Consider the following 72,089-nt stretch of genomic DNA (forward strand, 5'->3'; position numbering starts at 1 on the left):
TGGGTGTTCTTGGGTAAGATTGGGTCATGAGGACTCAAGGATGACTAACCTAGGGTTTTGGAAATGTTAAATGGACTTATGAGTCAAAATTAGTTAGTTAATTACTTGCATACCTAGTTATTAAGCAAATGGGTGTTAATGGGGTTAGTGGATTACCCGAAATGGGTGTGTGACTTTAAAATGGTTAAATGGGTAATAATTGACCCAGTTGGGAAAGATGGGTATGAAATACCTTAATTGTGTATTAGTTAGTATTGTTGGTCCTTAGTCACTAGCTTTTAGTGATATGTGATGGTCTTGACCTTAAATGGACGGTTTTGGTGAAAATGGGGCATTTAATGCATTTAAGTCATTAAATGCACATGAGTGAAGGGTTGGTGTTTAGTCCAACTAGTTTGTGTGTTGATTGAGTACTTATTGTATTAGGTACTTTGCCTTGAAACTTGCGAAAGTATAAAACATTCACCGAAGGCGTTAAGGTGAGTGGAATAATTATGCATGTATGTATATAGTGTATTTATTTGTATGTTATAGCATGAACCACGGAGCCGGTAGTGCCATAGTATGTGTGAGTGTGCTATGATGTGAACCACGGAGTCGGTAGCATTATGGTACGTGTGTTGAGTATGAACCACGGAGCCGGTAGCACTATAAAAGAGTATGACTTGAGTTATGATGTGAACCACGAAGCCGGTAGCATCAAAGTGTGAACCACGGATCCAATAGCACTATAAAATAAGGTGTGAACCACGGAGCCGGTAACACCAAAGTGTGAACCACGGAGCTGGTAGAACTATAAAGGAGTATGACTCAAATGCGTAGTGACGTGAACCACGGAGCCGGTAGCGTCATAGCATTACGTATGGTGTGAACCACGAAGCCGGTAGCACCATGACGCGAGTATGGTTAACCATATAGTTTGTGTATGTGTTGTTGTATAACATAATATATTATTTCGGTGAATATGCCATTGATTATGCTAGTTGCGGTATTTGGAGGTTATTAGCTTATACTCGGAATTGGTATGCTAATTATTATTACTAGCGATTATACGGTGTGTGTAAGTGTATGCAAGTAGGTATATTATATATGTATGTGTATAATTATTGCATTCATTAAGCGTTTTGCTTACCCTCTCGTTATTTATCTTTTTATAGGCTCCGGGGTGGACAAGGGTAAGGGCGTTCGTTTGGATTAGTGATCCCACTTTGTTTTGATAGGGGACGCTTTTGGACATATAGCTTTTGGAGTTTGACCGAGATTTGGGTAGTTTAACCCCTAAACACCATGCTCATAGTGTCGTTTGGAATTTAAACTAATGTGATCGAAACTCATGTTTTGTATGAAACTCGTAATTCGGGTCGATGTGGGCCCCGTTTCGTAAAACTTACTTTATTATTGAATCGTGTGAGTTTTTCATATTATAACATGTTGTGAAAAGCGTTTCGTCTAAATATGTCGGGAAGTGGATGATCTTTATTTGAAAAATTGCAAATCCGGACAGAACCTGAATTGGCTTGTGCGCGCCGCGCAAATAGAGGGGTTGCGTGCCGCGTACCCCTCTGTTAAAAAAAATATATTTCGCGTATTCGGTTGGATATTGGGTTGGGTTGTTACAAGTGGTATCAGAGCATGGTCTAAGGGATTTAGGCGACTTGAGATAGGTGCCTAGACTTAGACTTGTATTGTGTATGCGCTTTATGCGGGACTTGTAGGAGACGGGTAAGATCGGGAATTGGTTAGTGCCTAGGTTTAGGTAAACTAACTATGCGCTAATTGTTTTGTGTTGTGTTGCAATCTTCAAGCGAAATAGAAGTTGTACTAGCTAGTTAATGCGACGTGCTCGAGTAACAATGATTAGCTACCATTGTTACGGGTTCAAATCATGTCAAACAAGTGATGTACGACTATTGTTGAGCAAGATGGGGCGGTGAGGTGTATATGTATATATTTGTGCCTTGTCCTCTCGTTTCATTATTTAATCTATTTCCGTTTTATAGTATGAAGACGAGAAACGGACCCGAGAACAATGATGGAGGTATGAGTGAGGATGTTAAGTTCACGGCCAAAGTTGAGGCCATCTTTAAACATAAAAAAGCGGAGTTTCTCGAAGACGTTAAGAAGATGTTTCTAGATACGATTGACGAGCAACTAGTCAATGTAGTAATGGAACAAATTAAGGTTGTCCTTCAAGAGGATAATGTTGGAAGGCGAGACTTTTTTTACAAGAATTTCAAGGATTCTCAACCTCCCACCTTCGAAGGTGAACGAGACCCTCTTAAGAGTGCCCGTTGGATCCCCGATATGAAGGGGGCTTTCCGTACTTGTGATTGCCCTCTCGATAAGAAGACAAGGTACGGGTGTAATATGTTGCGGGGCGATGCTAAATTATGGTGGGATGCAAAGATCTAACTTTATGGTGAAGAACAATGTATGGATTTCACTTGGGAAGAGTTCAAGGCGGAGTTTTTCGAGAGTACCGAACTTCGGCCGATCTTACTAGACTTAAGAACGAGTTGCGTGCCTTGAAGCAAGGGTCGATGGATTTGAACACTCTCAAATCCGTTTTCTTGTCAAAGACCCAATTTTTCCCGGAGTATGTCGGGAATGATAAAATATTAAAGGAAGACTTCTATCAAATCTTGAACGATAGTTATCATGAAAAGATTAGTTTAAGCGTGGTAAAAAGTTTTGATGAGTTGTTCCATATGGCCAAAGGTTTTGAGGCACTTGTGTTGAGAAAGAGTGGCTTTATGTTTGGTAAAAGGAAGTTTGAAGCTACTAGTCATTCGAACAAGAAAAGTAAGGGTGCGAGTGAGAGTGTTGGTAGTGAGAAGAAGGGTACGTCCGGGGGTTTTGGACCCAAATGTTATAATTATGGGCGACAATGACACCTGGCTCGTGATTGCACCAAGCCATCTTCTACAACCAAACTCACTTGTTATAATTGTGGTAAGGAAGGGCGCCGAAGGCCGGAGTGTCTCGATTTGAACACCGATCATGTTAAGAATTTGGAGAAGGCGGCGGGTACGACTCGGGGACGTAATTATTTGATGACCCATGATGAGGCCAAGAAATCCAACGAAGTTGTCTCAGGTACTTTCATGGTTAACTCTAATCCGGCAAGGATACTATTTGATAGCCGTGAAAATTTATCGTTTGTGTCTCCGCGATTTGTGTCTAAGCTTGATAAACCACTAGCTAAGTTAAGTCATCGGGTAGAAGTTGAAATAGCGGATGGTAAGACGGTGCTAGGGGCTGATGTTTGTAATGATTGTGATATTGTGTTTGGTTCCGAAACGTTTAAAATTGATCTTATCCCGATGACCTTGGCTGAATTCGATATTGTTGTTGGTATGGATTGGCTCGATCACTATAGAGCCGATATTGCATGCCATGAAAAATCTATTCGTGTGAAGACCCCAAGTGGGGGAGAGTTAATAATTCATGGCGAGAGGCAGAGAAGACTTGTGCCATTATGCACTTATGCACGGGCACGTCGTTTTCTTGTTAGTGGTGGCATGGCTCTTCTTGCTCATGTAGTTGATACTCATGAAGAGCCACCATCCATTCATGAAATTTCGGTGGTTAGTGAATCCGTAGACGTTTTTTCGGATGAATTACCGGGTGTTCCGGCGGAAAGACAAGTTGAATTTCGCATTGAGTTGGTTCCGGGGGCTACCCCCATTGCTAAAACTCCTTATCGTTTAGCACCAACGGAAATGCAAGAGTTGTTAAATCAAACCCAAGAGTTTCTTGAGAAGGTTTTTATTCGACCGTGTGCCTCATCGTGGGGTGCTCCGGTTTTGTTCGTGAAGAAGAAGGATGGTAGTATGCGGATGTGTATTGATTATCGGGAGTTGAATAAAGTGACGATCAAGAATCGTTATCCATTGCCTCGGATTGACGACTTGTTTGACTAACTCCAAGGCGCGAATTATTTTTCTAAAAATGACTTACGGTCCGGCTATCACCAAATGCGGGTCCGCGAGGAAGAAATTGAGAAAACGGACTTTCGAACGCATTATGGGCACTTTGAATTTGTAGTTATGCCTTTTGGTCTTATGAATGCACCGGCGGCATTCATGGATCTTATGAACCGAGTGTGCCAACCTATGTTGGACAAGTAGGTAATCGTGTTCATTGACGACATACTTGTCTATTCGAAGAGTATGAAGGAACATGAACATCATTTGCTGGGTGTGTTGAAGACGTTACGGAAGGAGAAGTTGTATGCTAAGCTCTCCAAATGTGAATTTTGGCTAAGGGAAGTTCAATTCCTTGGTCATATTGTGAACAAAGATGGTATTCAAGTAGATCCGGGGAAGATTGAGACGGTAAAAAGTTGGGGACGACCGACTACACCTACGGAAATCCGAAGTTTTCTTGAATTGGCCGGTTATTATCGTCGGTTTATCCAAGACTTTTCTAAGATCGCTTCTCCATTGACGAAGTTGACGAGGAAGAACGCTAGATTTAATTGGGAAAATGAGCAAGAGATCGCTTTCCAATTGTTAAAAGAGAAGTTGTGTCAAGCTCCGGTGTTAGTGTTGCCGGAAGGGGTAGAAGACATGACGGTTTATTGTGATACGTCTTTAAATGGGCTCGGGTGTGTTTTAATGCAAAGAGGTAAAATCATCGCTTATGCCTCTCGACAATTAAAGGAACACGAAACAAGATACCCGACTCATGATCTTGAGTTGGCGGCGGTGGTGCATGCGTTGAAAATTTGGCGCCATTACTTGTACGGTGTCAAGTGTACAATTTATTCAGATCACAAGAGCTTAAAACATCTTTTTGATCAACGAGATTTGAATTATCGTCAACGTAGGTGGATGTACATGGTAAAAGATTACGATTGTGAAATACTTTATCATCCGGGTAAGGCGAACGTGGTCGCGGATTCGTTAAGTCGGAAGAGTCAACATCCGGCGATACGAGTAGGATTGTTACGCATGATTATTACTAACGATTTTCTTGTAAAGCTCGGTGAGATACAAATTGAAGCTTTTGTTAACAACAAACATGAGGAACGGATCGTGGGCCAAACGGAGTTTATTACCTTAGGTCCGCATGGTTTGTTGTCCTTTCAAGGACGAGTGTGGGTGCCTAGAATGGGAGATTTCCGACGAGTGCTACTTGATGAAGCACATAAGTCAAAGTATTCCATTCATCCGGGCGCGACGAAAATGTATCTTGATTTAAAGAAGGAGTATTGGTGGCCGGACATGAAACGTGATGTTGTAAATTATGTTGAACAATGCGTCACGTATTTGCAAGTTAAAGCTGAACACCAAAAGCCGTATGGTATGTTACAACTGTTAGAAATTCCGAAATGGAAATGGGAGCACATTACCATGGATTTCATAACAAAGTTACCAAAGACGGCGAGAACCCAATTTGACTCGATTTGGGTAATAGTTGATCGATTGACAAAAAGTGCTTTGTTTCTTCCCATTCGGGAAGCGATATCGTCGGAGACCTTGGCTAAGTTGTTTATCAAGGAGGTGATATCGAGGCACGGGGTTCCTATATCTATTATTTCAGATCGAGATACTCGTTTCACATCTCGGTTTTGGGAAAAGTTTCATGAAGATATGGGTACACAATTGAAATTGAGCACGGCGTACCATCCTCAAACGGACGGTCAAACCGAATGTACGAATCAAACATTGGAGGATATGTTACGGGCGTGTATTATTAATTTCGGGGGTAGTTGGGATAAGCACTTACCATTGGTGGAATTCTCGTACAATAATAGTTATCATACTAGTATCGAGATGCCAGCTTACGAGATGCTTTATGGGCGTAGGTGTCGAACCCCGATTTGTTGGGGTGAAGTGGGTCAAAGAGAAATCGGGAGTACCGATTTGGTTTTAGAGACGAATAGCAAGATTGATATGATTCGGGCTCATTTGAAAAAGGCTCAAGATAGACAAAAGGCGTATGCTGACAAACGAAGGCGACCAATTGAGTTTCAAGAAGGTGATATGGTGATGCTTAAAGTTTTGCCATGGAAAGGTGTTATTCGGTTTCAAAAATGGGGAAAGTTAGCTCCTCGATTTATTGGGCCATTTAAGATTTTAGCTCGTGTTGGTGAAGTTGCGTATCGGTTGGAATTACCCGAAGAGCTTGCGGGGATCCATAATACATTTCATGTTTCCCATCTCCGTAAGTGTCTTGCGGATGATTCTTCATGGGTGCCATTAGATGAGATTGAGCTAAACAATAAGTTAGAGTATGTTGAGGAGCCGATTGCTATACTCGATGAGAAGGTCAAAAGGTTGAGAAATAAAGAGGTGAGAACTTTTAAAGTTCAACGGCGTCGTAGTATAGGTTCCGATTTTACTTGGGAGCCCGAAGAGTGTGTGTTGGTTTATCTTCCCTCTTGTCATGCAGCTTGGATCGCAAGGACACGCTCCGATTCAAGTGGGGGAGAGTTGTAAGACCCGAATAATTATTGTACAGTGGTGTAAATAGGGTACTTGAAGTGTGGAAAATATTGTGCTGTTAAACAGAGGTCAGAGCCTGTCCAGACCAGGGTGCGCTCAGCGCACACTTAAGGGTGCGTGTGGCGCACTGCTACTGTAGCCGGATTCTGTTTCTTTTAATTGATATTTTGGAAGGGGTTTTTAGTAAATTCACTTAGGGCTTAGTTAAGGGCCACAAGATCAGTGGATGGAGTGTCATAATTCCACTTTCAACCACCTTCATCTTCCTACTTCAAGTTTAGAGAGAGAAACCCATTTGAGAGAGAGAAAGCTAAAATCAAGGAGGAAGAAGTTGATTTTGGGCCAAACTGCGTGTGTTAAAGTTGTTCATCTAATCACTAGCTACGTTGTGATTGTGGTGGTAAGCTCTAACTTGATTTCCTTATTTTAATTTGTTTAAGGGTTAGGGTTTGGGTTAGTGATGAACATAAAACTCATATTTGGTGATTTTGGGTGTTCTTGGGTAAGATTGGGTTATGAGGACCCAAGGATGACTAACCTAGGGTTTTGGAAATGTTAAATGGACTTATGAGTCATAATTGGTTAGTTAATTACTAGCACACCTAGTTATTAAGCAAATGGGTGTTAATGGGGTTAGTGGATGACCTAAAATGGGTGTGTGACTTTAAAATGGTTAAATGGGTAATAATTGACCTAGTTGGGAAAGATGGGTATGAAATACCCTAATTGTGTATTAGTTAGTATTGTTGGACCTTAGTCACTAGCTTTTAGTGATATGTGATGGTCTTGACCTTAAATGGACGGTTTTGGTGAAAATGGGGCATTTAATGCATTTAAGTCATTAAATGCACATGAGTGAAGGGTTGGTGTTTAGTCCAACTAGTTTGTGTGTTGATTGAGTACTTATTGTATTAGGTACTTTGCGTTGAAGCTTGCGGAAGTATAAAACATTCACCGAAGGCGTTAAGGTGAGTGGAATAATTATGCATGTATGTATATAGTGTATTTATTTGTATGTTATGGCATAAACCACGGAGCCGGTAGTGTCATAGTATGTGCGAGTGTGATATGATGTGAACCACGGAGCCGGTAGCATCATGGTACGTGTGTTGTAGTGTGAACCACGGAGTCGGTAGCACTATAGCACGAGTCGTTAAAGTGTGAACCACGGAGCCGGTAGCACTATAAAAGAGTATGACTCGAGTTGTGATGTGAACCACGAAGCCGGTAGCATCAAAGTGTGAACCACGGAGCTGGTAGCACTATAAAATGAGGTGTGAACCACGGAGCCGGTAAAACCAAAGTGTGAACCACGGAGCAGATAGCACTATAAAGGAGTATGACTCAAATGCGTACTGACGTGAACCAAGGAGCCGATAGCGTCATAGCATTACGTATGGTGTGATCCACGGAGCCGGTAGCACCATGACGCGAGTATGGTTAACCATATAGTTTGTGTATGTGTTGTTGTATAGCATAATATATTATTTCGGTAAATATGCTATTGATTATGCTAGTTGCGGTATTTGGAGGTTATTAGCTTATACTCGGAGTTGGTATGCTAATAATTATTACTAGCGATTATACGGTGTGTGTAAGTGTATGCAAGTAGGTATATTATATATGTATGTGTATAATTATTGAATTCACTAAGCGTTTTGCTTACCCTCTCGTTGTTTATCTTTTTATAGGCTCCGGCGTGGACAAGGGTAAGGGCGTTCGTTTGGATTAGTGATCCCGCTTTGTTTTGATAGAGGACGCTTTTGGACATATAGCTTTTGGAGTTTGACCGAGATTTGGGTAGTTTAACCCCCAAACACCATGCTCATAGTGTCGTTTGGAATTTAAACTAATGTGGTCGAAACTCATGTTTTGCATGAAACTCGTAATTCGGGTCGATGTGGGCCCCGTTTCGTAAAACTTATTTTATTATTGAATCGTGTGAGTTTTTCATATTATAACATGTTGTGAAAAGCGTTTCGTCTAAATATGTCGGGAAGTGGATGATCTTTATTTGAAAAATTGCAAATCCGGGCAGAACCTGAATTGGCTTGTGCGCGCCGCGCACATAGAGGGGTTGCGCGCCGCACACCCCTCTGTTAAAAAAAATATATATTTCGCGTGTTCGGTTGGATATTGGGTTGGGTTGTTACATCAGTAAAGTAATGTAGACCACGAGATTTCAGTGCTTCAATCAGCAGTTTAAATCAGTATGAAAAGTATATGCTTAACCGTGAGCACCCGGTAACTAGACTTAACGTATGTATATCACCCCCTAAAAGTGCACTTGGCGAGTGCGTTTGTCCTCGAAGTATTAAACACCCGTTGTCTGCTAGCGAGACTAGCCCGAGTGGGGTTGTCAAACCCTATGGATCCATATCTAAGATTCGCGTTCATGGTTAGGAAACCAATGATTAAACGTTACTGAGCTAAGGGGAATCTTTGTGCCGTTTTGTAACCCACACATATATAAAGTTATAGTACTCGTGTCTAGTATGTAAAACGTAAAAAGCGCATGTATTCTCAGTCCCAAAAATATTAAAAAAAAAGTAGTAAGGGATGCTATAACTCACAGTGAATAAGCAGTAAAAGTCGATATGAAACGTATGCATGTAGTAAGTCGGTCCGAAAGGTGGTCAACCTAAGTCAAAGGTCACTAGGTCAGTATGTTGTCCCCAAAAGTTTAAAAGTGAATAAATTACGTTTAGTGTCATCATCAACATCATCATCATTCATCAAAGCTAAGGTAAGTTTAACAAGAATAAAGATCGAAACAAAAGGCTGACTTTGGACAGCTGTTACGACCTCTATACAAATCAAAAAGACGCGTAGTCAGTGGCCAAGGCTCCGTTTGTGAGTCCTCTAACAGCTGACCAATTTTCAGAACTTAACTCATCTTTGTTTGACCGTGGCGACGGTTTAAGTGCGAGTAGGTCAGCAATTTTAGCATAACGTTACAAAGGCGTAGTGACTTTCGGAAGGCTATAAATCCTAAATCGTATATCGGATTTAGGTGAGGCCTAAACGAAAAGTCATCTAATCAAAACGAACTATTTGAAAATCAACTTTCCAGAAGCCCAGAGAGTCTGATCAGACCTCGAAAAACAGTAAACAAGTGCTCCGGTGGGATTCTTGGTGCTTGATGCTCATCACGGTTCTCATCCTTGATGCTTGTAGCTTCAAGTGTACAACTCATTGATGTGTTAGCATCACGTTGACCAAGGTTCAACCATCAACACACAATATGTTAAGACAAAGTAAGAATACAACTCACTTAAGAGTTTTAGAAGGATGATGAACCAAGGTTACATCATATTCTTAGTCTTAACACAAATACAAGTTCTATTTACAACTAAAGCTACAAACTTTCCTTCAATCAAACAAGTTATGAACACAATCTTGATCAAATAAAGTAATGGAACCCTAAGCTAGAGAGCTTGGATCCTTTACACAAGTTATGAGATTACAAAGCTAGAAAGCTTGAATCTTTGGTGTTCTTGAAGATCTTGAAGCATAAAGCTTAGATCTTCAAGTTACATGAAGACCATAAACACAAGTTTTGATCTTTATAACAAAATAATGAGATCATAAGTTAGAAAACTTAGATCCAACAAAAGAAATGAAGATTCAAAGCTAGAAAGCTTGAATCTTGGTTGTTCTTGAAGATCCTTGAAGCATGAAGCTAGATCTTCAAGTTACATGAAGATCACAAACACAAGTTTGATTCTTTACAGCAAAATAAAGAGATTAAAAGCTACAAGATTTAGATCTAACAAAATAAGTGAAGATTCAAAGCTAGAAATCTTGAATCTTCCATGTTCTTGAAGGATTCAAATTCAAGTTTGAATCTACAAGATATAACAAGATCTAAAAGCTAAAGAGCTAGACCCTTTGATGATGATGATGTCATGAATGAGAAGGGAACAAGAAGAAGAAGAAGAAAGTTTAAAACTTACACTTTTTAGAGTGAGAAAGACTAGAGAGAGAATTAGAGAGTATGTGTGTGTAATTTGTGAATGAGATCAAGTGTGAAATGAGATGAATAAGCTTGGTATTTATAGGAGGTGAGGGTGTGGGGAGGTGGTGGTGGCCGTAGGTTATGGGAGGGGACAAGGGGACACTTTTTTGCTTTTTGGTTAGTGGTTGTCTAAAGTTGGTGCTTATATTAGGATCCCATGCAACATTAAGGATAATGGTAAGCAAAAATGCTAGTATGTTCCCTCTAATAAATGGGCATTTGTCTTACATATTATTGGGTCACTAGTCATTAATAATTGGGCTAATTAAATAGTCCACTAGCTAGAGTAGAGTGGGCTTAAGTCCAACAAAGTAGAAAGTCCAACAAGACTAACTAGTGTGCTCTAGTAAATTACTAAACGTAATTAAGTATCCAAAAACCCAAGTAATTGTTATTATAAAATAACAATTACTATTTCGTAGTCATAATATTCCGATTATGACAAAAGTTAAACGTGTACACAGTACGCAGTTCGTTCTAAACGTCAAGTGACACTAACGGTCATAAAGGCTTTCGAGGATCAAGTTAAGTAACCTACGTACTTATAGACACGTTTAAACATATAAATGAAAGTAATCCACATGTAGTAAGATCCCATAGTATAATATAGCTCAGTACGCACAAATACGCAGTTTCGTGAAAGCACAAAAGTAAGTCGAAAAAGTCGGGTCGTTACAAATCGGGTTTTTTACAACACTGGACATAACTATTGGGACATGTCTAATAATCAAAGATCATTATCATCTTTACACACACCAAACAATCAACAAGAAAGTATAGAACATTTTATTCTTTACTATGGCTAATATACTCATTTCAGGTTCTTTACTATGTTTTTCCCAACTGTTTATACTTGTTTTTACACATGGGTTTTTTGTTTTATTCTTTTCAAATATGTGGGTACCCAATCTTGATATACTATTAATTTTTAATTGATCTTTTTTTGGTGAGTGTTTTTCGTGTTTCATATTAACGTTATTTTATGTTATCTCTAATTATCTTGATCCGTTCTTGGCTTGCATTAATGAGTATGGTGATCATATCTCAGAAATTTGATCCCTTCTTAATAATGAATTGTTAATGTTTAATTGTAATATTGTTTTTAAAATTCCAATCATTTGATAATGATTTAAGTTTATTTTAAGCTTTTTAATACACAAAGAGTTGCAAGTAAATGGTATCATGTACAAATAAATAAATATCAATGTTTTTTGTTGATATAGTTGGTTTAGACAAAGAGATACAAGTTAATGATTGAAGTTTCTTATAGCTCCTCACCTTTTTAGAATAAAATTTTCAAGAAAACCTATATATAAACTAGGTCTCACAAATGTACGAGTTGCTTATTACCTGTTGATCCCATATTTGATTATTTCCCTTCTTCCCGAATAATAGCCATGCCAGTAATTATTTTCGGGTATGTGGTGGGTCAAATTGGTATTTTCAGATATTGGTCGGGTTGACACACAACAGATTTTGTCAAAAAAGAGTATGGTTGTGTTTGATTGCATCTTAATTGAATGGTCAGCGAAGAAACTGTTGAGCATTCAAGCAGTGAATGACAAATAATGTTCAATGACAAAAGTTATATTAGTTAATTAAAACATTTAGTTATTTTAATTAATAAATCGTATAAAAGGTTGAAATAGACTATGGACGACTTTGACCCATTTGACCAATTTTACCCGTTTGACTTTATTTGACTCGTTACTGGTTACTTGTGACCCAAATTGATCCCTTCATGAGTAAATGACTTGAACTATTATACTAATGTTATTACTGATCTAAATGAATATTCATTTTGATGGTTTAAAGAGCTGTCCTTACATTCAAACGGAGTCCCAAAAACATTCGGTTCACTTGTTGTATGCTTTGGCGAAATGTTGATCGATTTTGTGCCCTCGGAATCTGGAGTTTCGCTTGTAGAAGCTCTGCCTTCCAAAAAGCTCCTGGTGGCGCTCCTGCTAATGTTGCAGTTGCCGTTTCAAGATTAGGAGGTTCATCAGCATTTATAGGCAAGGTATCATATAACTATCAAGATCCAAACTTTATTTAATGTTTCAATTTTGTTCACTTTGAGTTTCATAAAGTTCCAAACTTTATGCTTTTTTCTTAGGTTGGTGATGATGAATTTGGGCACACATGTTAGATGCCATATTGAAGAAAAATAATGTCGACAACTCGGGCGTAAGATTTGACCAAATGCAAGAACAGCACTGGCTTTTGTAACTCTTAAATCTGACGGAGAGCGCGAGTTTATGTTTTTTCGTAATCCAAGTGCGGATATACTTTTTCATGAATCAGAACTCGATACGAGTCTTGTTAAGAAGGTGCACATTTTTAATATAAAAACAAAATCATTCTATAATTAGAAGCAGAATGTAGTTACTTATCAGCACATCCTTTACACATTATGTGCACATATAACAACTAATCTAATTTCGATGCAGGCAAGTATATTCCATTACGGTTCGATTAGTTTAATAGGGGAACCATGCAAATCAACACATCTAGCTGCAATGGTGATAGCTAAAGATTCATGTAGCATTCTCTCTTACGATGTGAACTTAAGATTGCCGTTATGGCCATCAGAAGATGCCGCTCGAGATGGAATAATGAGCATATGGGATCAAGCTGATGTCATTAAGGTAAATGCTTAAATTGGGCGTATATTATTAACGAGGGTTTTGGGCCCCATCCATTACAGCGAAACGATTTCCGTTTTACAAAACTATATGTTTTTTATTAGAAATTTTACCGGCAGTGAGCCTAAGGGAACAAAAAAACCAATTCAACCAACCGAACCCGCATAAATTGATCTTTTATAATAAAAACAATCAAACCGACCAATTTGACCCATTTGACCTGTGACTCGTTTTGACCTGTTACCCAAACCGACCCAACCTGACCCATTTGGACCCGTTTGACACATGACCCATTTCAACCCAAAACCATTTTGACATGTTACGCAACCGACCCAACCTGACCCGTTTGCAAGGTATAAATCAAACTGACCACGTTAAGGAACCTACATAATTTGGACACTCTTGTTTATCAATAGTAATTGGTGGGTAAATAAAGAAAAAAAAATCTTGTAAAGAAAGAAGAATAAAAGGTTTAAAAAAGCCTGAAGTTACCAAAATACCCCTGCAAAAATAACTGTGAACGTTACTGTTCACAGGGGTATTTTGGGGAATTATCATAGTCCACAAACAGTGTGCTGGGTAACATTTTGCCAAAAACTAAAATAGAAATCATGAATGCATACACAGGTTAGCGAGGATGAGATTACGTTCTTAACCGGAGGTGATGATCCTTATGATGATAACGTTGTGCTAAATAAGCTCTTTCATCCGAATCTTAAGTTTGTGCTTGTAAGTGAAGGGCCAAATGGGTGTAGATATTATACACAGGCAAGGATCCTTATTACTAGTATTTTCTAATTTTTGTCTTAATCTTTATGTCTCTGTGTACCATATAAGGTGGACCCTACAAAATGAAAACCTAAAACGGCTAATAACGTGTCATTTACATTATGTCCAGCAATTTAAGGGTAGAGTTCCTAGTGTTAAAGTAAAGCCGGTTGATACTACAGGTGCCGGAGACGCATTCGTTGGTAGATTTTTGAGCATCTTAGTTTCCGACACAAATCTTTATAAGGTATCATTTGTTTACACCATTCTTTGTCAAATATTAATTTCATATTACTTAACATTGGATATGATATTTGCAAATTACAGTGGCATCTTTATGTTTGGGTTTCAACCGGGGCCAGTTAGGGCTGGTGGGCCTAACCGATTTTGGTTAGGAGAAACCTGTGCCTGGTAGGGTTGGTGGACACAATCTGTGCAGTCCTTGTAGTTGAAAAAATGGGCCAGGTCCGGGCTAAATGCTGCCTAACCGGTCCGTACCAGTGTTCCATTTTTAGTCTGCAAAGGTTATGCCAAAGGTTTAAATAAGTCTTTTTTTTGTTTTGATAAAGTAAATATGGATGACAGCTACTCCTAATTATAAGTCAAATAATGCACAGTAAATCATGTATTATAAATACCCCATCAAATGTAATCATTAACTTGCTTGAATGATATATATATTTCAGATATACTCTCTCTCTCTCTTTATATCTTTTAATAATTATCAATAGTCCACAGTCAAAAACCACATCACTAAAGGTAGTTATAAGCCTACTGAATTATAACACGTCACTAAAAGTAGTTATAAGCCTACTGAATTATAACACGTCACTAAAGGTAGTTATAAGCCTACTGAATTATAACACGTTATCAGCACGAAGTGCTCCGTATAGTTAAGGTAAAAAAAAAATTCTTTAACAATATCTTCTATTATTTATTAGTAAGGTAAATATTATTATCATCATAACTAACATTTATATTTATGTTATTTAAGTTATATATGGTCGGTTATACCGCCTGAATTATATTTCTGTAATCTAACTTTTATTAACTTCACTAACATTTATATTTATGTTATTTAAGTTATATATGGTCGGTTATACCGCCTGAATTATATTTCTGTAATCTAACTCTTATTAACTTCACTAACATTTATATTCATGTTATCCAACATTTATATGCAATTAATCATTATTTATTTCATGCATACTAATGTTTATTCTTAAATTTATTATTTATGCATAATATGTTTATTCTCTTAATCTTCGTATTTATACTAAACGTATTTATACTAAATGTATTTTATAGTAATCATATTTATACTAATAAAATTCTTTTATTAAAATTATTATTAATATAACAAGTACATAACAGCCGTTAACGTCAACTAACGACGTTACAACGGTCATGTATACATAACGGTTGTTAACGTCAACTGACGACGTTACAACGACTATATTTTTCAAATATAAAATAAACATCTCCGTTTTTCACATTTTCACAAATCAATCTTCATTTTCTCATATTACCACTCTCAAAAAGTTTTTGTAAAGATGATTCACACAAGGATGATTTTTCCTATTGTATTGGTCATATTAACTATCATCATTGTTGCTAATATACCACCGGGTGAACCTATATTCTATCCTGCCCTTGTGGTTTTATTATTTGTAATCATACCATTATTTTGTTGTTTGCTACTTATGAATTTAAAATGATTCTAATTTCATGTTGTTAGAAATTGATTATGATTATAATTTATGTTGTTCATCTTTCTGAAAATAGAAAATGTCAAACTTATCAAAGCTTGAGTTTGATGCCCTAGACATATCGGGAACAAACTACACATCATGGGTCATGGATGTAGAAATAAATCTTGGATCATTGGGTATTCTAGAAACTTTAAAAGAAAACAATACTTGTTCTGATCAAGATAAATTAAAATCAATTGCTTTTATTCGCAAACATATTGATATCACCTTAAAACATATGTATCTCACTATCAAAGATCCACATGTTTTATGGGAAAGTATCAAGAGTAGATTCGATAATCAAAAGGAAATATTACTCCCAACTGCGAGGGAAGAATGGAGAAATCTAAGGTTCAAAGACCTTAAAAAGGTAAGTGAATATAGCTCGGCCAAGTTCAAGATCCGTTCAAAGCTTCAATTCTATGGTCAAGAAATAAGTGATGCTGATATGATGGAGAAAACTTTCTCCACAATGCATTCTGCAAACATCACTATACAAGAAAATTTAAGATTGCAGAATTATAAAACTTTTTCCAAACTTCAAACTTATCTCTTAGTTGCAGAAGTGAATAAAGAATTACTGATGAAGAATCAAGAATCTCGTCCTACGGGTGCGCAAGCATTCCCTGAAGCTAATACTATTAACAATAATAATAATAAAAAAAGAAATGCACCTGGACGAGGACGTGGGCGAGGTCGTGGTCATATTGGCCAAAATCATCATCATGGAAATTACCATAACAATAATAAAAATCATAACTATGTTCGAAATCACCCTTATGGTAATGGTCGTGGTGGTGGTTGTGGTCGTAATGGTTACGGTGGTCGTGGTCGTGGACAAAGAAATAATAATCCACAAAATTATAAATTTCAACCACCATACAATCCCACAAATCATAATGTTGAAGGAAGCTCTTCAAAAGATTCTTGTTATCGATGTGGTAAAATTGGCCATTGGTCTAAAAACTGTCGAACAAATCAATATTCTGTTAATCAATATCAGGAATCCCTAAAAGGAAAAGGAAAAGAGGCAAACCTTGTGGATGACCTTGATACAAAAATCGCTGAGCCAACAAGTGACTACTTTAATGAATAAATTTCCTATTATATGTCCATATCAAATAAATGGATGTAGATTTAAGATCTATACCATATCTACTTTACTATATCTTTCCTTATTATGTACTTTCGTTTATAACATATTTTGATTGTAATATATTGATGAATTATGTACTCATTATTTGTTTCTCATATTTTTGAAGTTCATGATGTACACTACTGGAGTGCAAAATCAGTCAAATGGTGGGGATCTTTGTATTGCAGACAGTGGTACCACACACACTATACTCAAATCTAAAAAATATTTCACTGATTTTAAAGCAACCGAAGGAACGGTACATACTATATCAGGTCCTGCGGATTTAATAAAAGGAATGGGAAAGGCAAAATTCATGTTACCAAATGGTACAAATTTTTTGATAAAAAATGCCTTATTTTCTCCCATGTCAAAGAGAAATTTGTTAAGCTTATCTGACATATACCAAAATGGATATGATTATCAGTCAGTGACTACAGAAAATGATAAATACTTAAGTATTACTGAGAAGAATCATGTGATTGAAAAACTACCAAGACTTAGTTCTGGTTTACATTATACATATATAAATGTACCAGAAGCGCACATGGTAGTAAATGAAAAGGCATGTGATCCTGTAATGATCAATCTGTGGCATGTAAGATTAGGCTACCCAGGATCAACAATGATGAAAAGAATAATTCAAAATACACATGGACATCCATTGTCAGATCAAAAGATCCCTCATGATGCACTTATTCCATGTACATCATGCTCACTTGAAAAATTTAAAATAAGACCATCACCTCTTAAGGTTGAAAAAGAATCACCAATGTTTCTTGAAAGAATTCAAGGTGATATATGTGGACCAATTCATCCACCATATGGCCCATTTAGATATTTCATGGTCCTAATAGACGCATCTAGTAGATGGTCTCATGTTTGTCTATTATCAAGTCGAAATGTGGCATTTGCAAAATTTCTTGCTCAAATTATTAAATTGAGAGCACATTTCCCTGATTATACTATTAAAAGGGTGAGATTGGATAATGCTGGTGAGGTATTTAATGATTTTTGCATGTCTGTGGGGATTGTTGTTGAACATCATGTTGCCCATGTGCATACACAAAATGGTTTACCCGAATCACTAATCAAACGATTGCAGTTAATAGCTAGACCATTGATAATGAGAACAAAACTCCCAGTATCTGTATGGGGTCATGCAATTTTACATGCTGCATTATTAATTCGCATTAGACCAAGTGCAAGTCATACATATTCTCCCTTGCAGCTTGATTTTGGCCATCAGCCAAATATTTTCCACCTTAGAACATTTGGTTGTGCGGTTTATGTTCCTATCGCACCACCACAACGCACTAAAATGGGTCCTCAAAGAAGGATGGGAATATATGTTGGATATGAAACATCTTCAATCATAAGATATATTGAACTCATGACGAATGATGTTTTTACAGCACGTTTTGCTGATTGTCACTTTAATGAAACATTGTACCCTAGATTAGGGGGAGAAATAAAAAATAAAGAAAATGATGTTTCATGGTGTGAACCTCAATTAATGTATCTTGATCCTCGCACAAAAGAATGCGAGACCGAAGTTCAAAAAATAATGCATATGCAAGAACTTGCGAATAAATTGCCTGATGCATTTACAGATACAAAAAGAGTGACTAAATCATATATACCAGCAGCAAATGCTCCAGCTCGAATTGAAATTCCAAAAACTGACAATAATGTTGCTCTTGAGTCTTTGCCACGCCAGAAACGTAGGGGACCAATTGGTTCCAAAGATAAAAATCATCGAAAAAGAAAATCAGCTGATAATGAGGTAAAAGAAAGTGTTCAAGAAGAACCACAAATCAATACTCCTTCTGCAGAGGAGATTGATGATGTCAATACAGAATTTTCAATTAATTATGCACATTCAAAAATATTGTGGAACCGAAATGAAATGAAAAATCTTGATGAGATATTTTCATATAATGTTGCACATGACATCATGAATGATGATGATGATCCAGAACCAAAATCTGTCATTGAATGTCAAAATAGACATGATTGGGATCATTGGAAATGAGCAATACGAGCTGAATTTGAATCGCTCAATAAAAGAAATGTTTTCGGATCTATCATTCTCACACCTAAAGATGTGAAACCTGTGGGATATAGATGGGTTTTTGTGCGAAAAAGAAATGAGAAAAATGAAGTTACAAGATATAAAGCTAGACTTGTAGCTCAAGGTTTTTCTCAAAGACCAGGAATTGATTATGAGGAAACTTATTCTCCCGTTATGGATGCAATTACTTTTAGATACTTAATCAGTCTGGCAGTTTCTAAAAATTTAGAAATGCATCTCATGGATGTTGTGACTGCTTATCTATATGGATCACTTGATAGTGATATATATATATATATATATATATATATATATATATATATATATATATATATATATATATATATATATATATATATGAAGATACCTGAAGGATTTAAGGTATCAGAAGCAACCAATGCAAAATCTAAAGAAATGTACTCAATCAAGTTACAAAGGTCTTTATATGGGTTGAAACAATCGGGTCGCATGTGGTATAAACGATTAAGTGATTACTTGATATGCAAAGGGTATACCAATAATCTTATTTGCCCATGTGTATTCATTAAGAAAACAACATCCGGATATGTGATCATAGCCGTTTATGTCGATGATCTTAACATCATAGGTACAAATAAAGAGATCCATGAAGCCATTCAATTTCTAAAGAAAGAATTTGAAATGAAAGATCTCGGAAAAACCAAGTATTGCCTTGGTTTGCAGATTGAGCATATGCCTAATGGTTTACTTGTACATCAAACAACTTATACGGAAAAGATTTTAAAACGTTTCAATATGGACAAGGCAAAACCATTAAGTACTCCTATGGTTGTTAGATCACTTAATGTTGACACTGATCCATTTCGTCCCTGTGAAGATCATGAAGATATCCTGGGACCAGAAGTACCATATCTTAGTGCAATTGGAGCTCTTATGTATCTTACAAATTGTATGTAACGACCCGTCAAAATCGCTATTGACGCGGCACGTTAATCATTGATTCCACAGTGAGGTTTTGACCTCTATATGATACGTTTTGATAAAATATTGCATTCATTAAAATAAGTGACTTTCTAAACATAGAAAGTTATAAACATGTGGGCGAGTGCTTAGGTATAAGCAAAACCCCAAAATACATAAGTCTTTAATTTACAGGTTGACATCACAGTCCAATTATTTATTACACAGCGCAGTTTTATTTTGAATGCAATAAACTTTGTACAAAGCATGAGAGACTCCATGCAGGCAACAAGCACATCACAGCGGAAGCATTCTAAGGACCTGAGAATGAAACATGCTAAAAAGTCAACACGAATGTTGGTGAGTTATTTGTTTAATTGCTCGAGTCATAAACATATATAAAGATAGACCACAAGATTTCATCAAAAGTTTATCAATAGATTCTACGTAACAGAGCACCCTGGTAACTAAACTTAACGCTATAGTGATAATTACCCCATTCGTTTTAATACACGCAAACCAACGTGTCTTAAACTCAAATAACATACGTCCGTTAAAAGGCTAGCGCTCTAGCTCGGACGGGGATGTCAAGCCCTATGGATCCATATACAATTATTCGCGCCCACCAGTCCATATCCTATGTACTGGCAGCTACTAGTTACCAAAGCTAAGGGATTTCCAGTTTAACTCAGTGTAGAATTTAGTATCTACTTGTGTCTTATCGCGTTTAAAATAAATTGCATGTATTCTCAGCCCAAAAATATTTAAAGTATTTAAAAAGGGATCTATAACTCACAGTTCAATATTGCGATTCAATATTGTAGGCAAATTGCGTAGACGTAATGATGGTAGACGACTGTATGGTTGGCCTTGGATTCAAGAACAATACCCCGAATAATACCTAATATTTCCTTAGCTTAAAGCGGTTTGAAACCCGAATTAAAAACACCCTCGTATATACCTTATTATTATTAAACTTAAATTTAAAATTATAATTATAATATAAATATAAATATTGAGATTAATGTGATAGAGTTCGTCGAACAAACTGCGTCTTTATATTACTTTTCGATTTACTGTAGCTCATGCGATCGCATGAGTTTTCAGTGTTTTTGCCATGCGATCGCATGGCCGCCTTTTCCGTTTTTGTTTGCTAGTTCGTCGACATCAAATAGTGTTTACTGTAGCAATAGTGTTTACTGTAGCAAATAGTGTTATTGTAGCAAATAGTGTTTACTGTAGCAAATCACTGTAGCAAAGTCGTTTTCACTGTAGCACTGTAGCAAAATACGGTTTCACTGTAGCAAATAGTGTTTTACTGTAGAAAATAGTGTTTTACTGTAGCAAAGTAATTTTTACTGTAGCAACTAGGGTTTTACTCTAGGAAAGTCGTTTTTACTTGTACATATATATATATATATATATATATATATATATATATATATATATATATATATATATATATATATACATACATACATATAATTGTTCATGAATCGTTGAGAGTAGTCAAAGGTAATTGTATATATGAAACAGTTCTAAAATTTTGAGACTCAATCTAACAGACTTTGTTTAACGTGCCAAAATAATAAATCGTATAGAGAATTGGTTTAAATTAGTCGAAATTTTTCGGGTCATCACAGTACCTCCCCGTTAAAGAAAATTTCGTCCCGAAATTTTGAGTAGTACCTGTTTCATGAGCGATATCAGTGAACAAATGTGGATACTTTTGCTTCATCTGATCTTCACGTTCCCAAGTAAACTCGGGTCCTCGTCTTGCGTTCCAACGAACTCTAACTATCGGTATTTTGCTTTGTTTTAATTGTTTGACCTCACGGTCCATGATTTCAACAGGTCCTTCGATAAAATGGAGTTTATCATTGATTCGTATTTCGTCAAGAGGAATTACGACATCCTCTTCAGCTAAACATTTCTTCAAATTTGACACGTGAAATGTGTTGTGAACACTACTAAGTTCTTGCGGTAGCTTTAATCGATAAGCAACTGTTCCAATTCTTTCGGTGATTTCAAAGGGTCCTACGTACCTAGGACTTAGCTTTCCTCGTTTACCGAATCGTACAACGCCTTTCCAGGGTGACACTTTCAACATGACTTTGTCGCCCACTTGAAATTCTAGCGGTTTTCTTCTTACATCAGCATAACTCTTTTGGTGACTCATGGCCGTTTTCAATCGCTGTTGTATTTGAATGATCTTTTCGGTGGTTTCGTGAATAATTTCTGGTCCAGTAAGTTGTCTTTCTCCTACTTCACTCCAACAGATAGGAGATCTGCACTTTCTACCGTAAAGTGCTTCAAATGGTGCTGCGTTGATGCTCGTATGATAGCTGTTATTGTATGAAAATTCTGCCAACGGTAAGTGTCGATCCCAACTGGTTCCAAAGTCAATCACGCATGCCCGTAACATGTCTTCCAATGTTTGTATTGTTCTTTCACTTTGACCATCTGTCTGTGGGTGATAAGCGGTGCTCATATCTAATCGAGTTGCCAATGCTTTTTGTAATGACTGCCAGAAACGTGATGTGAATCGGGTGTCGCGATCAGATATGATAGAGATGGGTACACCATACCTGGAAACTACTTCCTTCAAATATAGGCGTGCTAATTTCTCCATACTGTCTGTCTCCTTTATTGGTAGAAAGTGAGCTGATTTAGTTAGATGATCAACTATCACCCAAATAGTATCATGACTACTTGCAGTCCTTGGCAATTTCGTAATGAAATCCATGGTTATTCTTTCCCATTTCCACTGCAGAATTTCTGGTTGTTGCAGTAATCCTGACGGCTTTTGGTGCTCAGCTTTAACCTTTGCACACGTCAAACATTTGCTTACATAAGTAGCAATTTCTGTCTTCATATTAGGCCACCAATAGAACTTCTTGAGATCGTGGTACATTTTCCCATTTCCTGGGTGAATTGAGTACCTCGTTTTGTGTGCTTCATCTAGTACTAGTTGCCTTAGGTTATCATGTCTTGGTACCCATATCCTACCAGCAAAATACAGGGTTTCATCGGCTTTTACTTCAAGTTGTTTTTCTAACCCTTTGCTTATTTCGCCCTTTCCGTTTTCTTCTTTTAAAGCCTCTAACTGTGCTGCTTGAATTTGTTTTGTGAGATCAGTACGAATTGTAATATTCAAAGCTCGGACCCTAAGAGGTTTTACTCTTTCTTTTCGACTTAGGGCATCAGCTACAACATTAGCCTTTCCGGGGTGGTAACGGATTTCACAATCGTAATCGTTTAACAACTCTACCCAGCGACGTTGCCTCATATTGAGTTGTTTTTGATCAAAAATATGCTGAAGACTCTTATGGTCGGTGTACACTGTACACTTGGTGCCATATAGATAGTGTCTCCATATTTTGAGTGCAAAAACTACTGCTCCAAGTTCTAAATCGTGCGTCGTATAGTTCTTTTCATGAATTTTTAGTTGTCGTGAGGCATATGCGATGACTTTTGTGCGTTGCATTAATACACATCCTGAACCTTGGCGTGAAGCATCACAATAGATCACGAAATCATCATTTCCTTCTGGTAATGACAAAATGGGTGCAGACGTTAACTTCTTCTTTAATAACTGGAATGAGGATTCCAGTTCCGTGGACCAATCATACTTCTTTCCCTTTTGAGTCAATGCAGTTAAGGGTTTGGCGATTCTAAAGAAATCTTGAATGAATCTTCGGTAGTAACCAGCAAGACCTAAGAATTGGCGGATTTGTGTTGGAGTCTTCGGTGTTTCCCATTTACTAATGGCTTCGATCTTGGCGGGGTCAACTTTAATTCCATGTTTACTGACAACATGGCCCAAAAATTGTACTTCTTGTAACCAGAAATCACACTTCGAAAATTTTGCGTACAATTCTTCTTTCTTGAGTATCTCTAGTACCAGTCTTAAGTGTTGCTCATGTTCTTCCTTGTTCTTCGAGTAAATCAATATGTCGTCGATAAAAACAATGACAAATTTGTCTAAATACGGCCTACAGATGCGATTCATTAGATCCATGAATACTGCTGGAGCATTAGTCAATCCAAAAGGCATGACTAAAAATTCATAGTGACCGTAACGGGTTCTGAACGCTGTTTTAGGAACATCTTCTTCCTTCACTCTCAGCTGATGATATCCGGAGCGTAGATCAATCTTAGAATAAACACTTGATCCTTGCAATTGATCAAACAAATCATCAATCCTCGGTAATGGGTACCGATTCTTGATCGTTAATTTATTTAATTCTCGGTAATCTATGCACATTCTCATAGATCCATCCTTCTTCTTGACGAACAGAATAGGAGCACCCCAAGGTGAAAAACTAGGACGAATAAATCCACGGTCCGATAATTCTTGCAACTGGTCTTGTAATTCTTGCATTTCTGAAGGTGCAAGTCTATATGGAGATCGGGCTACAGGTGCAGCTCCTGGTATGAGATCAATCTGGAATTCTACACATCTGTGTGGAGGTAGCCCCGGTAATTCTTCTGGAAATACTCCGGGATATTCTCTTACAACCGGCATGTCAATAATGCTTCTTTCTTCAGTATCGATCTTCTTTACGTGTGCCAGAATAGCATAACAACCTTTTCTTATAAGTTTCTGGGCCTTCATACAGCTGATAAAGTTCAGCTTTGAGTTGCTCTTCTCCCCATAAATCATTAATGACGTTTCATCCTTACGAGGGATGCGGATTGCTTTCTAAGCGCAAACAACTTCCGCTCTTGTTTTGGACATCCAGTCCATGCCAACGATTACGTCAAAACTTCCTAGTTCTACAGGTATCAAATCGATTTTGAAGGTTTCACCAGCGAGATTCATTTCGCAACCATGGCAAATTTTATCGGCTTTTATCAGTTTACCATTAGCTAATTCAATAGTATATTTATCGTCTAGAGGTAATGATGCACATTTTAGTTTAAAACTAAAGTCTTTACACATATAACTTCTATCAGCACCCGTATCAAACATAATAGAAGCTAGTTGATTATTAACGGTAAACGTACCCGTGACAAGATTAGGATCCTCACGTGCTTTACTGGCATTAACATTAAATGCCCTCCCACGTGCGGGTTCTTTGTTCTTCTCCTTATCAGGGCATTGATTTATAAAGTGACCAGACTTCCCGCATCCATAACATTTCTTGACATCGGTCAATTTTGTCTTTACTTCAGAAACGGTGGCATAACAATCTTTCGCCACATGTCCTTTCTTGTTGCACTTATCACAGACCACTTGGCAATAGCCTGTATGATGTGTGTAACACCTTTTGCAGAACGGATGAGGTCCCTTATAGTTTGGACTTGCAGTTGCCCCATCTTGTTTACCTTTAAAAGTTTCTTGTTTCTTCAGGTGAGTACTTTTGCCCTTATAGTCTTCCCATTTCCTCTTTCCTTCAGTTGTCTTGACTTCGGTAATTGGTGCCTTAATCGAACTCTCTGTGATCTGGTCCATGAGTTGGTGTGCCATTGTCATGGCTTCCTGCATCGTATTTGGTTTGGACGATGTAACATTTCCTTTGATATTGATCGATAAACCGTCAATATACATTTCTATCTTTCATTTCTCGTTTGGCACCAATTCGGGACACAACAAGGCTAGTTCCATGAAACGCTTTTCATAGTTATTGAGATTTGCGCCGATAACCTTCAGATTACGTAACTCAGATTCCATTTTTCTGATCTCGTTTCGAGGACAGTACTCCTCGATTAGCATCTTTTTCAGTTCTTCCCAAGAGATATCATATGCCGTATCTATTCCTTCTGCTTTAGCATAATTGTTCCACCAAGTAAGTGCACCGTCTTGCAACGTACACGAAGCATACTTTGACTTGCCTCCGTTCGCACAATTACTGATTTTGAAAACGGACTCCATCTTTTCAAACCATCGGGTTAAACCGACTGGTCCCTCGGTTCCACTAAACGTCTGTGGTTTGCATCCTTGAAAAGTTTTGTATGAGCATCCGTTTCGTGAGTTTGTGTTTACGGCTGCTGCTTTGGCTGCTGCTTCGGCTGTTGCTTTTGCTGCCTCGGCTGCAGCAATTCTTTCATTCACACGTTTCTCGACTAGTTGCTCAAACTCAGCATCCGACATTTGAGACATGTTTCTTCAATAAACACAACAGATATAATTTAATCATATAGAATATTATAGGTAAAATGAGTTGTCAATAGTTAATCGTAGCATATTAATAATATGAACCGATTATTATAAAAGCCTTTTCTTCTTATTAGCATTTTATAATTATTTCTAGGGTATTACCTACCCGTTAAGTTCATACATAATAGCTAGTACAAGGAATTAACTACTAAAATCCTAATAATATTCCACTATGAAAAATTATAGCGAGTTACTACATTATTATGTAATAATAATAATAAGAAGTAGTAATAATACAAATAATCATTCCATGCATTTATTATTAATAAACCAAAATAATACAATACCATACAATACTGATATTTTACATATGCTTATTTTACATAACAAGATAGAGTAGCACACATAAGTAATAAAATAGCGCATGGAAGATTTATGGTTGCGAGGTCGTTCATTCAGAACTATCAGAAACTTCTTCCCATTTGGTTCTCTCTGCCAATTGTTTGTGTGCACATGGTCCGACAGACATTCTGGCAGTGTATTTTATTTTTAGTTGGGGTTTTGAGGTACCCGTTACCTCAGTGGGTTTTATACAATAAGGGTGGTTATGGATCGAATGGTCCTGTTCTTTTTTAATAACTAAGGACATTTTATTATTGTGGTTGTTTTTATTATCTATAGCAAGTTGGAATTTCTCCTTAGTGATCTCTTTTATTTCATTAGCGAAATCCTCCTCCTTACTGATCTCGTCTGATGACGAACTGTCTGAGTCATGTGTAGGAGAATATGATGACGAACTGCAAGAATATGTACCGGTGGTCATGAACCGAAATCTGCCAGGCGTAATCGGCACAACCCGCCCGTCGGCGGTATATCTGGACCAATGTCCATATTTGTTTAGAAATGGACGATCCTCGTTTACTCCAGGGATCATGGGTCCATGCCAACGATACTGTGGCTCCGGAAAACTAAAGCTGGGTGGAGCCGGAACCTCCTCTGGGTTTACCGGGAGTTGAGATTCCCCGGCTAACACAATTTCTTCTTTAATAGGTATTGGAACGCCCTTTTCAGTTGTGGATAGAATAGATTCAGTGTCCGATTCCGAGTCGTACAAAATGATAGGATTAGAGGAAGTCATCTATCACATAATTGAAACAACAATTACGTTAGCATATAAATATATTACATATAATGTTTTTGACCAAATGATAAGCAAAAATCAGTAAAAACAAATATGGTCATAGTCCAGACTCACTAATGCATCCTAACAATTACCAGTTAAACACACTAATGTAATTTCTGGTTCCCTATGACCTCAAGCTCGGATACCAACTGTAACGACCCGTCAAAATCGCTATTGACGCGGCACGTTAATCATTGATTCCACAGTGAGGTTTTGACCTCTATATGATACGTTTTGATAAAATATTGCATTCATTAAAATAAGTGACTTTCTAAACATAGAAAGTTATAAACATGTGGGCGAGTGCTTAGGTATAAGCAAAACCCCAAAATACATAAGTCTTTAATTTACAGGTTGACATCACAGTCCAATTATTTATTACACAGCGCAGTTTTATTTTGAATGCAATAAACTTTGTACAAAGCATGAGAGACTCCATGTAGGCAACAAGCACATCACAGCGGAAGCATTCTAAGGACCTGAGAATGAAACATGCTAAAAAGTCAACACGAATGTTGGTGAGTTATTTGTTTAATTGCTCGAGTCATAAACATATATAAAGATAGACCACAAGATTTCATCAAAAGTTTATCAATAGATTCTACGTAACAGAGCACCCTGGTAACTAAACTTAACGCTATAGTGATAATTACCCCATTCGTTTTAATACACGCAAACCAACGTGTCTTAAACTCAAATAACATACGTCCGTTAAAAGGCTAGCGCTCTAGCTCGGACGGGGATGTCAAGTCCTATGGATCCATATACAATTATTCGCGCCCACCAGTCCATATCCTATGTACTGGCAGCTACTAGTTACCAAAGCTAAGGGATTTCCGGTTTAACTCAGTGTAGAATTTAGTATGTACTTGTGTCTTATCGCGTTTAAAATAAATTGCATGTATTCTCAGCCCAAAAATATTTAAAGTATTTAAAAAGGGATCTATAACTCACAGTTCAATATTGCGATTCAATATTGTAGGCAAATTGCGTAGACGTAATGATGGTAGACGACTGTATGGTTGGCCTTGGATTCAAGAACAATACCCCGAATAATACCTAATATTTCCTTAGCTTAAAGCGGTTTGAAACCCGAATTAAAAACACCCTCGTATATACCTTATTATTATTAAACTTAAATTTAAAATTATAATTATAATATAAATATAAATATTGAGATTAATGTGATAGAGTTCGTCGAACAAACTGCGTATTTATATTAATTTTCGATTTACTGTAGCTCATGCGATCGCATGAGTTTTCAGTGTTTTTGCCATGCGATCGCATGGCCGCCTTTTCCGTTTTTGTTTGCTAGTTCGTCGACATCAAATAGTGTTTACTGTAGCAATAGTGTTACTGTAGCAAATAGTGTTACTGTAGCAAATAGTGTTTACTGTAGCAAATCACTGTAGCAAAGTCGTTTTCACTGTAGCACTGTAGCAAAATACGGTTTCACTGTAGCAAATAGTGTTTTACTGTAGCAAATAGTGTTTTACTGTAGCAAAGTAATTTTTACTGTAGCAACTAGGGTTTTACTCTAGGAAAGTCGTTTTTACTTGTACATATATATATATATATATATATATATATATATATATATATATATATATATATATATATATATATATATATACATACATATAATTGTTCATGAATCGTTGAGAGTAGTCAAAGGTAATTGTATATATGAAACAGTTCTAAAATTTTGAGACTCAATCTAACAGACTTTGTTTAACGTGCCAAAATAATAAATCGTATAGAGAATTAGTTTAAATTAGTCGAAATTTTTCGGGTCATCACATTGTACAAGACCTCACATTTCTTTTGCAGTTAATTTGTTGGCAAGGTTCAGTTCAGCTCCTACCAAAAGACACTGGAATGGGATCAAACACATATTTCGATACCTTCGAGGAACTACTGATTTAGGATTATTTTATACTTACAAATCAAAACAAGATTTGGTTGGATATGCAGATGCAGGTTATTTATCTGATCCACATAAAGCTAAATCTTAAAATGGATATGTATTCCTAAATGGAGGTACCGCAATATCATGGCGTTCTCAAAAACAAACACTTGTTGCAACATCATCAAATCATGCCGAAGTGATTGCATTATATGAAGCTACTCGGGAATGTTTTTGGTTGAGATCAATGACACAACTCATTACTGATTCTTGTGGACTAGAACGCGATAAAAGTCCAACAACTATCTATGAAGATAATGCAGCTTGCATAGCACAGATGAAAGAAGGGTATATCAAAAGTGACCGAACAAAACACATACCTCCTAGATTCTTCTCATATACTCAAAATCTCATCAAAGACAACCAGATTGAAATGAGATATGTTCAATCCAGCAAAAACTCTGCCGATCTTTTCACCAAAGCACTTCCAACTGCTATTTTCAGAACGCATGTTCACAATATTGGCATGAGGCATGTTTAAAAGATGTAAAAGATCAACAATGTCTACTTGAGGGGGAGTCAACTCTATGCTGCACTCTTTTTCCCTTAGCTAAATTTTTTTCCCAATGGGTTTTCTTTAGCAAGGTTTTTAACGATGGTAGACGTAATGATGGTAGACGACTGTATGGTTGGCCTTGGATTCACGAACAATACCCCGAACAATACCCAATATTTCCTTAGCTTAAAGCGGTTTGAAACCCGAATTAAAACACCCTCGAATATACTTTATTATTATTAAACTTAAAATTATAATTATAATTATAATTATAAATTTAAATTTAAATTACTAAAGAAGAAAAAAAAAAAGGATGTGTTACTTCGTCGAGCAAAACTGACCTTTTATAATACTTTTCCATTTACTGTACCTCATGCGATCGTATGAGTTTTCAGTGTTTTTGCCATGCGATCGCATGGCAGCCTTATCCGTTTTTGTTTGCTAGTTCGTCGACATCAAATAGTGTTTACTGTAGCAAATAGTGTTACTGTAGCAAATAGTGTTCACTGTATCAATAGTGTGTTACTGTAGCAAATAGTATTTACTGTAGCAAAGTCGTTTTCACTGTAGCTACTGTAGCAAAGTCATTTTCACTATAGCAAATAGTGTTTTACTGTAGCAAAGTCATTTTTACTGTAGCAAATAGTGTTTTACTTGTACATCTTATAATATATATATATATATATATATATATATATATATATATATATATACCGGTTTACATAATTTTAAATCATATAGAGAATTGGTTTAAATTAGTCGAAATTTTTCGGGTCATCACAGTACCTCCCCGTTAAAGAAAATTTCGTCCTGAAATTTTGAGTAGTACTTGTTTTATGAGCGATATCAGTGAACAAATGTGGATACTTTTGCTTCATTTGATCCTCACGTTCCCAAGTAAACTCGGGTCCTCGTCTAGCGTTCCAACGAACCCTAACTATCGGTATTTTGCTTTGTTTTAATTGTTTGACCTCACGGTCCATGATTTCAACAGGTTCTTCGATAAAATGGAGTTTATCATTGATTCGTATTTCGTCAAGAGGAATTATGACATCCTCTTCAGCTAAACATTTCTTTAAATTTGACACGTGAAATGTGTCATGAACACTACTAAGTTCTTGCGGTAGCTTTAATCGATAAGGAACTGCTCCAATTCTTTTGGTGATTTCAAAGGGTCCTACGTACCTTGGACTTAGCTTTCCTCGTTTACCGAATCGTACAATGCCTTTTCAGGGTGACACTTTCAACATGACTTTGTCACCCACTTGAAATTCTAGCGATTTTCTTCTTACATCAGCATAACTCTTTTGGCGACTCATGGCGGTTTTCAATCGATGTTGTATTTGAATGATCTTTTCGGTGGTTTCATGAATAATTTCTGGTCCAGTAAGTTGTCTTTCTCCTACTTCACTCCAACAGATAAGAGATCTGCACTTTCTACCGTAAAGTGCTTCAAATGGCGCTGCGTTGATGCTCGTATGATAGCTGTTATTGTATGAAAATTCTGCCAACGGTAAATGTCGATCCCAACTGGTTCCAAAGTCAATCACGCATGCCCGTAACATGTCTTCCAATGTTTATATTGTTCTTTCACTTTGACCATCTGTCTGTGGGTGATAAGCGGTGCTCATATCAAATCGAGTTCCCAATGCTTTTTGTAATGACTGCCAAAAACGTGATGTGAATCGGGTGTCGCGATCAGATATGATGGAGATGGGTACACCATGCCCGGAAACTACTTCCTTCAAATATAGGCGTGCTAATTTCTCCATACTGTATGTCTCCTTTATTGGTAGAAAGTGAGCTGATTTAGTTAGACGATCAACTATCACCCAAATAGTATCATGACTACTTGCAGCCTTGGCAATTTTGTAATGAAATCCATGGTTATTCTTTCCCATTTCCACTGCGAAATTTCCGGTTGTTGCAGTAATCCTGACGGCTTTTGGTGCTCAGCTTTGATCTTCGCACATGTCAAACATTAGCTTACATAAGTAGCAATTTCTGTCTTCATATTAGGCCACCAATAGAATTTCTTGAGATCGTGGTACATTTTTCCGTTTCCTGGGTGAATTGAGTACCTCGTTTTGTGTGCTTCATCCAGTACTAGTTGTCTTAGGTTACCATGTTTTGGTATCCATATCCTACCAGCAAAATACAGGGTTCCATTAGTTTTTACTTCAAGTTGTTTTTCTAACCCTTTGCTCATTTCGCCTTTTTCATTTTCTTCTTTTAAAGCCTCTAACTGTGCTGCTTGAATTTGATTTGTGAGATCAGTATGAATTGTAATATTCAAAGCTCGGACCCTAAGAGGTTTTACTCTTTCTTTCCGACTTAGGGCATCAGCTACAACATTAGCCTTTCCGGGGTGGTAACGGATTTCACAATCGTAATCGTTTAACAACTCTACCCAGCGACGTTGCCTCATATTGAGTTGTTTTTGATCAAAAATATGCTGAAGACTCTTATGGTCGGTGTACACTGTACACTTGGTGCCATATATATAGTGTCTCCTTATTTTGAGTGCAAAAACTACTGCTCCAAGTTCTAAATCGTGCGTTGTATAGTTCTTTTTATGAATTTTTAGTTGTTGTGAGGCGTATGCGATAACTTTTGTGCGTTGCATTAATACACATCCAAAACCTTGGCGCGAAGCGTCACAATAGATCATGAAATCATCATTTCCTTCCGGTAATGACAAAATGGGTGCAGACGTTAACTTCTTTTTTAATAACTGGAATGAGGATTCTTGTTCCATGGACCAATCATACTTCTTTCCCTTTTGAGTCAATGCAGTTAAGGGTTTGGCGATTCTAGAGAAATCTTGAATGAATCTTCGGTAGTAACCAGCAAGACCTAAGAATTGGCGGATTTGTGTTAGAGTCTTCGGTGGGTTATATATATATATATATATATATATATATATATATATATATATATATATATATATATATATATATATATATATATATATATATATATATATATATATATATATATATATATGTTTCCCATTTACTAATGGCTTCGATCTTGGCAGGGTCAACTTTAATTCCATGTTTACTGACAACATGGCCCAAAAATTGTACTTCTTGTAACCAGAAATCACACTTCAAAAATTTTGCGTACAATTCTTCTTTCTTGAGTATCTCAAGTACCAGTCTTAAGTATTGCTCATGTTCTTCCTTGTTCTTCGAGTAAATCAATATGTCGTCGATAAAAATAATGACAAATTTGTCTAAATACGGTCTACAGATGCGATTCATTAGATCCATGAATACCGCTGGAGCATTAGTTAATCCAAAAGGCATGACTAGAAACTCATAGTGACCGTAACGGGTTCCGAACGCGGTTTTAGGAACATCTTCTTCCTTTACTCTCAGTTGATGATATCCGGAGCGTAGATCAATCTTGAAATAAACACTTGATCCTTGTAATTGATCAAACAAATCATCAATCCTCGGTAATGGGTACCGATTCTTGATCATTAATTTGTTTAATTCTCGGTAATCTATGCACATTCTCATAGATCCATCCTTCTTCTTGACGAACAGAATAGGAGCACCCCAAGGTGAAAAGCTGGGACGAATAAATCCACGGTCCGATAATTCTTGCAACTGATTTTGTAATTCTTGTATTTCTGAAGGTGCAAGTCTATATGGAGATCGGGCTACAGGTGCAACTCCTAGTACGAGATCAATCTGGAATTCTACACATCTGTGTGGAGGTAGCCCCGGTAATTCTTCTGGAAATACTCTGGTATATTCTCTTACAACCGACATGTCATCAATGCTTCTTTCCTCAGTATCGATCTTCTTTACGTGTGCCAGAATAGCATAACAACCTTTTCTTATAAGTTTCTGGGCCTTCATACAGCTGATAAGGTTCAGCTTCGAGTTGCTCTTCACCCCATAAATCATTAATGATGTTTCATCCTTACGAGGGATGCGGATTGCTTTCTCAGCGCAAACAACTTCCGCTCTTGTTTTGGACATCCAATTCATGCCAACGATTACGTCAAAACTTCCTAATTCTACGGGTATCAAATCGATTTTTAAGGTTTCACCAGCGAGATTTATTTCGCAACCATGGCAAATTTTATCGGCTTTTATCAGTTTACCATTAGCTAATTCAATAGTATATTTATCGTCTAGAGGCAATGATGCACATTTTAGTTTAGAACTAAAGTCTTTACACATATAACTTCTATCAGCACACGTATCAAACATAATAGAAGCTAGTTGATTATTAACGGTAAACGTACCCGTGACAAGATTAGGATCCTCACGTGCTTCACTGGCACTAACATTAAATGCCCTCCCACGTGCGGGTTCTTTGTTTTTCTCCTTATCAGGGCATTGATTTATAAAGTGACCAGACTTCCCGCATCTAAAACATTTCTTGACATTGGTCGGTTTTGTCTTTACTTCATAAACGGTGGCATAACAATCTTTCGCCACATGTCCTTTCATGTTGCACTTATCACATACCACTTGGCAATAACCTGCATGATGTGTGTAGCATCTTTTGCAGAACAGATGGGGTCCCTTATAGTTTGGACTTGCAGTTGCCCCATCTTGTTTACCTTTAAAAGTTTTTTGTTTCTTCAGGTGAGTACTTTTGCCCTTATAGTCTTCCCATTTCCTCTTTCCTTCAGTTGTCTTGACTTCGGTAATTGGTGCCTTAATCGAACTCTCTGTGATCTGGTCCATGAGTTGGTGTGCCATTGTCATGGCTTCCTGCATCGTATTCGATTTGGACGATGTAACATTTCCTTTGATATTGATCGATAAACCGTCAATATATATTTCTATCTTTCGTTTCTCGTTTGGCACCAATTCGGAACACAACAAAGCTAGTTCCATGAAACGCTTTTCATAGTTATTAAGATTCGCGCCGATAACCTTCAGATTACGTAACTCAGATTCCATTTTTCTGATCTCGTTTCGAGGACAGTACTCCTGGATAAGCATCTTTTTTAGTTCTTCCCAAGAGATATCATATGCTCGCTCTATCTACTCCTTCTGCTTTAGCATAATTGTTCCACCAAGTAAGTGTATCGTCTTGCAACGTGCACGAAGCATACTTTGACTTGTCTCCATCCGCACATTTACTGATTTTGAAAACGGACTCCATCTTTTCAAACCATCGGGTTAGACCGACTGGTCCCTTGGTCCCACTAAACGTCTGTGATTTGCATCCTTGAAAAGTTTTGTATGAGCATCCGTTTCGTGAGTTTGTGTTCACAGCTGCTGCTTTGGCTGCTGCTTCGGCTGCTATTTTTGCTGCCTCGGCTGCAGTAATTCTTTCATTCACACGTTTCTCGACTAGTTCCTCGAACTCAGCATCCGACATTTGAGACATGTTTCTTCAATAAACACAATAGAGATAATTTAATCATATAGAATATTATAAGTAAAATGAGTTGTCAATAGTTAATCGTAGCATATTAATAATATGAATCAATAATTATAAAAGTCTTTTCTTCTTATTAGCGTTTTATAATTATTTCTAGGGTATTAACTACCCGTTAAAGTTCATACTTAATAGCTTAGTACAACAATTAACTACTATAATTCAAATAATATTCTATTATGAAAAATTATAGCGAGTTACTACGTTATTATGTAATAATAATAATAAGAAGTAGTAATAATACAAATAATCATTCCATGCATTTATTATTAATAAACCAAAATAATACAATACCATACAATACCGATATTTTATATATGCTTATTCTACATAACAAGATAGAGTAGCACACATAAGTAATAGAATAGCGCATGGAAGATTTATGGTTGCGAGGTCGTTTATTCAGAACTATCAGAAACTTCTTCCCATTTGGTTCTCTCTGCCAATTGTTTGTGTGTGCATGGTCCGACATACATTCTGGCAGTGTATTTAATTTTTGGTTGGGGTTTTGAGGTACCCGTTGCCTCAGTTGGTTTAATACAATAAGGTTGGTTACGGATCGAATGGTCATGTTCCTTTTTAATAATTAAGGACTTTTTATTATTGTGGTTGTTTTTATTATCTATAGCAAGTTGGAATTTCTCCTTAGTGACTTCTTTTATTTCATTAGCGAAATCCTCCTCCTCACTGATCTCGTCCGATGACGAACTATCTGAGTCATGTGTAGGAGAATATGATGACGAACTGTCTGCATCATGTGTACGAGAATATGTACCGGTGGTCATGAACCGAAATCTGCCAGGCGTAATATTCACAACCCGCCCGTCGGCGGTGTATCTGGCCCAATGTCCATGTTCGTTTAGAAATGGACGATCCTCATTTACTCCAGGGATCATGGGTCCATGCCAACGATACTGTGGCTCCGGAAAACTAGAGCTGGGTGGAGCTGGAACCTCCTCTGGGTTTACCGGGAGTTGAGATTCCCCGGCTAACACAATTTCTTCTTTAATAGGTATTAGAACGCCCTTTTCAGTTGTGGATAGAATAGATTCAGTGTCCGATTCTGAGTCGTACAAAATGATAGGATTAGAAGAAGTCATCTATCACATAATTGAAACAACAATTACGTTAGTATACCGGATGCTAATAATATGTCAAGACGAATATTCCTATCCTCACATGTTTCCTAAACGTCGTTTAATCGCACCAACCAAAATTTCGGGACGAAATTTTCTTTAACGGGTAGGTAATATAATAACCCGACTTTTTCCATTAAATACTTAACAACCATTTGTTAGATTCAATGATTTTTCCACTCCAAATTTTTTTTTTAGAATATACTAGTTATAAATTAAACACTACGATTAGTGAAAACGAGAAAAATATATTTTAAGACAACAAAATGTATGATTATTAATTTAAATAAATTATGCTATATAACAAATGAGTTTTAAAAATCATTTTAATTAAGTAGGATGATAATACTTATATTTTTATTCAACAAGTATTTATAAGCGTATTATACGATCATTTCTAGATATATATTTTTATACACTAATAATTTAAACTAATAATTGAGTTAATAATTCAAATTAATAATTTGGTTTAATAATTCAAACTAATAATTCAGTTTATTATTATATTATTATATATATATATATTAGATAATAGATACAAAATTCGTAACTCACGTGCCAACTACTCCCATAAATTACGTAACAAATGATTTATAAACATTATAATTACTTTATTATATAATTTAAATATAAAAATGATATTTAAATATATTCTTAATAATTGATTGTAATTAAATATAAAAGATTTCGAACAATATATATAGATGTATTTTTTTAATATAAAATTTATCAGTTAGTGAAACATGTTAAGGAAAACTACATGGGTTTTAGATAGCGAAAAAATCTAATAAATATCTAATATATATTTTTGAGATACCCGTAAATACCACTGTTAATCACCTTTAACTATATATTATATCTATATTTCTTACTATTAAACTCGTGACTATTAAAATTTATAACCCGTGTTTATTTAATTATTAGACCAGTGATATATCTATTTACCCGTGACTACACATTCTATACCCGTGTTTATTAATTATTACATCCGTGATATCAATTATTGAGATAGATATATACCCGTGACATATCTATCTCTAAACCTAATTCAGTTCATCAAACACACATACGTACTTCTTTTCTCTTCCTTAAGAAAGTCCACTATTCATCATCATCATCGATCTTCTTTCCTCAAGAACACCTTCAAGAAATCACTTGATCATAAAATCGTTTACATATTCGGACTCCTCTCGAAGAACTCTACACATCTATACAAACAATTTCTTGATTAGGGTAAGTTTCAAAAACTCTAATTTTTGGGTTTTCATATTTTTGTTACATTTTAGGGTAGATATAGTATCTAGTGCTCAAGTCCTTGTAAGTATGCATGATATTATTCATTAATTTGATCGTTTGATGACTTTTTGATGAATCACGAATTTGTTTTGTGTGAGGTCAGAAACTTGAACTTGTTGAATGTATAATATTATGAGATAATTAGAATCCTCTTGAAAAATTAATAAGTTTGGGCTTTGGAATTTCGAATTTTCGTTATCGTATGCTCATGTTATGTTTAATTGAAGTTTTAACTCGTTTTTATGAATGATCACGAATTTGAATGGTATGCTACTGATATGAACATGATATTTTCAGTTTATGATATGTGTATAAATTTATTTCTCTTGAAAAATTAATAACTTTTCATTAAGATATCATGTGATTTCGATTTCTAGATCAAAAGTTATGATTAATTGATTTCGGATTGAAAATTCGTATTTAAAATTGGGACTTTGGAAAAATTGAGTTTACAGTCTGTTCTTGGCATGATGATATTTGAAAAGAGCTTGAAAAATTAATAACTTTTGGTTTTAGAATCGTTTGATTTCGATTAACAGATCAAAAACTACGCGTAAATAGATTTTGATATAAAAATTCGTAACTGCTTATCTGATTCTGAGCAGGTAAATCTTAGTAACTGATTATGATAAGTTGTTAAATGAATTACTCTCGAAAAGTAGTTAAATTTTCATATAGATATTGCGTAAATTGGGCGAACTGGTCAAAAGTTAGGATTAAAATAAGGTACATTTCGGGATAGGCTGAAAAAGTAAGTTTTTGACATGGTTAACGAGGTGTAATTAAAAACCTGGGTTGATAGGATTGTAGATGTCGAAAAGCTATTGAATTTAGACTCAAGAATCGGGTCATTTCGATTTTTCTTGAACCCTATACACTCGTTCAAAGTTTTGTACATTTTATTAAAAGTGCTGTTAAAAACTGATTCGACCAGCGGGTACGTTTACTGTTTCTGGGGCTGTTCTGGGTCGAATGAGACTATACGAAAAATTGGGTAGATTCTCCACTTAAAAACGCCACATCTCCAATTGGCGGTGACTGATTTGGAGTTGCGATGATTTTACTAAAAATCACAGAAGTTGCTGTTGTAAATACGATTTTAAACGTGTGTTTTTGCAAATGTTTCGGGTTATAAAAATAATGACCAATGCTAGAGACTTGAGACTTTTTGTACGAACTTAATACACTTATATTAACTATTTCATATAGTGTGGGGTGTTCTAAAGTGATAATTTTGTATACGTATAAACCATGTAATTTAAACCGTCCGTTTGGACACTTGACCCATTTAAGCCTAAATGTGTCAAAATGGGTAACGGGCACCATGGACACGTCCGATATATCAATTTAAGTAAGTTTGAAGATTGTAATGTTTTAAAAATGAGTTTTCCCATGTTTTGGTCAAAATGGGTATTTATGACCCATTTGGGTCATACGCCTCTACTGTGACCCATATGCGAAAGTTTGAGAAACAAAGGTATGTAACACGTCTAAAATATCATTTTGGACTTGTGACATGATTTTTACATGTTCAAGTATTATGGTTTAGAACTAGAGTTGTCAATGAAAAAGTTATACTATTTTAGTTAAAGTGTCAAAATGACTCTCGAGCTCACTTTGTAGGCTCGTAAATTGTAAATGATTAAGTTATGGTGAAAACTATGAATTGAGTCAGAAAGTAGATATGAGAAGCTTCAAAATGATATAAGATATGTATGATTTTGTCGAGTCTAAACTGGTTTAAAACGAGCATGAAAACAGGATGTTGGGGCTGACTTTTAGTTTTGGTAAAGTGTCAAAAATGACTCTTGGGTCTACTTTGCGGACTCGTAAGTTGAAAACAGTTAAGTATGGATAAAAACTATTAATTGGTATTGAAATTATTTACGACAAGCTTTAAAATGATATGTTATATTTATGATTTTGTTGAGTCTAAACAGGTTTAAAACAAGCGAGAAAATGGACAATCGTTGCTGATTTTGAACACGACAGCATTTTATCAGCATTTTATGTTTCGGGAGACTGTTTTCGCGAGGTCATAACTTTAAAATCGTAACTCCGTTGTTGTCAAATAAACTGTTTATAGAAAGGTGGGATGACATACTTTCCAATGGTCACAACCTAAGTTATTATATCGAATTTTGTGGGACCCGGAATCAGCTGCAAAATACCAAAAAATACATATATGTAAATAATATAAATTTTTCTAAGTAAAAAATGAATAACTTAAGTTTGACCTATGTTTGACTATTTGACCAACTTGTGTAATATTATGCGGTTGTTGACTTGTGTTAACCATGTTGACTGTGTTTGACTTGCGTTTGACTTACATTTGACTTACTTTGACTTGCGTTGACTTTTGTTGACTTTTGCTAAATTTTGCTAAATTTATTAGTCGGACTTGAGCAATAGGACTATACTTACCCTATGGACCGACCTAGCTTATTAGACACTTATTTACCAACATATGTTCTCTAGGTTGAGGTCTACGGTTACTTGCATTCCAATTTTCGGTCACATCTCGGTGATTTATTTCTGAAGTTGTCAGGTGAGTTTCATTTGCTCCCTTTTTAATTGCTTTTGCAATATATATTTTTGGGCTGAGAATAGATGCACTTTATTATAAACGCAATGGATACAAGTACATACTAAATTCTACACCGAGTTTGAACCGAAAATCCCTTAGCTTTGGTAACTAGTAACTGCCGGTTATAAGAACTGGTAGGCGCGAGTAGTTATATATGGATCCATAGGGCTTGACATCCCCGTCTGTTCCAGGTATAGAAACCCCAGCCTGAACTATAAAACAGACGTATGCTATTTGAGGTTAGTACACGTTAGTTTGCGTGTATTGTACCTGTTGGTTGCATGTATGTTAAAACATGGGTACTTATTAGATATACATTAAAGTTTAGTTACCAGGGTGCTCAATCTTGTAGAATATTTTGATAAACGTTTGTGGATGAAACAACTGAAATCTTGTGATCCACCTTTATATACAGATTATGCGCAATATTAAAACTATGAACTCACCAACCTTTGTGTTGACACTTTTTAGCATGTTTATTCTCAGGTCTCTAGAAGTCTTCCGCTATTTGCTTATACGTTATACAAGCTATGTGCATGGAGTCATACATGCTTTATTAGAGAAAACTTTGCATTCACAAATTCATCACCATGTATCTTATTTTGACTGTATTGTCAACGGATGTATTATTGTAAACTATTATTTACGGTGATTGTCTATATGTAGAAATCATCATATGTCGAAAGCCTTGGATTTAGATATTCATTTATGGTGTGTCTTTTCAAAAGAATGCAATGTTTACAAAACGTATCATATAGAGGTCAATACCTCGCAATGAAACCGGTGAATAACGTGGTCACGGTTGCGTGCGTATTAAAAAATTAATAAGTTTAGACTCCAGAAACGCGTCATTTAGTTAATTTTTGGATTTTATATGATTTTTCAAAGTTTATACATGTTATGTTGTAACGACCCGTCAAAATCGCTATTGACGCAGCACGTAAATCATTGATTCCACAGTGAGGGTTTGACCTCTATATGATACGTTTTAATAAAATATTGCATTCATTAAAATAAGTGACTTTCTAAACATAGAAAGTTATAAACATATGGGCGAGTGCTTAGGTATAAGCAAAACCCCAAAATACATAAGTCTTTAATTTACAGGTTGACATCACAGTCCAATTATTTATTACACGACACAGTTTTATTTTGAATGCAATAAACTTTGTACAAAGCATGAGAGACTTCATGCAGGCAACAAGCACATCACAGCGGAAGCATTCTAAGAACACAAATGTTGGTGAGTTATAGATTTAATTGCTCGAGTCATAAGTATATAAAGATAGACCACAAGATTTCATCAAAACTTTATCAATAGATTCTACGTAACAGAGCACCCTGGTAACTAAACTTAACGCTATAAGGATAATTACCCCATTCGTTTTAATACACGCAAACCAACGTGTCATAAACTCAAATAACATACGTCCGTTAAAAGACTAGCGCTCTAGCTCGAACGGGGATGTCAAGCCCTATGGATCCATATACAATTATTCGCGCCCACCAGTCCATATCCTATGCACTGGCAGCTACTAGTTACCAAAGCTAAGGGATTTTCGGTTTAACTCAGTGTAGAAATTAGTATGTACTTGTGTCTTATTGCGTTTAAAATAAATTGCATGTATTCTCAGCCCAAAAATATTTAAAGTATTTAAAAAGGGAGACTATAAACTCACAGTTCAATATTGAGACTCAATATTGTAAGCAAATTGCGTAGACGTAATGATGGTAGACGACTGTATGGTTGGCCTTGGATTCACGAACAATACCCCGAACAATACCCAATATTTCCTTAGCTTAAAGCGGTTTGAAACCCGAATTAAAACACCCTCGAATATACTTTATTATTATTAAACTTAAAATTATAATTATAATTATAATTATAAATTTAAATTTAAATTACTAAAGAAGAAAAAAAAAAGGATGTGTTAATAGTGCTACTGTAGCAAATAGTGTTTACTGTAGCAAATAGTATTTTACTGTAGCAAAGTCGTTTTTACTGTAGCAAATAGTGTTTTACTTGTACATCTTATAATATATATATATATATATATATATATATATATATATATATATATATATATATATATATATATATATATATATATATATATATATATATATATATATATATATATATATATATATATATATATATATCGGGTCCTCGTCTAGCGTTCCAACGAACCCTAACTATCGGTATTTTGCTTTGTTTTAATTGTTTGACCTCACGGTCCATGATTTCAACAGGTTCTTCGATAAAATGGAGTTTATCATTGATTCGTATTTCGTCAAGAGGAATTACGACATCCTCTTCAGCTAAACATTTCTTTAAATTTGACACGTGAAATGTGTCATGAACACTACTAAGTTCTTGCGGTAGCTTTAATCGATAAGCAACTTGTGACGCCCCGTACTAAATCATCATGTACGGACCATCAACAACAGGATCATTACAAGGTTAAGTACTATATGCGTTTTCAAAACAGAGTTTACATTCATAAATAAAAGTGACGTCATAACATACGTCAATTGTTTTACAAATCAAAAGTATGCTTCGCTAAGTAGAAGCATTAAATAAGTGTACGTGACCATAATGGTCGTTACATAACATAAGTTCATAAGTAAAAAGTTTGAATGCAACATAAGTAGTCATGCGATAACAACTCTAGGCAGCGGGTTCTACAGCACGACTAGTAAGATAGCGGAAGCGACTTCAAGCACCTGAGAAAATACATGCTTAAAAAGGTCAACACAAAGGTTGGTGAGCTATAGTTTAAGTATAACAGTAATGTAAGTAGGCCACGAGATTTCAGTGCTACAACGAGCGTTTCAAAAGTATGTAAAAGTATATGCTTAACCATGGGCACCCGGTAACTAACTTAACGTTTAATGTACCCCCTTAAAGTGCACTTGGCAAGTGCGTATAACCTCGAAGTATTAAACACTCGTTAAATGCTAGCGCTACTAGCCCGAGTGGGGATGTCAAACCCTATGGATCCATATCTAAGATTCGCGTTCACGGTTCAAAAACCAATGATTAAACGTTACCGAGCTAAAGGGAATGTTTCTGCCGTTATATAACCCACACATATATATAAGTTTAAGTACTCGTGACTAGTATGTAAAACATAAAATCCGCATGTAATCTCAGTTCCCAAAAAGTTAAAGTAAAAAGGGAATGCTATAACTCACAATGATTAGACGTAACGGTAAGGTAGTAGTCGGGAAAGTGGTGTGCAAGTAACGGTCCAAACGTCCTCAACCTAAGTCAAATAGCACTAAGTCAATAAGTCGTCTCAAAAGGTTTACAAGTATGTAATTAAGGTCATAAGGGTCATCATCAATCATCATTAAACAAAAGGTAACAAGTAAGACGCGTTTATAAAAGTCGTTTAAAACAAAGGCTGACTTCGGTCAGTCACCACGGCCTCTACCCTTACTGAATTAAGGTGAGACCAGTGGTCATGGCTCCGTCTATGAGTCCCTTAAGTGTGGTAAAATTTACAGAAGCAAACTCGTCTTGGTTTGACCGTGGCGACGGTCTAAGTGCGAGTAGGTCAGAAATTTCTGCACAACGTTAAAGGACATGGTAACGATCGGAGGGCCATAAATCCTAAACCGTAACTCGGATTAAGACGAGTCCTATATGAAAAGTTATCTACTCGAAAAGTTCTATCTAAAAATCAAGGTTAGAACAGCCCAGGTCTACTGGTCTGTTCCAGAAATAGCTGAACAGAAACTTTTGGACAGAAACAGTGGGTTTTGGAGAGTTCCGGTTGTCTCGGTGCTTGATGTTCATCACGGTTCTCATTCTTGATGCGTATAGCTTCAAGTGTACAACTCGTTGATGTGTTAACATCATTTTGACCAAGGTTTGTCCATCATAACTCAAGTGCAAGTGTTGTAAGTGTTTGATGAACCAAGGTTACATGTAAGTTTATGAACAAGTTCATGAACACTAAGAAAGATCACAACCAAGTGTTGGATCCATGATACTTGCACCAAAGTGTAAGCTCTTGTTGGTTTCATGTCCTTGTTCAAATGTGTAGTAAGCAACTAACAATAAGAAATAAAGAATATGAATGATAAACCTAAACCAACCATGAAGGTGGTATTCTAGTAACATACAACAAACAAGAACACAAGTAACAACTATAAAGATTATAAACTTTAAATCTTTTGAAACAAAATATGTAGAACATAACTAGATAGATTATGTTCTTGAATGTTCTTGTTATAACAAGATAAAGATGAAGAAATCAAACTAGTAAGTTTGTTCTTGAAAGTTAGAAAGTAAGTAACATATAACTAGTAACTACATGTATTCAAACATTAAGTAAGAACAAGTAAACAAACAACAATTGATGATGATGTTTAAGGGTTGTATAAATTCAGTTTTAAGAAGAAAAGAAGAAAAGAAAAAGTCTTCAAGATTACTTACAAGAACAAAGAACTTGAGAGGAAAAGAGAGAAGAAAATTGCAAGTAAAGTGTATGTGTGTTTGAATGAGAGATACAAGGAATGAAGTAATGAATAAATGAAAGCATAAGACCTCTCTAAAGGCCTCCAATTTTCGGCCAGCTGCAGCAAAATAGGGGGAAGAGGTTTGTTTTGTGGTTACTAAGGTGTTAAAGCTTCAAAAGGTGGTTAATGAAGGGCCATGCATGGGGATAGCAAGTCAACTAGATTCCAAATGAACAAACTAACTAGTTAACCCACAAACTAATACTTACAAGTGCTAACATGGGCTAGTTAATCCATAATATAAGTAGGGTGGGCTTACACTAGTCCATTAACACTTAAAAGGCCCAAGTTGCAAGTAGTTAGCAAGTAATCCAATAAAAGTCCATCTTAAGCCCAAGTAACTAACTAAAAGCTTTAGTTAATTAAAATGATTAATAAAACTAATCATGAATGTAAATAATATCTTAAAATATTATTCGTGCAAGTTCCGGGTGTCACAAAGACGTTTCGGGCATTTAAAGTTCAAGTACGGGCAATTAAAGCAACATGTAAATGTAATAACATACATTCGTTTAATCAAGCGTATTAATAATAATAATTATTAATAAATAACGTTGGAAAAACCAGGGTCGTTACATTACCCACCTGTTAAAGAAAATTTCGTCCCGAAATTTAAGCTGAAGTAGATGGAGGAGTCGGGAAAAGATGAGGATATTTCCGCATCATTTGATCCTCTCGCTCCCAAGTAAACTCAGGTCCTCGTTTGGCATTCCATCGTACTCGTACAATCGGAATCTTGTTGCGTTTCAAAGTTTTGATCTCACGATCCATAATCTCAACAGGTTCCTCCACAAAGTGGAGTTTGTCATCAATAGTAAGTTCTTCCAAAGGTATGATGAGTTCGGGTGCAGCAAGACACTTCTTCAAGTTTGACACATGGAAGGTAGGATGAACTGAGCTCAATTGTGCTGGTAGATCCAAACGGTATGCAACTGGTCCAACACGTTCCAAGATCTCGAATGGACCAATGTATCGTGGGTTCAACTTTCCACGTTTTCCAAAACGGATCACACCTTTCCAAGGTGCAACCTTCAACATTACACGATCACCAACCTTAAATTCAAAGTCTTTCCGTTTAAGATCGGCATAGCTCTTTTGGCGATCACGGGCAGTCTTAAGTCTAGCTTGAATCTGAGCAATCTTCTCCGTCGTTTCGTGGACTACCTCGGGTCCGGTGATTTGCTTTTCGCCTACTTCGGCCCAACAAATAGGAGATCGGCACTTACGACCATACAATGCTTCAAAAGGTGCAGCATTAATGCTAGAGTGATAACTGTTGTTGTACGAGAATTCGGCGAGTGGCAAATGCCTTTCCCAGGCCTTTCCAAAATCAATGACACATGCACGCAGCATGTCCTCCAAGGTCTGAATCGTTCGTTCACTTTGTCCGTCAGTCTGAGGATGATAAGCAGTACTCATGTCAAGACGAGTTCCCATGGCTTCTTGCAAAGAACGCCAAAATCTGGAAGCAAAACGGGGATCGCGATCGGAGATGATTGATAAAGGTACACCATGACGAGATACAACCTCTTTGATGTACAGCTGAGCAAGTCTTTCCATTGTATCAGTTTCCTTCATCGCTAGGAAGTGTGCAGATTTGGTAAGGCGGTCAACAATAACCCAAATAGTATCGCATCCGCCCACCGTCTTCGGCAGCTTAGTAATGAAATCCATTGTGATCCTTTCCCACTTCCATTGTGGGATTTCCGGCTGTTGAAGTAACCCAGAAGGTCTCTGATGCTCGGCTTTAACCTTCGAGCAAGTCAAACACTTACCAACATAAGTCGCAACGTCCTTCTTAAGATTCGGCCACCAATACTGTTCTTTAAGGTCGTGGTACATCTTACCTGCACCGGGGTGAATCGAATATCTCGATTTGTGTGCTTCATCAAGTATCAGGCTTCGTAGATCTCCATAGTAAGGTACCCAAATTCTTCCGGCATAACATCGGAGTCCAGACTCTCTAACCTCGAATCGAGAGACAAGTATGTTCAAATGCTCGTGAGATATGTTCTCCTCCTTGAGAGCCTCAACTTGGGCTACTCTGATCTGGTTGTTGAGGTTCGAATGGATGGTGATGTTCAGAGCCCTAACACGGAGAGGTGCCGTCCTCTCCTTTCGGCTTAAAGCGTCAGCTACAACATTGGCCTTGCCAGGGTGATAACGGAGTTCACAATCGTAGTCGTTGAGCGTCTCGATCCATCGACGCTGTCTCATATTCAATTGCTTCTGATCGAAGATGTGCTGGAGACTCTTGTGATCGGTGAAGATAGTGCTCTTAGTTCCATACAAATAATGTCTCCACAATTTGAGTGCAAAGACAACGGCTCCAAGTTCAAGATCATGTGTAGTGTAGTTCCGCTCGTGAATCTTCAATTGGCGGGAGGCATAGGCAATAACCTTTGATCGTTGCATCAGTACACAACCAAAACCACTCTTCGATGCATCGCAATAAACAACAAAGTCGTCACTGCCTTCAGGAAGTGATAGGATAGGTGCGGAGGTTAACTTCTTCTTCAAAGTTTGGAATGCTGATTCGTGTGTGGGTTCCCAAATGAACTTCTTGCCCTTGTGAGTCAGTGCGGTCAAAGGACGCGCAATCAGAGAAAATCCTTCGATAAACCTTCGATAATAACCGGCGAGACCTAGAAATTGGCGAATATGCGTTGGAGTAGTGGGGGTCTCCCACTTGCTGATGGCTTCAATCTTGGCGGGATCAACTTTGATACCCTGGTCGCTCACAACATGACCCAAAAACTGTACTTCCTTCAACCAAAATTCGCACTTGGAGAATTTGGCGTAAAGTTGCTCTTGTCTTAAGAGTTCAAGCACTAGCCGAAGGTGTTGCTCATGTTCTTCTTCACTCTTAGAGTAGATGAGGATATCATCTATGAAGACGATAACAAACTTATCCAAGTAAGGCTTGCAGACACGATTCATGAGATCCATGAACACGGCAGGTGCATTTGTCAAACCGAATGGCATCACGAGGAACTCATAATGACCATAACGGGTCCTGAATGCAGTTTTCATCACGTCACTTTCCTTCACCCTCAGCTGGTGATATCCGGATCGCAAATCGATCTTTGAATAAACGCTCGATCCTTGCAGTTGATCAAAAAGATCATCAATTCGTGGAAGAGGATATCGATTCTTGATAGTCAATTTGTTGAGTTCACGGTAGTCGATACACATACGGAAGGATCCATCCTTCTTCTTTACAAACAACACAGGTGCGCCCCAAGGCGAGAAGCTTGGTTGGATAAACCCTCGATCTAATAGTTCTTGTAGTTGACTCTGTAATTCTTGCATCTCGGAAGGTGCGAGTCTATAAGGTGCGCGAGCTACAGGTGCAGCTCCTGGCACTAAGTCAATCTGAAACTCTACTGCCCTCGGTGGCGGTAATCCAGGCAGTTCTTCGGGAAAGACATCGGAAAACTCGTTCACAATACGCACATCGTTCACGTTCTTCACCTCAGTTTCTACCGCTTTCACATGTGCTAGGACAGCAAAGCGTCCCTTCTTCATAATCTTTTGTGCTTTCACGCAACTAATGAGGTTCAACTTCGAGGTACATCTCTCTCCATAGATAACCAGTGGTTCGCCATCTCCTTGTGGTATGCGAAGTGCTTTATCTCCACAGATAACATCGGCCTTTATCTTGCTCAACCAATCCATACCGACGATCACGTCAAAACTTCCCAGTTTGATAGGTATCAAATCAATTTCGAAATCTGCACCAGCTATGTTGATAATAGCTCCACGACTAATATGGTCAACCTTTTCAAGTTTTCCATTGGCGACCTCGACAAGCATACTTTCCTTCAAAGGAACTAACGACCAATCTAACTTATCACAAAAATGTCTACACACATAGCTCCTATCGGCACCAGTATCAAATAGGACAGAAGCTAAAAGATTGTTGATCTTGAATATACCTGTCACCAAGTCGGGGTTGTCGCGAGCGTCTCTTGCATTAACATTGAAGGCTCTAGCACGTGGTGGTCCGCCATCCTTACGCTTGTTAGGACACTCGTTTCTGAAATGGCCCGTCTTTCCACATTCATAACACTTCTTAGGCCCATTGTTGTTGTGGTTTGGCTTCACATTCAAAGTGGTAACCTTGCAATCCTTGCCAACATGTCCAGATCGTTGGCACTTCTCACAGATAACATTGCAATACCCAGTGTGGTGCTTGTAGCACCTATTGCATTGTGGTAAGGTTCCTTTGTAGTTCGGATTGGTGCGGTTGTTGTTGTTGGGGTTGGTGTTGTTGTTGTGTATGTTGTTGTTTTGCCTGAACCCTTCATGTCGTTTTGCCGGGTTTTGATCATAGTTCCTACCCCTGTTGTTGTTGTGGTTGTTGTCCCATTTCCTCTTTTCACCACTAACAGTTTCAAACTTAGCCTTCTCCGGCTCGTCAAGGATGATTTGATTCAAGAGAGTATGCGCCATGCGCATTGCTTCGGGAACGCTTGGTGGCTTGGATGAGGTAACATTACCCTTGATGGACTTAGGAAGTCCCGAGAAGTATTTCTCCAAACGCTTAAATTCGGGGGTGACCATGGTTGGACACATAAGAGCCAATTCCAAAAACCTACGGTTGTAGCTGTTAAGGTCGTTCCCTACGGTCTTCAATTGCATAAATTCGATTTCCATCTTTTGAATCTCGGTTCTCGGACAGTATTCCTCGATCATAGCACATTTAAATTCTTCCCAAGGCGTAGCATACGCCTCATCAATTCCTTTCGCTTGGGCCATGGTATTCCACCATGTGAGCGCGCCATCAGACAGCGTGCAAGATGCAAATTTCGTTTTGTTAGCCTCAGAACAATTGCTAACCCTGAATACCGATTCCAACTTTTCGAACCATCTGGTGAGACCGACGGGTCCCTCAGTGCCACTGAAGTAGTGTGGCTTGCAGTTTTGGAATTCCTTGTAAGTACACCCATCTCGGACGACAGGTGGATTGACAGGCGGTGGTGGTGGAACTTGGGGTTGTCTTTCAGCTAGTGCAGCAGCGACTCGCTCGTTAATCATTTCCTCTATTTGTGCCGCGGTGGGGATAGATCTCCCGTTGGCCATGATGTTCTATACAAACATTTTGACTCAAGTCAAAATCCATTATGCAAATAATAATAATATAGTATATAACAACCAACATGAAAACAGCACAACACATGTTGATTAAGTAGTGCAAGCATATATAGGTACCACAAAACCATGAGATGATAACGTAAATAGAACACTTGCGCAAGAAGTAAGCAACACAAATTCCATTCATTAATGATAATAAGTTCATACATTACAATAAGTTCGTACATTACATAAGTGAAATATGAAATTACAAAAGAGATTACAATACAGAATCTAGTACAAAGTCCTACGGCGATGGTGGGTACAAGATGTCCAAAACATGAGTCATCTGCTCCTCGAGCTCAGTAACTCGAGTCTGGAGAATCTCAATCTCCCGCCTCATTTCCTCATTAGAGGAAGATGGTGGGGCAGGTGGTGCTGGCGGTGCAGGTGGAGCTGGTGGTGCAGGTGGAGCTGGTGGTGCAGGTGGAGCTGGTGGTGCTGAAGTGGATGGTCCGGCTCTGGGTGGGGACGGTAATATCAGTGGGTCGGCGGGGTACGGCACCAGCCGTTTACGAGCAGTGATCCTACGACGCCGACCATAAGCGTCAGTGACAGTACGACCAGGAATTATGCCAGCGAAGCGATACCGCTTCTTCGGCGGGGTAGAAGGTGCCTGAATCGGTCGGTCAGCGGGATCCTCCTCATCACTGGAGTCGTCAGATGAGGTGTCGTCTGAAGAAGCATCGGTGGAAGAACCGTCGTCTGAATCATGCGGTGGTGGCGCGGGTGGCTCAACATATCCGAAAGCGGCCAACATCTGTCGGTGTCGGCCTGGCGTAATCACGGCTAAGCGGCCGTCGGCAGTGCGTCGGCAAGGTGTGCGAAAGTGATTACGGAAGGGTCCTTCCCCGAACTCCGGGGGAATCTCCATGCCACCAATGCGAGCCAGTTGCCTCAGGGGTCTGGAAGAAGACGCCGGAATAGGCACACTAGAGCTAGCTCCAGAACTAGAGGCGCCGGGGTCGCCAGTGGGTGTCGGGGCCGGAATGTCAGCAGCAGCAGCAGCAGCAGCAACAGGTGCAGCAGTGGGAGGAACAACGGGGCCTGAGCCGCTCGGGATGTCAGTAGGTGGAACGTCCGACATCTGAACAAGGAAAAATAAATTTTCCATGTCAGTATGTCATAAAGCAAGCAAATAATAGGCCAACAGTTTAAATCATGTATAACAATAAGTAGCATGGCAATATCAGTAATCGTACGAAACTAGCATGCAATCGAAAGCAAGTAATAGCATGCAGTAGTGAAATCACGTAGTAGCATACGGCATATAGCAGTAACAGTAAGCAGCAGCATGCAGTAAGTTTAGCGGAAACAAGTAAACTAACAAGTTGTAGATTAGCCCTATTAGTGAATCCTACTCGGGTCGGTCTTAGACTCACTAATGCATCCTAATTCCCTACAACCAATGCTCTGATACCAAATGTGACGCCCCGTACTAAATCATCATGTACGGACCATCAACAACAGGATCATTACAAGGTTAAGTACTATATGCGTTTTCAAAACAGAGTTTACATTCATAAATAAAAGTGACGTCATAACATACGTCAATTGTTTTACAAATCAAAAGTATGCTTCGCTAAGTAGAAGCATTAAATAAGTGTACGTGACCATAATGGTCGTTACATAACATAAGTTCATAAGTAAAAAGTTTGAATGCAACATAAGTAGTCATGCGATAACAACTCTAGGCAGCGGGTTCTACAGCACGACTAGTAAGATAGCGGAAGCGACTTCAAGCACCTGAGAAAATACATGCTTAAAAAGGTCAACACAAAGGTTGGTGAGCTATAGTTTAAGTATAACAGTAATGTAAGTAGGCCACGAGATTTCAGTGCTACAACGAGCGTTTCAAAAGTATGTAAAAGTATATGCTTAACCATGGGCACCCGGTAACTAACTTAACGTTTAATGTACCCCCTTAAAGTGCACTTGGCAAGTGCGTATAACCTCGAAGTATTAAACACTCGTTAAATGCTAGCGCTACTAGCCCGAGTGGGGATGTCAAACCCTATGGATCCATATCTAAGATTCGCGTTCACGGTTCAAAAACCAATGATTAAACGTTACCGAGCTAAAGGGAATGTTTCTGCCGTTATATAACCCACACATATATATAAGTTTAAGTACTCGTGACTAGTATGTAAAACATAAAATCCGCATGTAATCTCAGTTCCCAAAAAGTTAAAGTAAAAAGGGAATGCTATAACTCACAATGATTAGACGTAACGGTAAGGTAGTAGTCGGGAAAGTGGTGTGCAAGTAACGGTCCAAACGTCCTCAACCTAAGTCAAATAGCACTAAGTCAATAAGTCGTCTCAAAAGGTTTACAAGTATGTAATTAAGGTCATAAGGGTCATCATCAATCATCATTAAACAAAAGGTAACAAGTAAGACGCGTTTATAAAAGTCGTTTAAAACAAAGGCTGACTTCGGTCAGTCACCACGGCCTCTACCCTTACTGAATTAAGGTGAGACCAGTGGTCATGGCTCCGTCTATGAGTCCCTTAAGTGTGGTAAAATTTACAGAAGCAAACTCGTCTTGGTTTGACCGTGGCGACGGTCTAAGTGCGAGTAGGTCAGAAATTTCTGCACAACGTTAAAGGACATGGTAACGATCGGAGGGCCATAAATCCTAAACCGTAACTCGGATTAAGACGAGTCCTATATGAAAAGTTATCTACTCGAAAAGTTCTATCTAAAAATCAAGGTTAGAACAGCCCAGGTCTACTGGTCTGTTCCAGAAATAGCTGAACAGAAACTTTTGGACAGAAACAGTGGGTTTTGGAGAGTTCCGGTTGTCTCGGTGCTTGATGTTCATCACGGTTCTCATTCTTGATGCGTATAGCTTCAAGTGTACAACTCGTTGATGTGTTAACATCATTTTGACCAAGGTTTGTCCATCATAACTCAAGTGCAAGTGTTGTAAGTGTTTGATGAACCAAGGTTACATGTAAGTTTATGAACAAGTTCATGAACACTAAGAAAGATCACAACCAAGTGTTGGATCCATGATACTTGCACCAAAGTGTAAGCTCTTGTTGGTTTCATGTCCTTGTTCAAATGTGTAGTAAGCAACTAACAATAAGAAATAAAGAATATGAATGATAAACCTAAACCAACCATGAAGGTGGTATTCTAGTAACATACAACAAACAAGAACACAAGTAACAACTATAAAGATTATAAACTTTAAATCTTTTGAAACAAAATATGTAGAACATAACTAGATAGATTATGTTCTTGAATGTTCTTGTTATAACAAGATAAAGATGAAGAAATCAAACTAGTAAGTTTGTTCTTGAAAGTTAGAAAGTAAGTAACATATAACTAGTAACTACATGTATTCAAACATTAAGTAAGAACAAGTAAACAAACAACAATTGATGATGATGTTTAAGGGTTGTATAAATTCAGTTTTAAGAAGAAAAGAAGAAAAGAAAAAGTCTTCAAGATTACTTACAAGAACAAAGAACTTGAGAGGAAAAGAGAGAAGAAAATTGCAAGTAAAGTGTATGTGTGTTTGAATGAGAGATACAAGGAATGAAGTAATGAATAAATGAAAGCATAAGACCTCTCTAAAGGCCTCCAATTTTCGGCCAGCTGCAGCAAAATAGGGGGAAGAGGTTTGTTTTGTGGTTACTAAGGTGTTAAAGCTTCAAAAGGTGGTTAATGAAGGGCCATGCATGGGGATAGCAAGTCAACTAGATTCCAAATGAACAAACTAACTAGTTAACCCACAAACTAATACTTACAAGTGCTAACATGGGCTAGTTAATCCATAATATAAGTAGGGTGGGCTTACACTAGTCCATTAACACTTAAAAGGCCCAAGTTGCAAGTAGTTAGCAAGTAATCCAATAAAAGTCCATCTTAAGCCCAAGTAACTAACTAAAAGCTTTAGTTAATTAAAATGATTAATAAAACTAATCATGAATGTAAATAATATCTTAAAATATTATTCGTGCAAGTTCCGGGTGTCACAAAGACGTTTCGGGCATTTAAAGTTCAAGTACGGGCAATTAAAGCAACATGTAAATGTAATAACATACATTCGTTTAATCAAGCGTATTAATAATAATAATTATTAATAAATAACGTTGGAAAAACCAGGGTCGTTACACAACTGCTCCAATTCTTTCGGTGATTTCAAAGGGTCCTACGTACCTAGGACTTAGCTTTCCTCGTTTACCGAATCGTACAACGCCTTTCCAGGGTGACACTTTCAACATGACTTTGTCGCCCACTTGAAATTCTAGCGGTTTTCTTCTTACATCAGCATAACTCTTTTGGCGACTCATGGTGGTTTTCAATCGATGTTGTATTTGAATGATCTTTTTGGTGGTTTCATGAATAATTTCTGGTCCAGTAAGTTGTCTTTCTCCTACTTCACTCCAACAGATAAAAGATCTGCACTTTCTACCGTAAAGTGCTTCAAATGGCGCTGCGTTGATGCTCGTATGATAGCTGTTATTGTATGAAAATTCTGCCAACGGTAAGTGTCGATCCCAACTGGTTCCAAAGTCAATCACGCATGCCCATAACATGTCTTCAAATGTTTATATTGTTCTTTCACTTTGACCATCTGTCTGTGGGTGATAAGCGGTGATCATATCTAATCGAGTTCCCAATGCTTTTTGTAATGACTGCCAAAAACGTGATGTGAATCGGGTGTCGCGATCAGATATGATGGAGATGGGTACACCATGTCTGAAAACTACTTCCTTCAAATATACAATTATTCGCGCCCACCAGTCCATATCCTATGTACTGGCAGCTACTAGTTACCAAAGCTAAGGGATTTTCGGTTTAACTCAGTGTAGAATTTAGTATGTACTTGTGTCTTATTGCTTTTAAAATAAATTGCATGTATTCTCAGGCCAAAAATATGTAAAGTATTTAAAAAGGGAGACTATAAACTCACAGTTCAATATTGAGACTCAATATTGTAGGCAAATTGCGTAGACGTAATGATGGTAGACGACTGTATGGTTGGCCTTGGATTCAAGAACAATACCCCGAACAATACCCAATATTTTCTTAGCTTAAAGCGGTTTGAAACCCGAATTAAAACACCCTCGAATATACTTTATTATTATTAAACTTAAAATTATAATTATAATTATAATTATAAATTTAAATTTAAATTACTAAAGAAGAAAAAAAAAGGATGTGTTACTTCGTCGAGCAAAACTGACCTTTTATAGTACTTTTTCATTTACTGTAGCTCATGCGATCGCATGAATTTTCAGTGTTTTTGCCATACGATCGCATTGCCGTCTTATCCGTTTTTGTTTGCTAGTTCGTCGACATCAAATAGTGTACTGTAGCAATAGTGTTTTTACTGTAGCAAATAGTGTGTGTACTGTAGCAAATAGTGTTTACTGTAGCAAAGTTGTTTTCATTGTAGCAATTCACTGTAGCAAAGTTGTTTTCACTGTAGCTACTGTAGCAAAGTCATTTTCACTGTAGCAAATGGTGTTTTACTGTAGCAAAGTCATTTTTACTGTAGCAAATAGTGTTTTACTTGTACATATATATATATATATATATATATATATATATATATATATATATATATATATATATACCGGTTTACATAATTTTAAATCATATAGAGAATTGGTTTAAATTAGTCGAAATTTTCCGGGTCATCACAGCAGTACTAGTTGCTCTTTATTAAAATTGTCATCCAAGGGGGAGTGTTGTGATAAAGTAAATATGGATGATAGCTACTCCTAATTATAAGTCAAATAATGCACTGTAAATCATGTATTATAAATACCCCATCAAATGTAATCATGTAACTTGCTTGAATGATATATATATTTCATATATACTCTCTCTCTCTCTCTCTCTCTCTCTCTCTCTCTCTTTATATCTTCTAATAATTATCAATAGTCCACAGTCAAAAACCACATCACTAAAGGTAGTTATAAGCCTACTGAATTATAACACGTCACTAAATGTAGTTATAAGCCTACTGAATTATAACACGTCACTAAAGGTAGTTATAAGCCTACTGAATTATAACATTTTTATAATTATATATGAGTAAATTATCATTATACCAATAGTCTTTGTGGTTTACATGAAATTACATCAACCGTCCTTATCTTTTGAAATTTACAGCGCTCGTCCCTCTCGCATTAATGAAAATCTTTTAAAAATTACAGCGCTCGTCCCTCTCGTATTAATGAAATTACATCAATAGTCCTTATCTTTCAAAAATTACACCAATCGTCCCTGACTTATATAAAAGTATACGTTGATGGTCGTTGATGATCGTTGATGGTCCCTGACTTTTTCAAAATGTACATTAATAGGAGGGATCATCAACGTACACTTATTGGTAAGTCATGGATGATCAGTGTAATTTTCAAAAGATTAGGACGATCGGTGTAATTTCATGAAAATTAGAGGGACTATCGCTATAATTTTTTCAAAAGATAAGGACGGTTGGTGTAATTTCATGTAAACCACTAAGGACTATTGGTATGATTTACTCTAGTTATATTTTAAACTATTATCACTTAAATCTTTTAAATGAAAGCAGGATTTTGAAAAAAAATACAAACTCTTAGAACTTTGGTCTTGTAATCGATTCTCATTAGTTGTCGTCGGGGTTCATTTTTCGTCAAGGAAATGTGATCCATAAAACGATCAATTCATATATATTCATGAGTTCAGTTTATTCATATCTATCGATGAATTCAAAATATAAACTTTAATGTAGGACGAGACTAAACTAAGAGAAGCCCTTCTTTCTGCAAACGCGTGTGGGGGCATAACCGTAACCAAGAAAGGAGCGATTCCCGCCATGCCCACTAGAGACGAAGTCCACAAAATCTTGAAACGTGACAGCTGATAAACGAGTCGGTGTTAATAAAACCATTAAAACGAGCTCTTTTTTCTCCGGGGAAAAGGTTATTTGAATCTAAGTCTTCATTGTACAAGTCGTATCTGCATTAGAAATATAATATAGCAGTTTAAGTTGTACACCAAAAGGAGGTGTTTTGGTGTTTGTATGACCATTTGTACTTTGTACAAGCAATATAAAAACACTGTAGGTAAGTAAAAAAACGTCAAGTTTTCATGATGTGTTTGGTCCATTTGTAGCCAACCGTTGACTGGGAAAAAATGTATGCAATAAGTTTAAACAATGTTTATGGGAATATATACAATCTTTGCAATAGTTTCATGCCATAAATGTGTAACGTTTTTTATTTAGTAATGGTAGTTTTTTTGGGGGCCTTTTTGATCACACTTGTATGAAAACTGCATGCAAGTTGTTGCCATTTAGCAATGTTGATGACCCACTTGTATATGAAGGTGTAATGTGGCATGTTTTATTAATTATATATTCATTGTGGTTTTATATAAATAGATTGAAAAGATTGATTTTGAATTGAAAATTTGGCGCCTGGATACAGAGGATCTCAGTTGATGAATGTATGGATTGGTTTATGTACTGTTCACTTGCTGGGTATCATTTATCAATCTATCAGTCTATTTGTCATCAACTCATCATTACACTTTTTGTGTGGATCTACATTAAGTTTTATAATTTCACCTTTTATAGTTAATGCCTTTTTGTTTGCATGGCAAGATGAACGGGTCAAGTATATTGGATAATTGATTAAATTGAATCTCACTATTTTTTTTTTTAACAGTAGTACGGGATCACTCAGGGGACTTAATCACCAAAGCGTTCATCTCCTACAGTTGAATAACACGCCTCCAACTGCTTCCAAGGAGAAAACTCGGCCCAATCCGAGGGCATGGGCAGTAAAACCCCACTCCCCCACTGCCCATGCAACGCGATGTGCGAAATGCACCCTTGGGTGAAATTCAAGGGTAAAGGAGCAACTTTGTGTGCAATGTTGCACCCCACGGGAGTCGAACTCCTGACCTCTCGTTAAGAGAGGCAGACCACTACCACATGAGCTACAACACAAGGTTGAATCTCACTACTTTTTAAATGTTTTTTTAAATCATTCGTGTATGAATAATGGCGTGTACCTCAGGTTGGAGGTTCAAGTCCTGACAACCCATATCCGCAATCGTTAAGTGAGTCACGTCTTATCTACATTATGAAATTGGTAGCCGATTGTGAACTTTTGAAATGTTATTATTTGTTTGTGTATGAATGAACATAAATGAGCAATGTTAGCAGTCTAAAATATGAGCCTAAATATGTGCTTAATGAAGTGTAGTTTTATCACCACCGATGAGCTTTTACATATGCACCAATTTTATATGATACAATTTTGTAAAATGTGTACGTCGTATTTAATACAATGTATATATAATATTCAAGGGTGGTCAAACTGCCTTTCAACATTAAGATCGATGAGTCTCTTCAATCACTCAATGGCAGACTTAATGTTCGAACCTTTGAGTTTTGAGAATTGAATAACAATGAAGATCGCAGAATTGAAATGAACACACACATTTCATTACACACAGTTAATCACAACAGAAAGCTACAAAGCTCAATTAAATAGCCCTAACCCTAACGGATTAACAAATTGCTAATGACATATTAACAGAATATTTACATAAAGAACCCTGTAAGAATCAACTATTTACACTTTGACCCCCTATACTTTGATACTCCCCCTCAAGATGAGAGTGCACAGACAATGAAACTCCCAACTTGGACAACAGTTTATTATGCTGATCTGTTGACACAACTTTGGTAAACACATCAGCCAACTGAGATGTGGTATGCACATATTGAGTATTAACAGCTCCAGACTTCACTTGATCTCTAACATAGTGGCAATCCACTTCAATGTGCTTAGTCCTAGCATGGAAAACAGGATTGGCAGCAATATGAATTGCAGCCTGGTTATCACAGTACAGGTCAACAGGGCCTAAATCATCAAGCCCCAAATCTTTTAACAATGTAACCAACCAAGTTATCTCACAACAAGTTAAGGCCATTGCCCTGTACTCAGCTTCTGCTGAAGACCTAGAAACCACACCTTGTTTCTTAGATTTCCAGGAAATAGGAGAATCACCAAGTAATATGTAGTAATCAGTAGTTGACCTTCTAGACATTGGACAACTTGCCCAATCAGAATCACAATAGGCTTTAAGTTGAACTGCAGATTGACTGGCCAGAAGAATACCTTGAGTAGGAGCTAAAAGCAAGTATCTAAGTAAATGTTTGACTGCCTGCATATGCACAAAAGTAGGGTTTTGCATGAATTGACTTAACAGCTGAACAATGTAGCAAATGTCTGGCCTTGTTATTGTAAGATATATCAATTTACCAATTAAACGTCTATCCTGCTCTGAATCATCTAAAGGACTACCAATATCAGCATTTAACTTTACATTTTGATCCATGGGCAGCTTGTAAGGCTTCAAATTCTGAACACCAGCTTCTTTTAATAAATCTAAGGTATATTTTCTTTGTGAAATAAAAATACCCTGGTTAGACTTAGAAACTTCTAAGCCTAAAAAATAGCTCAAGCCTCCCAAATCCTTCATATGAAATGTAGACTTTAATTGTTCTTTTAAATGAGCAATATGTGCAGGATTATTACCTGTAATCAAAAGATCATCTACATATACAAGAACAGCAGTAAATTGTTGATCATCTCTTTTTGTGAATAAAGAGTAATCTGCCTTTGCCTGCTTATAACCAAAAGATAACAAAGCATTTGATAACTTGTCAAACCATTGCCTTGGAGCCTGCTTAAGTCCATATAAGGACTTTTTTAACCTGCACACTTTACTTGTATCTTGTTTAACATCCTGCACTTTCTCTCCCTTTCCTACATAACCCAATGGCATTTTCATATAAACTTCTTCCAATAAATCACCATGTAGAAAAGCATTTGATACATCCATTTGGCACAGTTCCCAGTTATACAAAGCAGCAACAGCAAGTAATGACCTTACAGTCACCATTTTTGCCACAGGGGCAAAGGTTTCTTCATAATCTACTCCTTTTCTTTGCCTATTACCATCAACAACAAGCCTTGCCTTCTTTCTATCTATTGATCCATCAGCCTTGAGCTTTGTTTTATATATCCAGTGACAACTTATAGCCTTTTTATCAACAGGTAAGTCTGTAATTTCCCAAGTTTCATTGACCTCAAGAGCATGTAATTCACTCTTCATAGCTTCATTCCAACCAGGATCACTTATAGCATCTTTGAAACTAGTAGGATCAACATGAGCTAATAAAGCAGTCATATAACTTTGAAAATCACTCTGCAGAACAGGAAAAGTAACTTGATTTTCCCTAGGAGTATGAGACAAACCAGTAGAAGAACCTGGAAAAATATAATCTTTGTGCCAAACAGGAGTTGTTGCACTTTTAGTTGACCTTCTTGGCTCAGGCAAAGATGATGTAGTCTCATTTAAATGTACTTCAGAATTTTGAGAATGAGTGTTGTCACTTTGACCCCCTGTACTTTCTGCAGCAACAATGACCGCAGGGTCATCATATATTGATGGATGTTGAGACTGCATAGGTATATTAGGCACATGATGAAGATACTTATCAGCAAAGTCTGCTGAGAATGGAAAAATATGTTCATAAAATTGTACATCTCTGCATACAAAAGTAGTATGAGTTGTCAAGTTGTACAATTTATAGCCCTTTTGATGAGCTGGATAACTAAGAAAAACACAAGGTACACCCCTTTTTTGAAATTTGTCAGCAACTCTTGATGGATTTACAGCCATTGCAAAACATCCAAAAACTCTTAGATGTTCATAACTTGGTGGTTTCTTCAATAGAATCTCATAAGGAGTTTTATTATCTAACACAGATGAAGGGTATCTGTTGATGAGATAGGTTGCAGTAGTAACACAATCTCCCCAGAACTTTAATGGAAGATTAGCTTGGAATCTTAAAGCTCTAGCTACTTCAAGAATATGTCTATGCTTTCTTTCTACTCTCCCATTTTGTTGAGGTCTGTTAGGACATGATGATTGGTGCTCAATTCCCAGACTAGCCAAATACCTTCCCAAATAACCTTTGATGAATTCTAAAGCATTATCAGATCTCACCATCTTTATATCAGTATCAAATTGTGTTTTGACAAATCTAAGAAATGATTTAAAGACATTGAAACAATCATTTTTGTGCACCAATAAGTATACCCAAGTGGCTCTACTGCAATCATTCACAATGGTCAAAAAATACTTATACTTACCATCAGTTACCACTTTATAAGGACCCCAAATATCAATGTGAACAAGTTTGAAAATCTGATCACAATGAGAAACACTATTTGGAAATGGTAACTTGGTGATCTTAGCCATAGGACAAGTGACACAAATGTAGTGACCCGAACTTTTCCATGTTTATATATATTAATTGAGATTGATATTTACATGACTAAATGTTTCCAACGTGTTAAGCAATCAAACTTGTTAAGACTTGATTAAATGAAATAAGTTTCATATAGACAATTGATCACCCAAGTTGACCGGCGATTCACGAACGTTACAAATTTGTAAAAACTACATGTTGCGGTATATATAGACATATATATATGGTTGACATGAGATTATGATGAGTAAGTATCTCACTTAGTATATTAACAATGTGTGATATACATAAGAAATGAGATTACTAAGTTAAGAAACTCGAAATGATATATATAACGATTATCGTTATGATAACGTCTACTAAATACATATGTATCATATTAAGATATTGATACACTATATTTAACATGATATAATGATATTTAAATATATCATTAAGTGTGTTAACAATGAACTACATATGTAAAAACAAGACTACTAACTCAAGAATTACGAAACGAGACTTATATGTAACGATTATCGTTCTAACGATATTTTAATGTATATATCATATTAAGAGATATTCATACATTATAATATCATGATAATATAATAATTTAACATCTCATTTGATATAATAAACAATGGATTAACAACATTTAACAAGATCGTTAACTTAAAGGTTTCAAAACAACACTTACATGTAACGACTAACGAAGACTTAACGACTCCATTAGAATGTATATACATGTTGTGTTTTGATATGTATTCTTACACTTTTGAAAGACTTCAATACACATATCAAAGTACTTCTACTTAACAATAATGCTTACAATTACATCCTTGTTCAGTTTCATCAACAATTCTACTCGTATGCACCCGTATTCGTACTCGTACAATACACAGCTTTTAGATGTATGTACTATTGGTATATACACTCCAATGATCAGCTCTTAGTAGCCCATGTGATTCACCTAACACATGTGGGAACCATCATTTGGCAACTAGCATGAAATATCTCATAAAATTACAAAAATATTAGTAATCATTCATGACTTATTTACATGAAAACAAAATTACATATCCTTTATATCTAATCCATATACCAACGACCAAAAACACCTACAAACACTTTCATTCTTCAATTTTCTTCATCTAATTGATCTCTCTCAAGTTCCATCTTCAAGTTCTAAGTGTTCTTCATAAATTCCATAAGTATAGTTTCATAAAAATCAAGAATACTTCCAAGTTTGCAAGTCTACTTCCAAGCTTTCTAATCCATTCCAAGTAATCATCTAAGATCAAGGAACCTTTGTTATTTATAGTAGGTTATCTTTCTAATTCAAGGTAGTATTCATATTCAAACTTTGATTCAATTTCTACAACTATAAGAATCTTATTTCGAGTGAAAATCTTACTTGAACTGTTTTCGTGTCATGATTCTGCTTCAAGAACTTTCAAGCCATCCAAGGATCCTTTGAAGCTAGATCCATTTTTCTCATTTCCAGTAGTTTTATCCAGAAAACTTGAGGTAGTAATGATGTTCATAACATCATTCGATTCATACATATAAAGCTATTTTATTCGAAGGTTTAAACTTTTAATCACTAGAACATAGTTTAGTTAATTCTAAACTTGTTCGCAAATAAAAGTTAATCCTTCTAACTTGACTTTTAAATTCAACTAAACACATGTTCTATATCTATATGATATGCTAACTTAATGATTTAAAACCTGGAAACACGATGAACACCATAAAATCGGATATACGCCGTCGTAGTGAAACCGGGGGCTGTTTTGGTTTGGATAATTAAAAACTATGATAAACTTTGATTTAAAAGTTATTCTTCTGGGAAAATGATTTTTAATATGAACATGAAACTATATCCAAAAATCTTGGTTAAACTCAAAGTGGAAGTATGTTTTCTAAAATGGTCATCTAGACGTCGTTCTTTCGACTGAAATGACTACCTTTACAAAAATGACTTGTAACTTATATTTCCGGCTACAATCCTATACTTTTTCTGTTTATATTCATAAAATAGAGTTCAATATGAAACCATAGCAATTTGATTCACTCAAAACGGATTTAAAATGAAGAAGTTATGGGTAAAACAAGATTGGATATTTTTGATCTTTTTAGCTACGGAAAATGTTTAACAAATCTATACAAATCATATCCTAGCTAACTTATATGGTATTATACATGTATTCTAATATATTATGTAATCTTGAGATACCATAGACACGTATGCAAATGTTTTGACATATCATATCGACCCATGTATATATATTATTTGGAACAACCATAGACACTCTATATGCAGTAATATTGGAGTTAGCTATACAGGGTTAAGATTGATTCCAAAAATATATATACTTTGAGTTGTGATCTAGCCTGAGACGTGTATACACTGGGTCGTGGATTGATTCAAGATAATATATATCGATTTATTTCTGTACATCTAACTGTGGACAACTAGTTGTAGGTTACTAACGAGGATAGCTGACTTAATACACTCAAATCTTTAAAACATAATAAAAATTGTTGTAATTATATTTTGATCATACTTTGATATATATGTACATATTTGTATAAGTTCGTGAATCAATCTGTGGCCAAGTCTTATTTTTGAGGAAGGAAATATATGTGAAAGTGAGTTATAGTCCCACTTTTAAAATCTAATATTTTTGGGATGAGAATACATGCAGGTTTTATAAATGATTTACAAAATAGACACAAGTACGTGAAACTACATTCTATGGTTGAATTATCGAAATCGAATATGCCCCTTTTTATTAAGTCTGGTAATCTAAGAATTAGGGAACAGACACCCTAATTGACGCGAATCCTAAAGATAGATCTATTGGGCCTAACAAACCCCATCCAAAGTACCGGATGCTTTAGTACTTCGAAATTTATATCATATCCGAAGGGTGTCCCGGAATGATGGGGATATTCTTATATATGCATATTGTTAATGTCGATTACCAAGTGTTCACCATATGAATGATTTTTATCTCTATGTATGGGATGTGTATTGAAATATGAAATCTTGTGGTCTATTGTTACGATTTGATATATATATATATAGGTTAAACCTATAACTCACCAACATTTTTGTTGACGTTTAAAGCATGTTTATTCTCAGGTGAATACTAAGAGCTTCCGCTGTTGCATACTAAAATAAGGACAAGATTTGGAGTCCATGTTTGTTTGATTTTGTGTAAAATCTGCATTCAAGAAATATATGTTGATGTAATATATTTCTATTGTAAACCATTATGTAATGGTCATGTGTAAACAGTATATTTTAGATTATCATTATTTGATAATCTACGAAATGCTTTTAAAACCTTTATTGATAAAATAAAGGTTATGGTTGTTTTAAAAATGAATGCAATCTTTGAAAAACGTCTCATATAGAGGTCAAAACCTTGCAACTAATCCGTAAGCATAACATGCTTCTTTATGTTGCATGTTAGCCGCTTTTTCTAAATCACGAAGTCCAATATTCGGATATATTGAGTCAAAATAATTTCTTAACCCGTTGCGTAAAATAGCATTTGGGTTCCCCGCAATATATGCGTCAAAGTAAACACATCGTAACTTATGGGTTTCCCAATGTGATATCCCCCATCTTTCAAACGAAAGTCTCTTATAAACCAAGACATTCTTGGAACGTTCTTCGAATGTCTTACAAACTGATCTCGCCTTAAATAGTTGTGCCGAGGAATTCTGGCCGACTCTAGACAAGATTTCATCAATCATGTCTCCGGGTAGGTCTCTTAAAATATTGGGTTGTCTATCCATTTTGTGTTTTTAAACTGTAAAATAGACAAGAGTTAGATTCATAAAAAAAATACTTATTAATACAAGCAATTTTTACATATATCATAAAGCATACGAACACTATATTACATATATTACACCACACGAATACAACTATCTTATTCTGACTCGCTCGTTTCTTCTTCTTCGGTTTTGGTTCGTTTTGCCAAGTTTCTAGGGATATATGATGTTCCCCTAATACGAGCCGTCGTGATCCACATTGGTTTAGAAAAACCTGGTGGTTTAGAGGTTCCCGGGTCATTGTTACAACTTAAGGACTTCGGGGGTTGACGATACATATAAAGTTCATCGGGGTTGGAATTAGATTTCTCTATTTTTATGCCCTTTCCCTTATTATTTTCTTTTGCCTTTTTAAATTCAGTTGGGGTAATTTCTATAACATCATCGGAATTCTCGTCGAAATCCGATTCATCGGAGAATTGGTAATCCTCCCAATATTTTGCTTCCTTGGCGGAAACACCATTGACCATAATTAACCTTGGTCGGTTGGTTGAGGATTTTCTTTTACTTAACCGTTTTATTATTTCCCCCACCGGTTCTATTTCTTCATCCGGTTCCGATTCTTCTTCCGGTTCCGATTCTTCTTCCGGTTCCGACTCTTCTTCCGGTTCCTCTTCGGGAACTTGTGAATCAGTCCACGAATCATTCCAATTTACATTTGACTCTTCATTATTATTAGGTGAGTCAATGGGACTTGTTCTAGAGGTAGACATCTATCACATAATATCAAACGCGTTAAGAGATTAATATATCACATAATATTCACATGTTAAAAATATATAGTTTCCAACAAAATTTGTTAAGCAATCATTTTTCAAATAAACACGGTCGAAGTCCAGACTCACTAATGCATCCTAACAAACTCGATAAGACACACTAATGCAAAATTCTGGTTCTCTAAGACCAACGCTCGGATACCAACTGAAATGTCCCGTTCTTATTGATTAAAAACGTTCCATATTAATTGATTTCGTTGCGAGGTTTTGACCTCTATATGAGACGTTTTTCAAAGACTGCATTCATTTTTAAACAAACCATAACCTTTATTTCATCAATAAAGGTTTAAAAAGCTTTACGTAGATTATCAAATAATGATAATCTAAAATATCCTGTTTACACACGACCATTACATAATGGTTTACAATACAAATATGTTACAACAAAATAAGTTCCTTGAATGCAGTTTTTACACAATATCATACAAGCATGGACTCCAAATCTTGTCCTTATTTAAGTATGCGACAGCGGAAGCTCTTAATAATCACCTGAGAATAAACATGCTTAAAACGTCAACAAAAATGTTGGTGAGTTATAGGTTTAACCTATATATATCAAATCGTAACAATAGACCACAAGATTTCATATTTCAATACACATCCCATACATAGAGATAAAAATCATTCATATGGTGAACACCTGGTAACCGACAATAACAAGATGCATATATAAGAATATCCCCATCATTCCGGGACACCCTTCGGATATGATATAAATTTCGAAGTACTAAAGCATCCGGTACTTTGGATGGGGTTTGTTAGGCCCAATAGATCTATCTTTAGGATTCGCGTCAATTAGGGTGTCTGTTCCCTAATTCTTAGATTACCAGACTTAATAAAAAGGGGCATATTCGATTTCGATAATTCAACCATAGAATGTAGTTTCACGTACTTGTGTCTATTTTGTAAATCATTTATAAAACCTGCATGTATTCTCATCCCAAAAATATTAGATTTTAAAAGTGGGACTATAACTCACTTTCACAGATTTTTACTTCGTCGGGAAGTAAGACTTGGCCACTGATTGATTCACGAACCTATAACAATATATACATATATATCAAAGTATGTTCAAAATATATTTACAACACTTTTAATATATTTTGATGTTTTAAGTTTATTAAGTCAGCTGTCCTCGTTAGTAACCTACAACTAGTTGTCCACAGTTAGATGTACAGAAATAAATCGATAAATATTATCTTGAATCAATCCACGACCCAGTGTATACGTATCTCAGTATTGATCACAACTCAAACTATATATATTTTGGAATCAACCTCAACCCTGTATAGCTAACTCCAACATTCACATATAGAGTGTCTATGGTTGTTCCGAAATATATATAGATGTGTCGACATGATAGGTCGAAACATTGTATACGTGTCTATGGTATCTCAAGATTACATAATATATAATACAAGTTGATTAAGTTATGGTTGGAATAGATTTGTTACCAATTTTCACGTAGCTAAAATGAGAAAAATTATCCAATCTTGTTTTACCCATAACTTCTTCATTTTAAATCCGTTTTGAGTGAATCAAATTGCTATGGTTTCATATTGAACTCTATTTTATGAATCTAAACAAAAAAAGTATAGGTTTCTAGTCGGAAAAATAAGTTACAAGTCGTTTTTGTAAAGGTAGTCATTTCAGTCGAAAGAACGACGTCTAGATGACCATTTTAGAAAACATACTTCCACTTTGAGTTTAACCATAATTTTTGGATATAGTTTCATGTTCATAATAAAAATCAATTTCTCAGAATAAAAACTTTTAAATCAAAGTTTATCATAGTTTTTAATTAACTAACCCAAAACAGCCCGCGGTGTTACTACGACGGCGTAAATCCGGTTTTACGGTGTTTTTCGTGTTTCCAGGTTTTAAATCATTAAGTTAGCATATCATATAGATATAGAACATGTGTTTAGTTGATTTTAAAAGTCAAGTTAGAAGGATTAACTTTTGTTTGCGAACAAGTTTAGAATTAACTAAACTATGTTCTAGTGATTACAAGTTTAAACCTTCGAATAAGATAGCTTTATATGTATGAATCGAATGATGTTATGAACATCATTACTACCTTAAGTTCCTTGGATGAACCTACTGGAAAAGAGAAAAATGGATCTAGCTTCAATGGATCCTTGGATGGCTCAAAGTTCTTGAAGCAAAATCATGACACGAAAACAAGTTCAAGTAAGATCATCACTTGAAATAAGATTGTTATAGTTATAGAAATTGAACCAAAGTTTGAATATGATTATTACCTTGTATTAGAATGATAACCTACTGTAAGAAACAAAGATTTCTTGAGGTTGGATGATCACCTTACAAGATTGGAAGTGAGCTAGCAAACTTGAAAGTATTCTTGATTTTATGAAACTAGAACTTTTGGAATTTATGAAGAACACTTAGAACTTGAAGATAGAACTTGAGAGAGTTCAATTAGATGAAGAAAATTGAAGAATGAAAGTGTTTGTAGGTGTTTTTGGTCGTTGGTGTATGGATTAGATATAAAGGATATGTAATTTTGTTTTCATGTAAATAAGTCATGAATGATTACTCATATTTTTGTAATCTTATGAGATATTTCATGCTAGTTGCCAAATGATGGTTCCCACATGTGTTAGGTGACTCACATGGGCTGCTAAGAGCTGATAATTGGAGTGTATATACCAATAGTACATACATCTAAAAGCTGTGTATTGTACGAGTACGAATACGGGTGCATACGAGTAGAATTGTTGATGAAACTGAACGAGAATGTAATTGTAAGCATTTTTGTTAAGTAGAAGTATTTTGATAAGTGTATTGAAGTCTTTCAAAAGTGTATAAATACATATTAAAACACTACATGTATATACATTTTAACTGAGTCGTTAAGTCATCGTTAGTCGTTACATGTAAGTGTTGTTTTGAAACCTTTAGGTTAACGATCTTGTTAAATGTTGTTAACCCAATGTTTATAATATCAAAAGAGATTTTAAATTATTATATTATCATGATATTATGATGTACGAATATCTCTTAATATGATATATATACATTAAATGTCGTTACAACGATAAACGTTACATATATGTCTCGTTTCAAAATCATTAAGTTAGTAGTCTTGTTTTTACATATGTAGTTCATTGTTAATATAATTAATGATATGTTTACTTATCATAATATCATGTTAACTATACATATAACCATATATATGTCATCATATAGTTTTTTTTACAAGTTTTAACGTTCGTGAATCACCGGTCAACTTGGGTGGTCAATTGTCTATATGAAACCTATTTCAATTAATCAAGTCTTAACAAGTTTGATTGCTTAACATGTTGGAAACATTTAATCATGTAAATATCAATCTCAATTAATATATATAAACATGGAAAAGTTCGGGTCACTACAGTACCTACCCGTTAAATAAATTTCGTCCCGAAATTTTAAGCTGTTGAAGGTGTTGACGAATCTTCTGGAAATAGATGCGGGTATTTCTTCTTCATATGATCTTCACGCTCCCAGGTGAACTCGGGTCCTCTACGAGCATTCCATCGAACCTTAACAATTGGTATCTTGTTTTGCTTAAGTCTTTTAACCTCACGATCCATTATTTCGACGGGTTCTTCGATGAATTGGAGTTTTTCGTTGATTTGGATTTCATCTAACGGAATAGTGAGATCTACTTTAGCAAAACATTTCTTCAAATTCGAGACGTGGAAAGTGTTATGTACAGCCGCGAGTTGTTGAGGTAACTCAAGTCGGTAAGCTACTGGTCCGACACGATCAATAATCTTGAATGGTCCAATATACCTTGGATTTAATTTCCCTCGTTTACCAAATCGAACAACGCCTTTCCAAGGTGAAACTTTAAGCATGACCATCTCTCCAATTTCAAATTCTATATCTTTTCTTTTAATGTCAGCGTAGCTCTTTTGTCGACTTTGGGCGGTTTTCAACCGTTGTTGAATTTGGATGATCTTCTCGGTAGTTTCTTGTATAATCTCCGGACCCGTAATCTGTCTATCCCCCACCTCACTCCAACAAATCGGAGACCTGCACTTTCTACCATAAAGTGCTTCAAACGGCGCCATCTCAATGCTTGAATGGTAGCTGTTGTTGTAGGAAAATTCTGCTAACGGTAGATGTCGATCCCAACTGTTTCCGAAATCAATAACACATGCTCGTAACATGTCTTTAAGCGTTTGTATCGTCCTTTCGCTCTGCCCATCAGTTTGTGGATGATAGGCAGTACTCATGTCTAGACGAGTTCCTAATGCTTGCTGTAATGTCTGCCAGAATCTTGAAATAAATCTGCCATCCCTATCAGAGATAATAGAGATTGGTATTCCATGTCTGGAGACGACTTCCTTCAAATACAGTTGTGCTAACTTCTCCATCTTGTCATCTTCTCTTATTGGTAGGAAGTGTGCTGATTTGGTGAGACGATCAACTATTACCCAAATAGTATCAAAACCACTTGCAGTCCTTGGCAATTTAGTGATGAAATCCATGGTAATGTTTTCCCATTTCCATTCCGGGATTTCGGGTTGTTGAAGTAGACCTGATGGTTTCTGATGCTCAGCTTTGACCTTAGAACACGTCAAACATTCTCCTACGTATTTAGCAACATCGGCTTTCATACCCGGCCACCAAAAATGTTTCTTGAGATCCTTGTACATCTTCCCCGTTCCAGGATGTATTGAGTATCTGGTTTTATGAGCTTCTCTAAGTACCATTTCTCTCATATCTCCAAATTTTGGTACCCAAATCCTTTCAGCCCTATACCGGGTTCCGTCTTCCCGAATATTAAGATGCTTCTCCGATCCTTTGGGTATTTCATCCTTTAAATTTCCCTCTTTTAAAACTCCTTGTTGCGCCTCCTTTATTTGAGTAGTAATGTTATTATGAATCATTATATTCATAGATTTTACTCGAATGGGTTCTCTATCCTTCCTGCTCAAGGCATCGGCTACCACATTTGCCTTCCCCGGGTGGTAACGAATCTCAAAATCGTAATCATTCAATAATTCAATCCACCTACGCTGCCTCATATTCAGTTGTTTCTGATTAAATATGTGTTGAAGACTTTTGTGGTTGGTATATATAATACTTTTGACCCCATATAAGTAGTGCCTCCAAGTCTTTAATGCAAAAACAACCGCGCCTAATTCCAAATCATGCGTCGTATAATTTTGTTCGTGAATCTTCAATTGTCTAGACGCATAAGCAATCACCTTCGTTCGTTGCATTAATACACAACCGAGACCTTGCTTTGATGCGTCACAATAAATCACAAAATCATCATTCCCTTCAGGCAATGACAATATAGGTGCCGTAGTTAGCTTTTTCTTCAATAACTGAAACGCTTTCTCTTGTTCATCATTCCATTCAAATTTCTTCCCTTTATGCGTTAATGCAGTCAAGGGTTTTGCTATTCTAGAAAAGTCTTGGATGAACCTTCTGTAGTAACCAGCTAGTCCTAAAAACTGGCGTATGTGTTTCGGAGTTTTCGGGGTTTCCCACTTTTCAACAGTTTCTATCTTTGCCGGATCCACCTTAATACCTTCTTTGTTCACTATGTGACCGAGGAATTGAACTTCTTCCAACCAAAATGCACACTTTGAAAACTTAGCGTACAATTCTTCCTTCCTCAATACTTCTAACACCTTTCTCAAATGTTCACCGTGTTCTTGGTCATTCTTTGAGTAAATAAGTATGTCATCAATGAAAACAATGACAAACTTGTCAAGGTATGGTCCACACACTCGGTTCATAAGGTCCATGAACACAGCTGGTGCATTAGTTAAACCAAACGGCATGACCATAAACTCGTAATGACCGTAACGTGTTCTGAAAGCAGTCTTTGGAATATCATCTTCTTTCACCCGCATTTGATGATACCCGGAACGTAAGTCAATCTTTGAATAAACAGACGAGCCTTGTAGTTGATCAAATAAGTCGTCGATTCTCGGTAGTGGGTAGCGGTTCTTGATGGTAAGTTTGTTCAACTCTCGGTAGTCGATACACAACCTGAATGTACCATCTTTCTTCTTGACAAACAAAACAGGAGCTCCCCACGGTGATGTGCTTGGTCGAATGAAACCACGCTCTAAAAGTTCTTGTAATTGGCTTTGCAGTTCTTTCATCTCGCTGGGTGCGAGTCTGTAAGGAGCACGAGCTATTGGTGCAGCTCCTGGTACAAGATCTATTTGAAATTCAACGGATCGATGTGGGGGTAATCCCGGTAATTCTTTCGGAAATACATCGGGAAATTCTTTTGCAATGGGAACATCATTGATGCTCTTTTCTTCAGTTTGTACTTTCTCGACGTGTGCTAGAACAGCATAGCAACCTTTTCTTATTAGTTTTTGTGCCTTCAAATTACTAATAAGATGTAGCTTCGTGTTGCCCTTTTCTCCGTACACCATTAAGGGTTTTCCTTTTTCTCGTATAATGCGAATTGCATTTTTGTAACAAACGATCTCCGCTTTCACTTCTTTCAACCAGTCCATACCGATTATCACATCAAAACTCCCTAACTCTACTGGTATCAAATCAA

At 36.6% G+C, this 72,089-nt stretch overlaps 1 pseudogene; it reads left to right on the plus strand.

Annotated features, from left to right (window-relative positions):
- Positions 1-11,268: 11,268 nt before the first annotated feature.
- Positions 11,269-56,501, plus strand: LOC139889613 (probable fructokinase-7; annotated as a pseudogene).
- The last annotated feature ends 15,588 nt before the right edge of the window (positions 56,502-72,089 follow it).

The sequence above is a fragment of the Rutidosis leptorrhynchoides genome, chromosome 2, assembly GCF_046630445.1.
Source record: "Rutidosis leptorrhynchoides isolate AG116_Rl617_1_P2 chromosome 2, CSIRO_AGI_Rlap_v1, whole genome shotgun sequence".
In the NCBI taxonomy this organism is placed as follows: domain Eukaryota; kingdom Viridiplantae; phylum Streptophyta; class Magnoliopsida; order Asterales; family Asteraceae; genus Rutidosis; species Rutidosis leptorrhynchoides.